Below are 70,951 nucleotides of genomic sequence, written 5' to 3'. Positions count from 1 at the left end.
TTCCCAATTTTTGCTTTAAGTTATTTTTTTATTTACATAATAATGTAGATAACCTAATAATGATCCTTACTGCTGTTTTAGAGGATAGCTGCAGATTTCTGTCAGAATCTGCAGATTATACAGTACAAATAAAATGTTCACGTTTCTCCAACGTTGTCTTCCCAGCAGTTTCACTGGATGGACAGGAAGCGTTCACGATGTCTTCTCCGGCGCTGATAATTGGCGTCTGTCTTGTGTCAGTGACGTAAAAGACGGATTTAATGCGACGTGACCATCAAACAGCAGTCGCTCTCTAAAACATCAGATATGTATCGGATTCAGGACCACATACGAAAGTGACCCAGGTCGGATTTGGAAATATCGGATTTGTCACACCATGATCAGATATGGGTCGCGTAGGGTCAAAAAAATCGGATTTGATGCGCTTTCGCCTGCAGTGTGAACGTAGCCATGTCTGTAGCTCCTCTGAGGTCCTCCTCCTCAATAACACCTGTGGGGGAGGGGGCGTTTCTATAACTCACCAGTTTGTATTATTAGGGGCGTGGCCTCTTTCACTGACACAGCCAGCTGTAACTGCTAGCTGTCTGCTAGCTTTTAAATAGCTAACAACTTCATATTTGCTTCCCTGGTTTAAATGGAACGACGGCTTTATTCTTTAAAGATGATGCTCTGAATGTTGGAGGGACGTCCTGCAACAGCTTGTTTTCTCCGATCATTGAAATTACTGAAGCTCAGAGCGAGCAGCTCAAAGAGTTTCTGACCAGGTCATCGTCTCGCAGGTTTTGGTGGTTTTGGCTGGAAACAGCTGAGATGTTTTTGAACATTATCGAGGTATCCAGGCCGTCTTTCCTTTGACACAAAGATCTAAGATCTAAAGCAAGAGAGAAAAAGAGTGTTAAACAGAAAATTCAATCTGATCAATCAGGAAAACACATCATTAAAGCTGTGAAATCTGTGGCGTTTCAGGATGCTGGTGCAGGAGATTCTGTCGGTTCAGTCCACCATGGACCCGATTCACAGACCTGAAGTCCGAGTTTATCCTCACCCGGACTCAGAGTTCAACAGAAGCTCAGGAGGAGAACGAGGCTGCTGCTGAAACCACGAGCATCACTCGGAGCACAGCAGGAAGTACTCTTCATGTGCACGTGAAGTGTAGGACTGTGAACTGTCTCGGAGCTGATTCTGGCTCTCCCACCTTTAATAGTTTCATTTTGAGCTAAAGGTGTAAATTAAACCAAGTTCAAATAAAGATCCGGGCCTCGCCTAAAGCGAGAAGCAACACTAAGGACAAACACGGGTATATGTTTCACTGCTGTGATCAGAAACAGGTGAGACACGTTAAAGGTCCGATGACGTGACGCCGAGTGGGGAGCACAGGAAAGGTGCTGGAGACAATGGTGAACAGGAAAAGCTTTTCAAACACACAGCACATGACCTTAGCGTGTTTAGCGGTTTGTACGCTGCACCCTGATGAGAACAAACCAGCCTCACACAGCAGAAACACAGTCGAGGCTTCTGCCACAACTTCACCTACATCCAAGGTGCCCAGAGAAGGAAACTAAGAGATTGAAGCTCCAGAAACACTCACATACATTCATATTAAACACCTTCGTCAATTAACTTTATTCATTTCAGCTTCGTCAGTCCTGATCCACATGAGTTTGAGAGTCCTGGGTGGGGACCCAAACCTGATCTTTGACTAAACCTCTGGAGAGTAAAAGAAGTCGAAGAAAAGAAGTGAAATGATGATGACATACTAAATAATGAATGACACACACCTCCAGCCTCCAGCAGAGGCACACGAGCTAACAAAAGAAAAGGTCTGGTTCAAACCTTTTAAACTGAAAAGGTTAAATTCGTGTTTGGGAATCAGCAGGTGTGCCACCCAGGTAAGCAATGCGAAGCAGAGGCTGAACACGGAAAGGTGGCGTTCAGCGTAGGCGTGGGGACCAGAAGGAGCACATGGAAGGTGAGTGTATCGTGAGAGAACGAGGTGCAGAGCGTGCTCGGTGCAGCCGTCCATCATCTCCCATCACGCTGAGTCGTCCCGACACGTGGCGTCCCCGTGCTGGCGGCGAGGCGTGTGTGAGTGGGTGCTGCACAGCATCAGTGGGACATGCACGGGAGCTCCGACCTGCTGCGAGAAATTCTGCTTTGAATTTTTACACTTTTACTCTTGCTGACAGTTTTTAGCTTCTTTTATTTTTCAGGTTGTCTCCTTGTTTCATTACCTGTTTTACTCTGGCAGTTACCTTCCCTCTGCGTTTCAGTTTGTTTACTTCCTGCCTCTGTCTGTTTCCCTCCTCCTGTGTTTCCCTTCTGTTTCTCAGTGCCTCAGGTTGATTCCTTTGAGCTTATTTGGACTTTCTGGGGGTTTCCAGGATAACCAGCATGCTTTGTGTATTTCCTTTTGCCTGACCTGATGTCATCTGCATTTGTATCCAGTTGTAGCACAGAAACATTTTTCAAAGAAGGCCTTCGGACTGTTTTTCTAGATCTGATTAATAAACATGCTAAAAAGTCAAATACCATCTTATGATTACCCAACTAAGTAAAGTAAAGATAATCAGGCTTATCCTCCCAGGGTGTCATTTGTTTCAGTGAGAGCCAGAGAAACCTGAGAAATTCTTAGCTTGGATTTGGAGCAGGTTCATAAAATGGTCATATTAAGCTTTGGTAAAATTACTTTAATCCCCCAAACAATTGCAGTGAGTAATATCAGGAAACCACAGCCACGTGATCAATAAACTACTTCAGCTTCAAAGAGACCCTCACCACCTCACGCTGTTTTAGTCCATCTGAATTTATGCATAAAGTCAATGTAAATTTCCCCGATGAACATTGATAACATCTGAATTCATGCAGGTTAAAGTATTTCAACTTTAAGCTACTGCAAAAAATGTCCCATCAGCTGCAGGACGACCTAACTGACTCCATCGCCAGCACTCTTTGGTTCACTTTTAAACAGAGCTCAGAAAACATCCAGTGTGACGGGGCGTGGGGCGGCTGCAGCTGATACACCTGAGCTCAATCAGCTCATCACGCCTCCCCTGCATAAAAGGAGTGGACTGGGTCCAGAGTTATTGTTGTTGCCGCTGAAAAGCTGCATCGCAGGCATGTTTAGACGACAACCAGAAATAAAAGGAAACTGCTGAAAAGTGTTGAAACATGGTTGGATCCATCATGCATCTTTTACATGCAGAAAACAGAAACCCTGGAAGCTTCTATAACTTCCAGCTGTGGGACTAATACAGGCTAAAGGCTGTCTTCTCTTATCACACTGGCTGAGTGGGCTTTCAACTCAAATGAATTCTCACGTTAGGCGTGAGGACGTCATAGCGGTGAGAAAACCATTTAATTCCAGAGTCAGAATCTTTGAGATGGTTTAATTCTATCGAAGTATAAAGTTTTTCTTTCCATGTTTTTGACCTGTCTTTGGGTTTAGCTGAAGAGTCCAACAATGATCTGCTCCTTTTCCTGTATGCTTGGATCGACTGGTTTTCCATTACAATCTGGTACTACCTAACGTGTGTGGCTGTTGTCATAGCAACACGTCTCGCATGTGCGATACAACAAAGGTGGACATCAAGGTGACGATATACCTGCTGCTTGGTCGTGCGGGTCGTTTTTAGCTCCTGAACTGGGTTTCAGGTAGTTTTTAGCATCTAAATCTGAACAGCAGTGGAAAGCGACGCAGAAGCCATAAAGGTGGAACCACAGCTATTAGCATCCTGCAGCTTTAAGATTTCATTGTTCGGTACCCCCATACTCCGGGTCGCGGAGTATGGGGGTGCCTACTGGGGTCAGCGGGGGAGGGGTCACTTGCCCCTCCCTTCCTTCCCACCCCATCTCCAGCTGCCTCCCTCTTCCCGCTCCACCACAACCACCCACACATGCAGGGCCTTGGAGTAGGGGTGTGTCACCAGGGGAGGCTAGCAGGAGGGACCATGCGCTTACCTGCTGCTCTCTGGCAGGTAGCTCCATGCCCTCCTGGGTTTTAAATGCACCTTAGAACACACATGCATCAACACTACAATGAGTGGGTGGAGGGAGGTTTGGAGTCTTCTCTCACCCCCGTTCTCTGCGACCTGCTGGAGCGGGAGGGCTAGGAGGAGGAGATGGCCGTCCGACTGCGGTCTGGAGTGTGGGGCCTCCCTGCTGCTGCGGAGTCGGGGCGGTCTGCCTCCCCCCACCGCAGGGAAAAGGGAAACACCACCTGGGTCTGGGTGCAGTTCCCCCTCCAGGGGCGGGGGCACCTAGACCCGGTATGTAGAGTACGCTTGGGGAGTGTGATCGTGTGTACAGCGTCTCTTTATGTCTGTCTCCACGTTGGTTGAGTGTGGAGTAAGTGCATATGAGAGCATGAGGGTGGGAATGGATGTTTGTATCTGTGTGTGCCTGTATGTCTGTGTCTATATGTCAGGTTGGGTATCAGACGCCACCTCTCTGGGGACATCTCAGGCCCTCCAAGGTTTGGAGGCCTATCTCCCCCCACCACCACTTCCCCTACCAGTGGCGGACTCCCTCAGACATCGGTGCGTTGGTGGTTCTTTGTGTCCGGGGATGGGCGTCCAGGTACACACCGGCTCACTCCTTGGTGGCTGCTTATCGGGGCCTGGAGCCTGGGGCTCGCTCGGGCCACTTCGGAGGTGGGGTGCCCCCGGCCTCTCGGCCTGGGGCTCGGTCACTCAGGCACGGCTGGCTGCCGGCGGAGCTCACGGGCGCGTTAAATAGATTTTAAAATTCTATTGTTTACTTATAAAATTTTGCTGCTGAGTGAGCCCTCATCTGGGACTCTCCTCAGCTCTTTCTGGGACAGTGGCGCGGCTGCCCCTCTGTTGGTCTTCCTTGGTCTCTTGTGTTCTGGGGGCCTCTGGATGTCTGGAGTTTTGATCTCCTCCATACCTGCTTCATGCCCTGGAGGACGGGGCTGTGGCCCCCCCACACCCTCTAGCAGATCATTACATGAAGGAACCTTTTAAAAACAAAAAACAAGCGCGTCCATGCTCACAGGTGTACACACGGGTGATCACACCCACAAACTACACCCTTTTTGGCTCCTACCTCAAAGCACACTGTGTTCTGTTGATCTTATGTGCTGCACAATAATGTTTAATATTTAGTATTTACTGTCATATTCCCATATAGGGCTTTGGAGTTGACGTCACGCCGCAATGCATTGTGGGAGCGCGGCGCCATTTTCGGGGTCTACGATCCAAACAAACTCACTGTTGGAACGGCGACGACGACAAGAAACATGTTTAAAAGCAGCTCAAAAGAAAACGGACGGTATAGAGACCGATTGCGTCCAGAGGCGAAGCAGCGGTATTTGAAAAAAAATAGAGTGCATCGCAAATCTGGACCCATATGAAATACGGCAGTGGAGTAAAGACCCAGACGACTTACCGCCACTGTCCTACCCCGATATCTTCACCTATCTTGTTTGTGGAGTAAGTGCTTACACAGCGAACCAGTTTCGTAATTACAAGTCACTGGAGGCGCACATCCAATTTACAAATGGCTGGGTGCAAGATTTGGCTATTTTCAAGCCGCCAAACTCTGAGTACGTCGTCAAAGGAAGTCAGCTGGAGTGCACCGAGTGAAATAGCCATTTTCCACCCCCCACCATAATTAATGTTATACATTTATCAGTAAACTGCTAAAATATCGTTACCATATTATATGCCCATAATTGTAAAGTAGATGCAAATTAACACATTGATAATCGGGCAAATTATTAACGCCAATTTGTGTCCTCCCTGTCTCCTCCTGCGAATCTTTACATAGCACATATGTCTGCAAAGTCACTCCATTTGATGTTTGATCGCAATTTCTATAACTTCCGAGACCACCAACGATGATATTATTCAGCTATAAAGTGTGATGTGAACATATTTAGAACTTACCGGAATGAAAATGTCTTGAGCACACCAGCTGATATCTGGAGACGTAACAGAACTTGATATCAGCTCGTCTCACGGCTGCTATCCAGGCTAGACGCCTTCGTTTGGTAACATCCGATACATGAGCTCCTTCATGTTGCTTCCAGGTTGGGAAAGCATAAAAAGACAATCCAAACTTATTCCCGTGCCGGTCGTAAGATCGAACATTGCAGCCGACCACACAGCAAGTACGAACCATGGCTATGCTTTGGCTCCTTACTTAGACCCCCAAAATGGCGGATCGGGCCAAAATCCTTTCCACGCCCACCCCCGTGACATCACGCTCCAAAGCCCTATATCATTGTGATGTTGTTTATTCTATTACTCTTGTTCTCTTCTGCTTGTTTTCTTTTTTCTTTCTCAGCAGGTGATCCAGGTGATCGATATATGCATTTTTTTTTCTCTGCCCGTTCTGTTGGTTTTTGTCTTTTGCCCTTCTCCCCCGTCCCTCTTCTCAGCTGTTTCTCTTTCCCTCTTTCTTTCTCCCCTTCTTTCCTCCAGTCAAGTCTGTCCCGTATTCAGTAAGTGAAAATAAAATAAACAATAAAAGGTGAATCAAATGGACCATTACGGCAAGGCTGGGATGGTCAGTTTGGTAAAGTAAATCCGTTGGGCATCTTTCTTTGCCTTTAGACAATAATTCTGATGACAAAAGAGCCAAACGGGACAGGCAAAAAAAAAAGAAAAAAAAATTTCATTGTTCAGACCCAGAAGATTCATTTATGTTTACACAGTCTATGGTTTACTTCCTGTTTTATTTTGAAGGTTTGTTGTGTGGTTTTCTTCCCTCCTTTCGTCTTCCTCCTGCTCTTATTAGCGTGTGATTATTATCCTTCCTTCTGATCTTCTCCTTTGGCTCCTTTAGCTTACTGTTCCACCCTCTCTGCGGTCCTCTTTCTAAAAACAATCAAACTGCTGCAGCTTTGGTTTGTCATAAATCAGGAGGCAACGTGACGGTCTGCAGTCAGTGTGAGGTTTCTGTAACTGATTAAACACACTTTAAATGTTTCCCCGTCACTGGAGGCGTTAATATTCACCAGTGAGCTCTGAGCTCAGAGCTGGAAACCCTCAGAGAGGAGGCCGAATGTTGGACAGATGGAGCTCCTGTCTGTGTGTCAGCCTGTCATGGCCACCCCACAGCTCACAGCAGGGGGGGGCAGTACCAGGCTCCTCAGAGGGGCTCTTTAGCCGTTAATGGACACAGTGTTGAGAGCGCTTTTCTCCTCCTCTCACTGAGGGGGCCCTGCTAAAGATGCTTTCGCCCATTTTACATGGTCGCAGAGGATTCATCATGGCTTCATGGACAGGTCGCCTCGCCCCACATATTCAGGTGGCTGGGCTGCAGGAGGCTTCTGAGAGCCCCAAATACTGGAGCTGATAATTATGGCCTATATTGTGCAGTGACCCGGCCCAATGCACTGAATGCACAGGTGTCATCCTGCTCATCGTCACATGACAAGGTGTATGTAAACAAGCCCACACAGGCAGCAGACTGCAGCTGAAGTACAGTTTATTAGAGGGTTATAGAGGCTGCAGTGCACACATCTGGGGCTTTATGCATTAGCAGCAACGATTTCTGGCACAACTTCAGCTACTTCCAAGGTGCATGGAGAGGATGAAAGAATTCACAATGCAAGAACTCCAGCAACACTTAAGGGAAGATGAACAACTTTAATAATTGACCAACGCGTTTCAGTTTATGGCTGTTACGGGTTCGGAAAAGTTCAGTCAAACAATGGTTTATTGAGTACATGCGTGGGAAGATGTATACTGCAACACCAGCATCGATCTTCCCCGAACAGCTCAATTCAGAATGGTTTCATTCATCAGGGTTACGCCCCTTCATGCGTCACAAATGAACATGATATGCATCAGTTACAGTAAATGGTCAATCTTAAACCCCTAAAATTAGACAAAGAAGGTCCTTTTTCTATCACACCTTCCAAACAAGGCAATAAGTTGCAAGCCTAAATGGTCCCTGAGGGCTTGTCCTTTTCTTGACTTGTCTTCTGTCACCTGTTACAGGAAACAGAAAAAAATTCAAATTAACCAATCAAAACGTCATAGATAGATCAGCTGACATATAACAGGTAGGTATTGGTTAATTGGTTAATAGTAAATACTGGACTAGATCATTAATGATGAGGGCAAGGGGAGGAGACATGACCCCCACCTATCTCAAAAAAACACATGCGCGAAATACATAATAATACTATGACTGTACAAAAGAAAAGGGGGGGGGGGGGGGGGGGACAAAGGGCAGTATTTAATAATAAAAGGAGGTTGGGCCAGCAGTTGAATTAAAAACAAGAGGACATCATCACATGGGAACATATTTGTTAAAAGGTCCTAATTTATGTCTCTAAAATGTAGACTTAAGATGAGATGTAGATGCTACTCCTTCTTTGGCTGAAAAAATAAATACAATTAATTAAATAAACATTACCCGTGTGAGAACAATTTAACTGATAAAATTAGAATAAAAACATAAAAAATAAAAAAGGTTCAGTTCACAAAAACTCATTGATAGAAAAGTCCTCATTCATACCTCTGGGGTGCAGACTCTTAAAGTGGAGCATGCAAAATGCTTCTCTTTTTGTCTGGATAAAATTAATATGACCACCTCTTTGGTTTAGTTTAATGGCTTCAATGCCTAGAAAAAATAATGGGGAATATGGATGTTTATCATTGGAGCGTCTTGCAACAGGGCTGGTTCGATCACTCCTCTTGATCGAACTTTTGTGTTCATTAATTCGATCTTTCAGCGGGCGCGATGTTTCTCCTGTGTATATTTTATTGCACGGGCACTGTATCATGTAGATTACATTTTTTTTTGTGATTAATATTTTATTGTACTTTTAGAACACTACAGTCCACTGCGGAGACAGATTACATCGCATAAAAAAACATCAGCATAGCAGCAGAACAGTAGAGAATACCAAACCAAAATGAGGGGGGCAAACAAAGCAAGAGATAAACAAAAGCATGAAAAAAAAAACAACAACAAAAAAAAAAAAAAAAAAAAAAACACGAAAGGAACAAAACAAAAACAACAACAAACAAAAAAGGAAAAAAGAAAAAAAAGAAACAAAAACAGCCAGCCTTTGACTATGTGGGTCTTACTGCATGCCACACTCTGACATCCCTGAGAGTGCTTCATCAGAATTCCAATGTCTGTCCCACTCTAAGGTCTAGTCTGTTCGTTTTATTCTGGACAGATATGGATCCCACTTCAGATGGAAACTCTCCACTTTATTCAGGAGCCTGTATGAGAGTTGTTCTAGTGCAGCGAGTCTCCCTAGTTGAATATGCCATACAGAGACAGGTGGGGTGGAAGGGGCCTTCCACTGGGAGATAATGAGTTTACGCCCCAGCATCAATGCAGCCTTAGGTGGAGCATAGTTAAGGAGTGATGGGTCTCCCAACACAAATAGTCTTGGTGAAAAAGGAATATCCCATCGTATGGTTGATTTGATAAAGTCATGTATCTCAGTCCAAAAGATTTGGGTTTTAGGACAGCTCCAAATCATATGGGTCAATGTGCCTACCCCAGTCTGACATCTCCAGCATTCAGGGGACTGAATGAGGTTCGCCCTATACAGTCTGTGTGGCGACCAGTAAATTCGGTGTAGTAATTTGAATTGGATTAGTCTCGTTCTAAGTTCCCTGGACACCTTTTTACTATTCTGCAACATTGCAGTCCATTCCTGATCTGTAAAAGCCACACCAAGGTCAGATTCCCAAGCTAACCGGAGGGCGAGTAGTCCTTTACTCGTGCCCGTAACAAGCATTGAGTAATATTTAGAGACTTCACGACCCCCCCCAAAGATTTTTTTGATGTAGCTGAGATATTCAATATTTGGAGGTGGTGTGGAGGAGGAACCAAAGGTTTTGAGCAATAAGTGCCGGAGCTGCAAGTACCTCCAAAACTGACTTTGTGGCAACTGAAACTGTGCTTTAAGGTCGTTGAAGGACTTGAGAATCCTCCCCTGATACAGGTCTCCGAGAACAAGTATCCCTCTCTGGACCCACAGTCTCCAGAAAAACGGCGATTTATTAATGCAGAGTTTGGGATTGAGCCATATGGAGGCCTCAGTATGAAGGTGGGAGTTAAAATTTAGTAGCAAGGCCACCTTCTTCCAGACCGTCTGCAGGAAAGAAAGAATGGGGTGGGTTTGTATATCTGGTGGGAGCTTGGTGGTTAAAATGTGCATCGGAGGGAGTGGTGAGCACAAAGTACTCTCCAGACTAAGCCATGGGGGGGCTCGTTCTGGAGGGAGGGCCAGTGAACCATGTGTCTCAGACTGAAAGCATAATGGTAAAATAGTAGATTTGGGACCCCCAGGCCTCCCGACTCCACTGGCTGCTGTAGCTTTTTAAGCTTTATTCTAGGGCGTCTGTTGTTCCGTATGAATTGGTTGCATAATCTGTCAAATTGATGGAAATATTTTGATGGGATTTTTAGCGGGAGTGTTTGTAGTAGGTAATTAAATTTTGGAGCACAATTCATTTTGATGATGTTAACTTTACCCCAAAGGGTGAGGAACAAAGGGGACCATCTAATTATGTCGGTTCTGAACTTGTCCAATAGAGGTTCAAAATTAGCCTGAACTATGTTGTGCAACAAACGGAGGAATGTAATGCCCAAGTATTTAATACCAGTCTGAGGCCAGCTGAAATCCCCTGGCTGGAACAGGGTTTTGGGGCAGAAGGCTGTCAGAGGGAGCGCTTCAGACTTTGACCAATTTACTCTATATCCTGATATATTAGAGAACTGGTTAATAATTCTCAAGAGAGCAGGTAGAGATCGTTCAGGCTGTGATATTAGGACCAGGCCGTCATCAGCATAGAGCATCAATTTGTGGTTATTATTGTGGACCTGGATACCTGGAAAATCAGGGTCTCTACGTATTGTCGCTGCCAGAGGCTCTAAAGCTAAAGCAAAAAGCAGAGGACTCAGTGGGCAGCCCTGTCTTGTACCCCTGTGGAGGTCGAAGGACTGTGATATAATACGGTTCGTTAGTATTGATGCTCTCGGATTGTTGTAGAGAAGTTTGACCCACCTTATGAATTTTGGGCCAAAGCCAAATGCTTCCATTACACAAAATAGAAAACGCCACTCTACCCTGTCGAATGCTTTCTCTGCATCTAGGGAGAGGGCTATAGCTGGAGAAAAGTCCCCCGTAGGGGATTTATTCTGGGTTGCCCACATAATATCAATTAGGCGTCTAATATTATCGGCAGAGCAGCGAGTCCGAATAAAGCCAACTTGGTCGGGGTGTATTAAGTAAGTCATGACCTTATCTAATCTGGTTGCTAGTAACTTGGCTAAAATTTTGCAATCGCAATTGATCAAGCTTATTGGCCTGTAACTCTTACAGTCAAGCGGGTCTTTGTTTTTCTTTAAGACAAGGGAAATAAGTGCCTCTGACAGTGTTGGTGGCAGGCTGCCCTTATCCAGGGCCTCCTCAAACATTTGCAGGAGTAAAGGGAAGAGCTCATCTGCAAAGTTCCTGTAAAACTCTGCTGTAAACCCATCCAACCCAGGGGCCTTGTCAATTGGGAGATCTTTGATTACCCTTAAGATCTCTTCCTTTGAAATTGGGGCGTCCAGGGAGTCCACCTGTGTCCTAGAGAGAGTTGGGAGGTTGAGGGGGGGAGAGAAAACTGTTAATTTCCTGAGAGTTTGCTTGTATTTCTGAGGAGTAGAGTTGCATATAGAAATCTCTGAAGGCTTCATTCACTTCAGAGGGTTTTGACACCATAGTGCCATCCTGTGCTCTAATTGCTGCTATGATAGTCTGAGCTTCTTTTTGTTTAATATATCTTGCAAGCAGTTTGCCAGGTTTATCTCCATCTTCGAAGTATTTCTGCCCGAAATAGAGAAAACTCCATTTTCTGAGTCAAAATTGAGTTAAACTCATATTTAAGTCTAGTTAGGTGGGTCAGATTTGCCGAGCTCATGTCTGCCTTAAAAGCGGCTTCAGCTATGGCAATCTTCCTCTCCAAGTCTATCTGCTTGGACAGAGCAGTTCTTTTCTTATATGAGGCATGCTGGATGATGAACCCTCTAATAAAGGCTTTCAAAGCTTCCCATGCTACACCCGCACTGGGAGCTGTAGAGAGGTTGATTTCTATATAAGAATTGATCTGCTCTCTCAAGGAGTGGAAAAAGTTGGGATCATGTAAAAGGCTTGAGTTTAGCCTCCATCTGGGAGACTTGGGGGGGTACCAAATGAGCTCAGATGCAGGAGCACCGAGGCGTGGTCAGAAACGCGTATACTACCAATAGAGCAGGACATTGCTGAGGGCATGATAGAATTTGACACAAGAAAATAATTTATTCTTGACAGAGTGTTGTGGGGGGCAGAATAAAAGGTGTAATCTCTGGTGGATGGGTTGAATACTCTCCATACGTCCACCAGACCCAAGGTCCTACACATTTTTATAGCGACCGAAGCTGATCTAGAGTGTCGCTGTGAGGGAGTGCTTCGATCCAGTATATCATCCATGACCAAATTGAAGTCCCCTGCTATCAGGATTGGGTAGTCGCCCATATCACTAATTTTGCATTCCAAGTTTCCAAAGAAGGTGGGGTCGTCGATGTTTGGTGCATAGACATTGCTTAAAATCATCCTATGGCCTTGAATCTCAGCCAAGAGTAGCAATGTCCGCCCATCTTCATCCTTAACCATCCGGGAGCATTTAAACTGTAACTGCTTATGAATTAAAATTGCGACACCCCTACTCTGACTGCTGCCACACGAAAAGAATACCTGACCCACCCAATCACGGCAAAGTTTATCTGACTCTTGGGGAGACAAGTGAGTCTCTTGAAGAAAGACAACGTCAACTTTTTTTGATTTGATAAATGTCATGATCTTCTTTTTTTTGATTGGATGGTTAAGGCCTTTTACATTCCAGGTCATCAAAGTAAGGGCCCTTTGTTGCTTATTCGCCATCATGCAATACGTATCAGACGCATAGCAGTGGGGTAACTTATTATTAGAACCAGGAGTTCAGTACCGAGTGGACAATATTTGGAAGGCTGGCTGTAAGAAAAATGGGGGGGTTTGGAAGTAAATAAAAATAACAACTGATAAACATTTAAACAGATACGTCTGGGGCAACTGAGAACACTAGTCACCCTCAGGTGGGCTATGAGCCCCAGAAAGCAAAACATAAACTTCATGGTCCGTGACTCTAACCAGTCGAACAGTCATAAACAGGACCCGTCGCCAGCAGCAGCAGCATATTAAGTCGTCGTAATATGAGGAAAACAGTCATTCTGGGACTTAGCTAACTGAACAGACCTTTATGCAGGTTGGTTAGCACTGTCCCCTGACAAACTGAAAAGGGCTTCATGACAACTGAATTACTAAAAGAGGAATTTAACAGTCTTAGTGAGCTTCTCTACCAAGCAGATTGTGTTGTATTCTCAAAAGTAGCACAACTGAATAAATCAAATAAAGCTGTGAAGCCCTATAATATTGAAACTAAACAGTTAAGAGGTGCAAAGTATAGCGTGTTAATTAACGCTAGGGCGAAAAGAAAGAGAAAAAAAAAGGGTAGTGTTTAAATCCAAGCCCTGACTGTAAATAACTCAAGGTAAAGACAGAATGTAGTCCTGGGCTTTTTTGGGGTCAGTAAACTCACGTCTGCCCTCTGTCATTTCCATGCGACACGGATGCCACAGGGAATCTTTGAGTGCCTCTGAGAGACGAGCTGAGGACATGGAAAGTCTCAGTCAGTTAATAGATGCTGATTTTGCTTTCATCATGCTTTTATCAAAGATGGCGAGCACTCGCTGATTCCCACCTCTATTTGGAGCTTTGTTTCCCCCCCCAACAGATCAGACGATGACGTGCGGCCTGGCTCGCTGTGATGCTCGGAGGCAGCAGCGTGGGAAGTTCACATCGGCCCGTGTGGGCGGGCTCGCTGAGCCCCCTCGCTCTTGTCATAGTTACATCCCAGAGAGGGAGGAATGGCGAGCCTGAGTCACGATCAGGGCCTGGCTTCAGGCCACAGGAACTCCCAAAGCAGCGTCTGTTCCTCGTCTTATTTTCAGCACGCTTTTCCTCCGGTCTGTCGTCACGACCTGGCCTCAGATCTGAACATACTGGAGTCCCCGCTTTGCTGCTTCTCAGTGAGGGCGCCCATCCCAGACATTGGCCCAGTTTTATTTATACAGCACCAGGAGACTGGAGGTCTTCTCAGGAAGCTTTGCATTTTAAGGTAAAGATGCTGAAATATCAGACGATCTCCTACACGCAGCACAGGAAACAGCAGGAAGGAAGAACTCCTGACCAGCCCAGTGAGGTTGGTTTTCCAGTTCGTACGAAGCTCTGCGAGTGCGAGGGCCCCTGCAGGTTCCAAAGTGCTGGCTGAGCAAAGTTCTTCAGGCGGCCTCTGAGAGGACTGAGAAAACACAAGACTCAAAAACTCCCTCAGCTGTCGAGCTTTTATTCTGAATATCTGAATCCTGCTGTGCTCTCTCGTTAGCCTTACCTGCAAACAGGTGTACGTTTTCAAATTACACCAGGGATATCAACTCATTTGGCTCAAAACATGCCAGTTAACCTAACCAGTGGCTTATTCCTGTGAAGGGCTGCCTACCTGTCCAGGTTGAAGGAGGTGGAGCGCAATCACGCCTTGCGGCCTTAAAGTCTGTGCTCTCTCTGCTGTTGTGTTGTCGGGCTGTGAGCTGCAAAGCTACAGCCGGCTGTGTGCTTACAGCAACCGTGTGTGAAAAGTGGTCATCAAAGAGATGCTGAAAAGCGCGTTCATGGAAACATCGTCGGGTCTGCTGTGATATGTTTACAATAAGACTTATGGTCCCGAACCTCTGCGCACAGCGTCTGCAGGTCGGGGCTTTCATCTTTATGCAGGACTGCAAGCTGTCATCTGTGAGGCGTGAGCGGTGTTTGTTTTTAACATAGTTCACGGTGGAGAACAGCTGCCGACATAATGTGGATCCGAAGATCCATAACTGGCCTACCTGGGGTCGAAAGTCTCGATAAATGCATGGCGTTTCTGCGGGTACACCGGTGTTGTGCCAAAAAGTGATTGTCTGCCAAAAACTGATTTCCGGTATTTGCCAAAAACTGATTGCTCGTATTTAAACTGCTATAAGTAACTTGTTGGGCTATAATATGTGAAACATATGTCAAATGCATCCCTCACGGATGACATAAAGTCATCTTGAGCCACAAACAACATTTGTGTAACAAGGTAGTCGCAATCAGTTTTTGGCAGTGACTTTTATATAACCTTTATTTATGCAGTTAAAAAATCTCATTAACATTAAAAATGTCTTTTGTAAGAGTAAGTTGGCCAAGAGGACAGAAGAAATGGCAGCAAATATTACAATAGTTCAGTAAAAATATTTGAAGTGGGGATAAAGGACCGGATTGGTTATAATGTAAGTACAACAACACAGAGTTGTAAAGATACTTGAAAAACGGATAATTTTTTAATTCTATATATAACCTCTTTGTAAACCCTGTTCACCGAAGTCTATTTACGAACATACGTAAAGATATTACACATAAAAAACACACAGAAACATTGGAAATCAGTTTTTGGCACAACACCGGCTTCCGCAAGCGTGACGCTTATTTTGAGCGATGAAAAAATAATAAGATATAATTTTATTTTTATATTTCAAAATCACAATAATCTTCCAATTTAGAACTACAAGTTAAAAAAGAACTAAACACAAATAAAAGACACTTCAGCTAAATACTTCTAATTTATTTTCCCAAACCACCCGGAACCGCAGCATAAGGACTAAAGAACCGCAGGTTGCCGACCCCTGGTCTAACCCCTGCGAGTCATCGTACAGTTTGAGGAGGAGCTGATTAACGCGACTGAAAAAATCGCACAGTGGCTGTGTCCCAATTCAGGGTCTGCACGCTTGAAGTATGCATTTTGAGTGCGGTTACGTCACCGCCACGCGACGACGGCTGTCCCAATTTGAAGTGTACTCCAAATGCGCCGTCGATTTCCCCAAATATCAATCGTGGTCCGGTGCACGCTTCGTGGTCCCATATATCCCACAATTCATAGCGCGGCGGTGGGTGCGGATAATTTTGCCGCAAAATACGGCAGAAGGGAGCGGCCGAAGAGGGTTTTTTTGTTTTTTCAAAACTTTATTGAAATTATAAAGCAAACAGTCAGTCATTCCAGTTCAGTTTGTACAGTAGACATACAAGGCAAATAAGAGTAACAATATACAGCACAATGAAATAAGAAGGATAAATAAATAAAGGATAGAAAAGAAAAAAAAGGGGGGGGGGGGGATGTGACAGACTTCATAACAACTTTGTACTTGAAAATTGTGACAGCTCATTCATTAAACATTTCTGAATGAATTTCAATCAATGATAAACCTTTTTTATTGGAAGTTAATTTAATAGAGTTTAAGTAATATTCAATTTCAATCAAAGACAAATTAAATGATGGGGTTGAGTTTTGAAATTGACATTTATGTATGTGGAAGTTCCCTAATAAGCGGCCGAAGAGTGAACTGTCAAAAGTACTGAATATGACGCCACTTATTTATGTGCGAATGTTTAATAATTAAAGTCAGTCATATATCCACAAACACAACAAGCTGAAAGTCAGTGATTTTATATATATTATATATATATATATATATATATATATATATATATATATATATATATATATATATATATATATATATATATGTGTGTGTGTGTGTGTGTGTATGCATATATATATATGTATGTATATATGTGTATATATGTATGTGTATGTATATACATACATCATAATAATCTGACAATACTATAATATTGGCCATATTATATTTACATCACCACAGTGAGATGACTTTAGTCTCATGAACAACATTAGCTGATTGTTATTTACTAGCTAATCTTAAAATGAGTGTTCAGCACAGAAATGAAGCCCAACAATCATGTTTACAGTCCCGTGGTCTCAGCCTCAGATACTCAACTAATCAAAGTGATGTCATGACAAAAATTAATGACCAACAAAACATTTTTCTCCTTCATTTCTGTCACACAAAGCTGTATGTAACGTGTCTCGCGGTTAGTATCATGGTTGCTAGGCAACCTGAACAGCGCGACGAAGCGTATACCGTCCCATTTCACAAGCCTCTCATTTCCGCACTTCGCGTACTTATAGTACGCACCGTACGTAGTACGCGTAGTGCGCGTACTTCAAGCGTGCAGACCCTGAATTGGGACACAGCAAGCGTCTGCCCAGCTTAAATGGACTTCCGGATCTCCACGCCTAATAAACGTGACTCGGCGTGGAGCACGTCACTGCTAACCAGCCACTGAGGAAGCCCGGATTTGGAGCACGTCAGCATGCGCGTTCAACAGTGCTTGTGTTGCATTCCAGTGCCGTAGGAAAGAATAGGACGACGGCGTATTAGTGGAAATGTGGAGATGACAGCTGTGGTTTCAGGACGAGCTGCTGTGTCCTCCATAAACGCCTCGTGTGAAACTAACTGATGTGGTGTGTAATACAGCATCGTTATTGTACGAGGCTGGAACCGTCGATAACCTCGCACCTGTCCATCACAAGACAACAAGACACTCCTTTGTAGAAATCCACCCTCCTGACTTGGAGTCTTTGAGTCTGGGCAGCTTCTGCAGCGTCTCTTCAGCTCCTCCTGATGACCACCCCTCATTTATTTTATGACTTTAATCATTTATTTTCTCGGTGCACTTTTTTTCCATCGTTCCATGAACGCAGCCTGAGCTGTGGGTAAGAGGGCGGAGCATGCGCACTGAGCCAAAGTGTTATGAAACAAAGTAGCGCAGCAGCGGCTCGAGGTGCAGACAGTCAGAGGGACCCAGCGCGCAAACACTTATACCCCGGCACAGCTCCCCGCTCTGCCCGAAGACATGCTCCCGTCCCTGGGCCTCACATAGATGTCACCTCCGGGGAGCCAGCACAAGGTGAGCGGGTGGGTGCGGGTTGGGGGGAGACGGAGGTCGGCGTATACAGCGCCACCGGTTACATAAGCTCCGCTCCGGTGACCCCGTTTCTGGGGCCGTATCGGGTGTGCCGTCCCGGGCAGGTGTGTGGGGGGTCTCCCCGGTGTGTGAGGGGCAGGTGGATGTGGTTTGGATTCGCACCGGTTTTATTCAGCCGGAGCTGCGCTGAGGCGGAGAGCCCATTCACAAAAAAACTCCGTGACCTAATTTCCATTTGGAGGGTCCGTGAACGCATCTCAGCCTGTTGGCGTGCCGAAAGCTTCAGCGTTTATGTTTTCATCTTCATCGCGTGGGCTGAGTGTGAGGATGAGAAGTTCAGGCTGGAGCCGCTGGACATCCTGAAGGTCAGAAACGTCTGAGATCCGCCGACTAATCACAAGAGCGGAGCTTTGACCGCAGTCGTCACAACCTGGATCCCAGGATTGATCCCACAGCTGATCTCTGAACCAGCAGCTTCCTGTGCTGGCTGATCGGGGGTCGGTGTGCTGATCGGGGGTCGGTGTGCTGATGGTTTGATTGAGTCGGGGGGAAAGTGGGTCAGTGGGAAGTTTGTGTTGTTGTTAGGAAGAAGTCGGAGCGGCGCTGCGGGTTGCACAGGAGGAGGTTCGCCCCAGAGATGATCCTTGAAGCCGCACATAGTGCAGACCCGCAGCACAGCTGGAAAGTTTACAGACCAGGCTCAGATTATAATCTAGTGTGTTTGGGACATCTGGAGGAACGTCTCCTCTGCTGCTGAGGAGGAGCAGCAGGAGCTCCGACCTGCAGCCCAGCGGCACTCCCTCACCCAGGTGCACCCTGGGAGTGTCGTCATCATTGTTAATATTCTTGATATTGAAAGTGTGATGATGCTGCTTAAAGCTGGGGGAGGGGACAGCTTGGCTTGTCATCTGACCTCAATAAGTTTTGTCTTTGTACGTTTATTTCAAATCAGCCTGCGTGGAAGCAGTCTGGACTCACTGAGCGATGATTGGCTGCTCTTGTTTTCTGGTGTTTGGTGTCGTCTGTATGTTTTTCATGCAGAACAGTAAAAAAAAAACAAAAAAACACTCAAAATATTTAAAAAACAAAGAAACGCATCTTTGTAAAACTGTGTCCTCAGTGAAAATGAGCCCACCACACTACGACTCAACCTCTGAAGCGAGCCTCCAGCTGGTGATTGGTTGAAATATCTCCTCCACGCTGATGACACTGTTTACATCACATTCTAAATAATGGCGTGTGTGTGATAAACAGGTGTGCAGTGTTAGGCGTGCAGCAAACGTCCAGGTGTGGAGACAAACACCACACGCTAACCGTGCGTCCATGTCTCACAGCTCTGTGTGCGCTCTGAGTCTGTCGTGAATCTTCGAGGCGCTGAGTTTTTGTTGAGCACGGCGAGTTCACCTTTGAAGACGAGCTCAGACGAAACAAAAGGCAGTAAAAGTTGTCCGCGCTGCAGGTAAAGCTCACCTGCTGCTTTGATGTTTCAGTGTCAGTAATCGGGTTAAGTTCTCAGCAGGTAAACACTCTGCTCACCGTTTCTCTCGCAGCTGACAGATCCTGCGAGCACCTGTGGGACAGGTGCGATGGAGGGGGTCGGTGCTGCCCGTCCTTCAGCTCTTTAGTCTGATTGGTTGTAGAACTCTGTGATGAGTGAGCTGCACTCACCGAGCTCAATATCAGATTATGAGGTACGACAGGAAGTGAGGAAACAGGAAAAGGTTTGAAGATTTTTTTAACCTTGTGCTTTGAGCTTGTTGTGACTGTTTCTACCCACAGCAGAAAGTAAAAGCCTGCTTCTATTGTGGGCCCATCCCACGCCACTGCTCGCCGAGACGCGCCTCCCACCGCTCGGTTCAGTAGACTCACCGAAGCTTCTTCCTGTTTCCTCTTTCCTTTCAGAATAAAATGGCCCTAAATTCCATCCACTGGTTCCGGAAGGGCCTCCGTCTCCACGACAACCCAGCTCTGCGGGAGGCGGTCCAAGGGGCGTCCACGGTGCGGTGCGTTTACTTCCTGGACCCGTGGTTCGCGGGCTCGTCCAACGTCGGGGTCAACAGGTGGAGGTAAGAGGATTTAAGTTACAATCAGATTATCAGTTATTAATCTGTTATTGAGTCCTATCAGGACGCGATTTTAACCATTAAAGTTAACTGGACTTCAAATGATCTGATGCTGAAACTGAGTTTAAAATGGATGTTTTTAAATAGTTTCTGTTTTTCCATCATTCATGTCTTTACTGAGAAACACGCGGCGAGAGAGCGGCGTGTTGTTTAGGAGCACTTCATGCTTCTCTGCGGAGCATCATCTCGCTGTTTCTTCAGTAAGGACAGAAATCACCTCTTTATCCTTCCTGATAACAGCAGAGGTGTTGGAATCATGCTGCTCGTTGTTCCGCGTGCGTTTGACAAACTTGACATGTTTCCATGACGATCTGGTGGTCCTGTCGTTATGAGTCCAGCAGGAGGAAATGAGCAGACCGGTGCTGGGCGAAGCTGCAGTTCCTTAAGGCGCAGCATGATGTCAGCGTTTCTCTGATGTCAGTCACATGAGTTTTATTTAACGGCAGACGTTTTTTTCCATGGGTCGGTGGTCTCTCTGCGCCGGGTTTCACCCGGAGACGCCCGCTCAGCTGCTTTCACAGTCGCTCACTTCTGCATAATCCCAGGAAAGGAGGTCAGCCGGCGCGATGAGCAGGTTACAGCAGAAGTAGGTTAGAGGATCGCTGTCCAGGCTGCGTGTGGTCAGACCAAGCTGCTCGCCGCTTGGCTTCACGTGCAGACCGGCGGGGTTGAACTGCTATTCATGGTCGCCGCGCAGCACGATCCACCCTGAAGGCAGTGACCCGCTCGTATCCAGCTGACTGCAATGCTAAAAGTGTAAACTGGTCAGCAGTTTCGGCATCGAGACAGGAAGTGCACATGGGTGACGCTCTGTGACTGTTTCTCATGGATTTCCAGAAACTTTCCAGAAATTCCCAGACGGACATTTTTCATTCAAACTAATGAAAATGAATAAATATTAATAAAAGATGGAGTTTAGAGTCCACGCAGAAACTGCTAATACAGGGAGTGCAGAATTATTAGGCAAGTTGTATTTCTGAGGAATAATGTTATTATTGAATAACAACCATGTTCTCAATGAACCCAAAAAACTCATTAATATCAAAGCTGAATGTTTTTGGAAGTAGTTTTTAGTTTGTTTTTAGTTTTAGCTATTTTAGGGGGATATCTGTGTGTGCAGGTGACTATTACTGTGCATAATTATTAGGCAACTTAACAAAAAACAAATATATACCCATTTCAATCATTTATTTTTACCAGTGAAACCAATATAACATCTCCACATTCACAAATATACATTTCTGACATTCAAAAACAAAACAAGGACACTCAAAAGCCTGCCATCCATGGATTCTGTCAGTGTTTTGATCTGTTCACCATCAACATTGCGTGCAGCAGCAACCACAGCCTCCCAGACACTGTTCAGAGAGGTGTACTGTTTTCCCTCCTTGTAAATCTCACATTTGATGATGGACCACAGGTTCTCAATGGGGTTCAGATCAGGTGAACAAGGAGGCCATGTCATTAGTTTTTCTTCTTTTATACCCTTTCTTGCCAGCCACGCTGTGGAGTACTTGGACGCGTGTGATGGAGCATTGTCCTGCATGAAAATCATGTTTTTCTTGAAGGATGCAGACTTCTTCCTGTACCACTGCTTGAAGAAGGTGTCTTCCAGAAACTGGCAGTAGGACTGGGAGTTGAGCTTGACTCCATCCTCAACCCGAAAAGGCCCCACAAGCTCATCTTTGATGATACCAGCCCAAACCAGTACTCCACCTCCACCTTGCTGGCGTCGGACTGGAGCTCTCTGCCCTTTACCAATCCAGCCACGGGCCCATCCATCTGGCCCATCAAGACTCACTCTCATTTCATCAGTCCATAAAACCTTAGAAAAACCAGTCTTGAGATATTTCTTGGCCCAGTCTTGACGTTTCAGCTTGTGTGTCTTGTTCAGTGGTGGTGGTCTTTCAGCCTTTCTTACCTTGGCCATGTCTCTGAGTATTGCACACCTTGTGCTTTTGGGCACTCCAGTGATGTTGCAGCTCTGAAATATGGCCAAACTGGTGGCAAGTGGCATCTTGGCAGCTGCACGCTTGACTTTTCTCAGTTCATGGACAGTTATTTTGCGCCTTGGTTTTTCCACACGCTTCTTGCGACCCTGTTGACTATTTTGAATGAAACGCTTGATTGGTCGATGATCACGCTTCAGAAGCTTTGCAATTTTGAGACTGCTGCATCCCTCTGCAAGATATCTCACTATTTTTGACTTTTCTGAGCCTGTCAAGTCCTTCTTTTGACCCATTTTGCCAAAGGAAAGGACGTTGCCTAATAATTATGCACACCTGATATAGGGTGTTGATGTCATTAGACCACACCCCTTCTCATTACAGAGATGCACATCACCTAATATGCTTAATTGGTAGTAGGCTTTCGAGCCTATACAGCTTGGAGTAAGACGACATGCATGAAGAGGATGATGTGGACAAAATACTCATTTGCCTAATAGTTCTGCACTCCCTGTAGTAATAGATTGCAATTATATAGCACTTTTCAAGGCACCCAAAGCGCTTTACAATTCCACTGTTCATTCACTCTCACATTCACACACTGATGGAGGCAGCTACAGTTGTAGCCACAGCTGCCCTGGGGCAGACTGACAGAAGCGAGGCTGCCATATCGCGCCATCGGCCCCTCTGGCCAACACCAGTAGGTGAAGTGTGTTGCAGGGGGATCGAACCGGCAACCTTCCGGTTACAGCTGAGCTTCCCAACGCCCTGAGCCACGGTTGCCCTGATAGTGTGTTTGATGCCAGTGAGACAGGTTTTATTCTTATTTTCAGACACCAGTTCTTAAAGCTGTCGTACTTTCCTGTGTTGAATATTCACTTTATGATCGCGTGGCATCAAAGTCTGCCTTGAATCTGAGACATGATGCAGGGACCTGGGATGAAAACCTGGAGAATTTCCAAAGGATTCCCGGTGGGGCAGCAGAGGGAATAGCAGTGAGTTTGTGTTGTTACAGCTAAAATCTGCGTTTTCCTGCCATTTCTGTTCATGTGACCAACAAACACATTTAAGGTTTTTCTGAGTCAGTCGTAAGGGGAGGAGAAGCAGAAGGACTCGCAGGGTTGTGCTGCAGCTGAGGGGATGTGGACTCTGAAGGGAGAAGCTTATTTTGTTGAGGTTTTGTTTTCGCGTCTTAAACTAAATCTGCAGACCGTGGCTTAGAAGTGCGCCGTCGCTGAAGCCTTCTATTATGAGCTGCTCTGAGCTTTAATGTCCTGCTTTGGGAGAAGATGAATGAGAGCCAGCAGATGTCTGTTCAGCTGCTGTGACACCTGCAGCTCTGTGATGGCAGCCCATCATCCCATTAGCTTCGTTATCTTTACCTGAAACCTCGAGTCACACCGGGATTAAATGGCTCCGTCTCCTGAATGAGCATGTTTGAAAGTAAACTTGATGGAACAGAACCCTCTGAAGCTTTCTGTGTTCCCGACCCACATCCTCTGTGTGCTGCAGGACTTCGTATAGAGGTCAGAGACGATCACGTTGGATAACATACGCTGAAACCAGAGAGCTGCCTGAGATGTAGGTTACTGTTAACCCAGATCTAATCTGTGCTGCAAGCTTCACTTAAACAAACCAGACTAAGCTGACACGTCCTAAGATTTGACAGAATAAACACTTAAATCAGTTTTACAAACGACTTCTTTACAGATCATAAAGGTTTTTATATTTTCCACCAATAAACACAGATTATAACAAACATGTGTCAATCACATATTTAAGAGAAGAAGGATCCTGTGCTCATAATTATACATAGATTAGTGTGTAATTATTCTCCCAACAAACTCATTCATTCAACGTATATTTAATATAGGCAAAATACTTGGCAGTGTGTGGAAGCCGCCATGTTCCCCCACCATATTTGAAGGACATCTCCCTTCTCACTAATAACGTTGACCATCCAGCAGAGGTGATGGAGAAGAGGTTGTAGGCTTTGTGTGCCATCTTCAGACTAAAGGATCATATATTTTATTGTTGGATTAAACGTCTTCAAGAAACTTGAAGTCCAGTCACTTTCTCTTGCAGCTCCTTAGACCCCCATGACCTGGATGACGAGCCTGCACAGACATCTGGATAAAACGTCTCCAGAGAGCCAGCTGAACAACCACTGCTGGTTACGATTTAACATTATAACAGCTAATATTCGGCTGTAGTATCGTAGAAGTCACTCTTTCCCCCAATAAACAGTTTGATTATATTCTCAAATCCTATGAAAGTTTATTCAGTAAGAGTCCGAGTCCAACAGTTTCACTAAAGCCAGCTAACAGAGGCTAATGCTGGCGAACAGAGGCTAGCGCGGGCGAACAGAGGCTAGCGCTGGTTAACAGAGACAAGCGCGGGCGGGCGAACAGAGGCTAATGCTGGCGAACAGAGGCAAGCGCTGGCGAACAGAGGCTAGCGCGGGCGAACAGAGGCAAGCGCGGGCGAACAGAGGCAAGCGCGGGCGAACAGAGGCTAGCGCGGGCGAACAGAGGCTAGCGCGGGCGAACAGAGGCTAGCGCGGGCGAACAGAGGCTAGCGCGGGCGAACAGAGGCTAACGCTGGTTAACAGAGACAAGCGCGGGCAAACAGAGGCTAATGCTGGTTAACAGAGGCTAGCGCGGGCGGGCGAACAGAGGCTAGCGCGGGCGAACAGAGGCTAATGCTGGTTAACAGAGGCTAGCGCGGGCGAACAGAGGCTAGCGCGGGCTAACAATAGTGCTTACTGATTCAGCGAGTCCTCAAAAGCACACCTCAGTATCGCTGTCATTGGTCAGAAGTGAGCTTCTGACTGTGTAAAGAAAGATGGACGCTGCTCACGTGCATTGACAGCTGAGGTAAACAGCAGACTGCCAGCCCACACAGCTGGGAAAAACACTTGGGGGTGGATCCAGATTCAGAAGCACGCCGGTGGTCATTAAAGGGCCAAGTTTAACGTGTCAGACTAAAACATGTTTGTCCTGTAGCAGCCACCATAGCTTGAATTATGCACTTGAGCTGCTGAGAGATTTCACACTCACCAGCCTGCAGCGTCTCATTCACACTGCTCCTCCGTGGCTCCTCTCCTCCTCTTCAGCTCACTTCTGCTCTGCTGCTGCTCTGCTGCTGCTCTGCTCCACATTTCACTCTTTATTTGTTGGCATTGGTTCTCTGGACTGTGTTCAGCTTTGCCTCCCCTGCTGTGCTCAGCCAGAAACCCACTGGCACATCCACGACCCGTTCTGCAGCTTTCATTTAACTACAGTCCTCTTTGTATTTATTAATCAGTCACAACTGGCTCATGTTAAAGCTCCCTTTATATCTCAATGTGTGTAAAAAGTCACGCCATCCCTAAAAGTCCAGGATGTAAGTGGACGTTTTGGGGGGGGGCGGTCTTCCTAAGATTAAATCTATAGACAGTAAAAGTGTCACATTTTGTATATGGACTCATTTTTACCGATACGCTTCTGTTACAGGCTTTTATTTTTCTGATGATCATGGAGATTTTTCTGACATTACCATCATCCTCACAGTAAGAGGCTCAGACACTTGTTTTCAAAGTCCTCGAACGTGCTCAAGTTTCCCGCTCGGTTCTGGTTCTGCTTGGTTGGCGAAGGACCGAAGAGGCGGAGCAGTCAGCGTGCACCAGCGCCGTGTGAGTGCAGAGGCTGAGCAGTGGCCTGTTAATGTGGGACCAGATATTTTGCCATTTTCAGGGAAATGTGAGAGTCTGTGCAGACATGTAGGTTAGTGTGCCAGTGCGGTAAACTTATGAGCGGTTATGTGATGGTGACCTACATGAGGGGAGGCTTTCCCACGTGGCTCTTATTCAATCGTACACACAGCTGATCGATGCTGGAGGAGCAGGAAAAGATAAAGGAGCATCAAACTAAATAACAGTCTGTTAAACTACGTAAGCGTCGGGCATGCCGAGCATTCCCTCTGAGCGAGGCTGGCGGCTACTCCATCAGGCCTGAGTCTCCCTCTCCCTGATGAAGAGCCAGCGAGCTCTACTCGTCAAACACAGCTGCCATACTGTCAAACTGGACTTGCTGCTTATGGGCTGCGAAGCTTTCCAGAATGAGTCCTGATCTGTTTCAGGTCTGTGATGGTGCTCGTAGAGCTGGGCGATATGGCCTAAAATCCATATCATATCTTCTGTAGAACGTACTTTACACACTATAAGGCGCACTTAAAATCCTTTAATTTTCTCACAAATCAACAGTGAGCCTTATGTGTGAATTCTGGTTGTGCTTACTGACCACGAACCGATTTTGTAGCACACGACACGCAGAGCTGTCAAAAATGTTTTAGTATGACGTTGCTAAGCTACGAAGCTGCACCGCTTGATTGCTTGTCCGAGCATTACAGCTGCCGTAGTCTGGAGCCTCGCGGAGTAATCTGGGTCCTAAACTCTGTCTGTTTCAGGTCCCAAAGTCAAACCAACACTGCGGCGTCACAAACTGTATGGCAGCCTCGCTTCTGTCAGTCTGCCCCAGGGCAGCTGTGGCTACAACCGTAGCTGCCTCCACCAGTGTGTGAATGTGAGAGTGAATGTGAGGGTGACTGGGTGTGTAAAGCGCTTTGGGGTCCCTAGGGGGGACTAGTAAAAGCGCTATACAAATACAGGCCATTTACCAGGTGTAACAATTAAGTTTAACATCCATGAAAACAGAATTTATTACTTTTAACAGAGTTAGAAGTTAGCAGGAAGTTAGCTCGCTAGCTTCCACCTAAACATGATATAGCATGTTCTGACTGAGAGATTTCTGAAACAATTCATCCTTACTGAACCAAGCCTGGGAACTCCAACCAGAGCTGGAGAGATACAGCCAACGCACTACAGCACATGAGCCCACCCAAACACAGTGGGAGGGTCTTTGTGCTCTTAAACGTGTTTGTGGCGTTGAGCGGACTATGGAGGATGAGAGTGATCAGGTCAGAGTTCACTCTGTCACCTGACTTCCTGTAGTGTCTGTGTTCCTGTTACTGCTGACAGAGAAACAAATGCTCTAAAACTCACACCTCCTGGACAACAATGATGTTACGCACAAAGCTCCAACACCTGATGAGGTTTCTACAGTTTGTGAGCCGTTCAGGCCTCCAGCTGATCAGATCTTCTGAAGTGTTAAAGTGTGAGCCTGCAGAGTGACTCGTGCTGAAGGAATCGGGGAAAACACAACGTCTGGATTTATTTCATGATAATTATCCTGAAGGTTTTGCGTGAAAGTGTCAAAGCACCAAATTCATCCAGTCAGGACAGTGTTTCTATTTGCTCTCGATTCAGCCTGTGACTCATTACAGGTGTGTGTGTCTCTGTGTGCACGCGTGTGTGTGTGTGTGCGACAGGAATGAGGTTACTGGGCTAAGGGATTGTGTTGTGGAGCGGTCGAAGCTGAGTGTGTCTGCTCTGACAGATGTAGGCCAGAACAGTTATATAAGGATGGCTGTACACACACACACACACATACATACAGTGACACACACACAGCACCTCCCTGTGTTTTCACCAGCATGTACGTGAGCAGCAGTGCGAGCTTCCCCATCAAAGATACCAGCCTGCTTGAGTGCACGTGGTCATACAGGTTCACTCTCTGCACGTGTACGCTCATGAGGGTGCTCACGTGTGCACACATAACAGCTGATGGCACGAAGGAGCCGAGCGTCTGGCTGGTTTTCATCCAGTCAGATGGAAATGAGGATTTCCTCAGAACAGTCTTTTACTGTCAGTGTTCCTCCTCCAGGGGGCGCCGTTCTGCCATTTGTCTTTGTGACTGCAGACGCGTGGCTCAGGGTCAGGACTCGGGCTCGTAGCCTCTTCACTGTTTTGGTCATTGTCCTCTTTATTCTCACCATCTGAAAACGCAGAAACCTCAGTGATCAGAACGTGTTTCACTTCCATGGATTCAGGCACAGAATAACGGAGGCCACACTGAGGGCTGCACTGAGCCTCTGAGTCCCTGCACACATGAGCGCCGACTGCAGAGAAACCACAGCGCTGTGCTGTGTGAGCACCGTCGTCTTTAGCTCGCTCACAGTCGTTCTTGGACATCAGGTCCGGGGGACTTTTGCGTTTGACTGACTGAATCTGATGACTGCGCTGGTTTTGCGGCCTTGGTCGAGCCGTTTCTGCGCTCGTTGTAAAGTCAACGTCGGGCCGGTTTATTCTCCTGAAATCAGGCATCATGTTGCTCGGAGGCCCGAGTGGCTGCAGACTGAACCGAGCTATAAAAAGAGCAGACGGTGATTATAAAACCTCCTGGCTGAGTGTGTGCAGGCGCTCACGTGCCGCCGCACACAGATTGGGAGCAGGCAGAGCTTTGGCGGTTTAACGATGGGGTCAGACGGGGGGACGGAGCTGTAACGATCAGACTCTGTCTGGTCTGTTGGACCTGCAGTCACACCTGATCAGAACCCCAGCACGCCCTCAGAGCTCATCAGCTTCAGACACTACACACATGAATGCACGCTTTCTTTTCCAAAAACCAAGAAACTTCTCAGGGTTTCGCTGTGGCGCCCCCTAGAGGGGGCAGCTGAGAGGATTTGTGGATCATAGCCTGTCTCATTACAGCGAAATGATTTTTATCTGGGTCGGGTTTTAAAAGCGCGAGTTTCACCTGTAGGATCCAGCATCTTCCTGTGAGCTGTAATTATTACTAAAGTGTTTTTGTAGTGGATAACTCTGAGAGGGCATTTCCAGCTTCGCGGCCCAGCGGGGCAGGGGCGCAGGTGTTGGGAATCCCTGGGTTCCCGTCCTAGATGAGGGTCAATGATTTTCGCTTTGTCATGCATCTCGTTTCTGTCCTCCTGTCTCTCCTCAGGTTTCTTCTCCAGTGTTTGGAGGATCTGGACGCCAGCCTTCGCAAGCTCAACTCTCGCCTTTTCGTCATCAGGGGCCAACCAGCCAACGTGTTCCCGCGGCTCTTTAAGGTGAGATGCAGGAAATCCTACTCCGGGGTTAGGGCAGACATGTGACCAGGGCGCTCTGCTCTGCTGCTCCTGCAGCCTGTTGGGAATCCTCTCTCTCTGTTTCTCAGGAGTGGAAGATCTCCCGGCTGACCTTTGAATACGACTCAGAGCCTTTTGGGAAGGAGAGAGACGCCGCCATCAAGAAGCTGGCCATGGAGGCGGGCGTGGAGGTCATCGTCAAAATATCGCACACCCTGTATGACCTTGACAAGTGAGTGAGCTTTATTTAACGACAGCGCGGACCCTTGAGAACACAGCGACGCTGTAAGGACATTCAGGGAGGGTTGTTTCAAACCGTCATGGAGCCTGAGGTCACATGATCACGGTCATGTGTCATGAGATTCCTCTTTGCTTCTCCGCAGGATCATCGAGCTGAACGGCGGGCAGCCTCCGCTCACTTACAAGCGTTTCCAGACTCTGATCAGCCGGCTGGATCCTCCGGAGATGCCTGTGGAGATGCTGACGGACACACTGATGGGGCACTGCGTCACGCCCGTCCTTGAGGACCACGGGGACAAGTACGGCGTCCCCTCGCTGGAGGAGCTTGGTGAGAAATCAAACACACTCACGAGAAAACAACCACATAGATGGCCGACAGCGTTTCTCGTAGTTGAAGCACCAATCAGAATCTCCGTGTACTTATTCATCCACGCCCTAAAACCAAAATCCAACAACAAACAGGCGAAGATCTATGGGCTCAAATTGTGGTCATAAATATTTTGTACTTGTAAATCAGGATTTATATGTGTAAAAAGAATTTGTGTGTGCGTAAAAAAGATCTGTGTGTGGCCAAAAAATACGTGTGAAATTCTGCACTGAAGTTTCAGGTTACAAGTATGAATTTTGACCCTACTTTTCTTCCTTTCATCCGGTTGGTCAATGTCATGTCAATCACAAATTTAACAATCCAATCAGAGAACAGATGGGTTTGGCTATTGGAGGGGTGCTTTATGGAGCTTCAGGTCCTTGAAGGGAGTAAATGCCCTTTTACATGCCAGCCCAGCTTTTTCTGTCTGTGGCGGTCCGAGTTTGGTGATTTTTGTGTCACAGGTTTACGTGCTTAATAAAAGGACCTCCAGAGCCTTTTCAACAGTGCTGCAGACCTCAGGGGGGCAGGCAGTGCTGTGGAAATGACAGTCTTCACTAGTGGGGATAGTTACAAAGCTTTCTTTGTTTTGAATTAGCATACATGTTTTTATTGAACATTTGAAGATAAAAAAACTGAAACACTTGTAGAGGACGTAAAGTCAGAGATAGAAACGACACGGAGCAGGTGCATCTAGTACAGGTAAAACCCCACAGAGCTCAGCAGCCAGCGCAACAAATTCTGGATCCTTTGCTTTTAGTTAGCAGTTAGCATTAGCAGCACATGTTACGTCCGATGTGAAAGGACCTTCATGCTGCGCATTGTGACTCACAGCCATGGTCCCGGGTCAGCCCTGACTTTGTGTTAAACTAATCCTAAAGTAATGATGGTGTTTCTAACCACTGATATAGCACAACTTTATCCTTTCAACAGCTGCGGAAAGTTAGGGGACCTGACTGCTATCGGATATTTATACAGAGATCCTCCAGCTTCAAACTGTATCACCCTTCAAGGACCTGCAGTTCAAAAAAAGAACCCCTCCAACAGCCAAACCCATCTGTTCTCTGATTGGACTGTTAAATTTGTGATTGACATGACATTGACCAATCAGATGAAAGGAAGAAAAATAGAGTTTCACGCGTATTGCTTACACACACACAAATTCTTTTTACGCATACAAACCTGATTTACAAGTACAAAATATTTATGACTACAATTTGAGCCCATAAAAATCGACCAATGATCAAATCACACACACACACACAGACACACACACTCTCACAGACAGAGACACACTCTCACAGACACACACAGAAACACTCTCACAGACACACGCACACTCTCTCACACTGAGTGTAGCTGAGCAGGCCTGCAGCGCCCCCTGTGGCAGCTGTGTGCATCACAGCTTCGGTGCAGTTTGATGGCGTTCCTGCACAGCGTCCGTCAGTCAGCTGCTGCTTTCACACCTGCAGGTTTTGTCCCAGAGAGTTTTAAAATCAAAGTAAGGGCCAGGAGACCTTAAACGTGGCTCCTGAGTGAAGCTGTGACGCTTGAAGCTCTTGAGTGTTGCACGTTCATCCAAAGCTGATGACACACATCAGCTTTGGATGAGTGTCTGGAGTGAAATAATATAAAAGATATTTGGCTGAAACTTTTTTCACTTTGAAACACTGATTTGTTTCTCAGACGACAGGGACCAGCCCACCCCAAACAGGGCTTTGGCTTAGTTGTCCTCTCTGCTGAGTCCCTCGACTTCATTGTCATATTTTATTTGTTCCTGTGTGTGACCCGGGCACCGAGCCTGAGCGAAGGCCTCTGCAGCTCCACAAACAGACATGAAACACTTGTTGCAGCGCCCTCTGCTGGAGCTGTTTTAAACGCAGGAAAAGAGCTTCCAGCCTGGTGGATCTGATTCTGGACTCATTCAGCTTTAAGGAGAAACTGCAGTCAGCTGATTGATGCCGAAAGAAGAACTCCTCCCATAATTAAACCCCAAACCTGTCACCTGCTCTCTAATTTAAAGCTCTGAGTCGGGTGAAGCCATCTGTCTCTGTCCATTCATGCAAGCACCTGCTGTGGAGCACCTGCTGTGGAGCACCTGACCCTGAGACATTTAAGGAGCTCTGTGCTCCTGAATGAACGTGCTGATCCTCAGTCTGCTCCCCATTCAAAGAAACCTGCTGCTCCACAAAGCTCCGCCTCCATCTGCCACTCACAGCTGCCGCTCAGGTCACTTGTAGAGTGATGCACACCTGCCCAATATAACTCTAATCTGATCCCAATTAAGTAACTTCTGGTGCTCGTTGATGACTTCTCCTCACTCAGAGTTGAATCTGTCACGAGTCGTAGCGTCAGGCCCACGCCGCTCTCTCAGTCCGAGTCGTCCTCGGGTTTGGCAGGTGGGGACATGGTGGGTTCGGTTTCTGCTTCATCCTACAGCAGGTTCACTGACGGGCCGCATCTGAGCAGATCTGATCAATAACGTCAATAAAGTCCAGAAATGAAATATTGAACTTTTTATTCTGGTGATAAAACATGAAAATAAATCATCTTCAGTCTTTATTTTCAAACCAATCAGACGTTTACTCTGAGCTCGTTCTCAAGAGGTTACAGAAGTGAAATGACGGGGTCGTTTACCCATGGGGTCGTGACGGGTTAGTTTAATCACGGGGTCGTTTAACCACGGTGTCGTTTACCCACAGGGTCGTTTAACCACGGGGTCATGGCGAGGTCATTTACCCACAGGGTTGTGACGGGTCGTTTACCCACGCGGTCGTGGAATGACGGAGCATCGCTCTTTTGTTCCTGAACTAGTCAGTTCAGTTCAGTTCATTTTTATTTCAAGCATTTCAAACATGTGGCTTCACAATCATTACAAAATATCATTCCATTATTTGTTTGAAAAGGAGTAGGCTGAAGTATTCACTTATTTGTCCCTACCCCCTCAAGTTTTACCTCTCATTCATTTATTTTTTTTGTCTTAAATTAAACAAACAACATATGAAACATATGAAGTAAAGCAAAACAAAACAAAACATACATAAAACATACATACTGTAACTTCGGTCGTTGCTGTGCTTTTTGGAAGTCGAATTTCCCAGAGGAACCCACCCAAGGGATTAATAAAGTTCTATCTTATCTTATCTTATCTTATCTTATAAATCAAAAACAAGAAATTAGCAAGCCCCACCACAGTATAGTTTCTTTCATATGAAAAATACAGAATGTGTATATTTGCAGATACACAAGTTAAGGAAAAACAAACAAACCAAAACAAAAGAAACAAAAAAGAACCACAACACCATTACCAACAACCAGTCGAAGCTTATTTCTTTGTGTCTCTGAGTACCTTGGGTTTAAATTTCACCTGTGCAGGTGTGACTTAAAGGCACAGCGAGCAGGTTCAGGTAATCCAGCAGGTCTGGGATGGGAGACAGGTGGGTGGGGTGCCGAGTTCTGATTGGCTGTGTGTGTTTATGGAAGGTTGACCTGCTAAGGACAATGATGAAGGTGAACCGTCTCTTTCAGGCTTTGACACGGAGGGGCTGCCGTCAGCCGTGTGGCCAGGAGGAGAGACCGAGGCTCTTACCAGGATAGAGCGCCACCTGGAGAGAAAGGTGGGTACTGCAGCTGATGGTGGGCTGTGGTCATAGAAAGCTCTGAGGGGATGACGTTCAGCAGAAGCGCTGAGGACTTCTCAGTGACGCAGCTCCTATTTTCATTGGCTGTTATCTTTGATGGGGAAGATTAAAGATCTTCAGCATCACAACAGAAGAAACGCGCACTCATCTGTTTCAGTAAACACATTAGTAGGGCTGGGCCATATTATACCGTTCACGGTAATACCGGTACAATGTTAGGCAACGATAAGAAAATGAAATATGGCGATAGAATGTGGGTAAAATGCACATGCGCAGGGCCTTTGTTTTCATATGCACATGGCCGAAAAAGCATGGCGGCGACAGAGAATGAGAAGGGAGAAAGGAACATGCAAGCGGCCGTCGTTATTGCCGTATTTGTCGGACTAAGGTGCTCGTAAATCTGGGAGTAATCTGGGTCCTAAACTCTGTCTCTTCAGGTCCTAAAGTCAAATGAACACTGCGGCATCAGAGTTAAAAAACTGTCTAAATTCTTTCATCTTTAATAAAATGATCAGCGTTGCTGCTTTACCAGGTGTAACAGTTAAGTTTAACATCCAGGCATCCATGAAAACAGGATTTATTACACTTAACGGAGTTAGAAGCTAGCAGGAAGTTAGCGGAAGTTAGCTCGCTAGTTTTGCTAGTTACCTAAACATGATATAGCATGTTCTGACTGAGAGATTTCTGAACAAATTCAAACGTACAGCTCTGCTGTCACTTCCAACATATAATAAGACAGGAAACTAAACAGCAGTGACGCTTGTAGGGTTACTGAAGTTGGACTAGCTGGTATATAATGATGTGCTACGTGATCGCTAACGACACAGCTATGTTAGCACAACAAACACAGTGAAGCTGGAGGATGAACGCTAACACTTTTCCACTCGATAAAAGTTAACTTCAGGGTTCATCATGGTTAGAGACAAATGCAATCCTATGGCAGGATGCTGTAAACAGACCAAACTTCAGTCAGGAGAACAACTGAGATAATCCATCCACAATACCAGGTTAGCCATTAATATACTGCAACAACATGGGAATAGAGCAGCTGCCAGAGAATTCAACATTAATGAATCAATGGTACAGAAGTGGAGGAAGCAAGAAGAATGAGTTTAATAAAGTTTGATTTATCTGACTGCTTTGTTTCGCTTAATGTGCCTTATAATCCCGTGCAGTTTATGGTCCAAAAAAATACGTATTTGACGTTTTTATTTGGCACACTGCAGTTTAATATTGCAAAGCACCTCTTTTTAACTTTGGTGGATATTATACATGGTTATGCTCAGGATATGTCAGCCCATTTCTACTGGAAATGGCTTTTGGTTAAACCTTCAGCAAGGAATTTGCATTTGCACTGTTCAATTTTTATATAGCTTTAATGCACATAAAAAACAGCTGCTTGTTTAAGTGAAAATAAATGGATGGGTTTTTGCGCTAGTAAAGTTGTGGAGTTGTATTTTGTCTCTTGCGTGTTATCGCAAATTTTCAAATATATATCGTGATAAATATTTTTGGCCATATCGCCCTGCTCTAACAAACACTGTTCGCTTTCTTTTCTTGTCATGTTCTTGTCTGTCCGAAAACGTCTTTTGTTCAGGTTCACAGACATGTGAAACACTCCCTGCTTCTTTCCAAACCAGCCGCCTGTGATTTGGTGAATACTTTAACGTGGCCGTCTTACTTCCCCTCCTTTCTCTCTCCCTCTCTCTCTCTCCAGGCGTGGGTGGCGAATTTCGAGCGTCCGAGGATGAACGCCAACTCACTGCTGGCCAGCCCAACAGGCCTCAGCCCATACCTGCGCTTCGGCTGCCTCTCCTGCCGCCTCTTCTACTTCAAGCTCACCGACCTGTACCGCAAGGTCTGCGTCAGACCCACACGTTGCTGTTGCATATTTGTGCTGCCCCGAAGCATCGGTGCGACTGCACCGCAGCGATGATCTCATTTATGGACGTGTATGAAGCAGAGCCCATCTGCTACTCTGTTTCTGTACGAATGAACTCCATAGACGAGACAATGCTGTGCAAAAGTCTTGAGCCACCCCTCATTTCTTCACAAACGTTCCTGTAATCTTTGAAGTGCTCTTGAGCAACAGTTGTCCAAAGGTCTTTGTAATGTTAAACTCTGACCTCTGAATCATTCTGAACCAGTGTTGTAGTGTTAGGTTGTGCCTGTTGTGTGCAGACACAACCTAACACTACAAACACATTTGAATCAGAAGCTAAAACTAAAGAAGGCAGGCTGTCACACAAACACGTTATCTGTGAATCTATGAGACACGCCAAATATAACGCAGTTTGACATGAAATGGGATTTTTGGCCCAACAAGGCGATTCCCAAAGAGGAATAATATCATTTTATTATTTCCAGATCATTGCATATCAGTGCAGGTGTGAGCTATGAGTGCACTTGCCAGATGCAGTGATCTGATTGGTCAGATCTGAACCATCAGAGATGAAATATTGGCATGAAGGCCCCACCGAAAGGGCGGTGACATCACCGCTGGGCTCAGGTCGGTGCTGCTGAACCCACTGAGACGGTCGAACGGTGACTGACTGCTGTGATCAACAGAACGTCGTTGAAGTGAAACACTTTTATAAAACCGATGGCCGAGGTTGAAAGAGTTAACCCCCCCGAACGCTTTTAACCCGATGCTTTTGTGATGTTTCTACTGATGCAGGTGAAGAAGAACAGCTCTCCTCCACTCTCGCTCTACGGACAGCTACTGTGGCGCGAGTTCTTCTACACCGCCGCCACCAACAACCCACGCTTCGACAAGATGGAGGGAAACCCCATCTGCGTCCGCATTCCCTGGGACAAAAATCCTGAGGCGCTCGCCAAGTGGGCTGAGGCGAAGACGGGCTTTCCCTGGATCGATGCCATCATGACTCAGCTGAGGCAGGAGGGGTGGATTCATCACTTGGCCCGGCATGCCGTGGCCTGCTTCCTCACCAGAGGAGACCTGTGGATAAGCTGGGAGGAAGGAATGAAGGTGAGCACATGGGAAGCGGTCATGGTGCGGTGACGTGCCGATACTGAAACATGCCGATGAATCAGACGGGAACAGCTGACCGCATTACTGCCTTTATTTTTGTGCGTCAGGGTTTAATGTCGTAGGTGTTTTTCCTTCTTCGTGTCGGCCTTATTATTTTGGCACGTTTGCCAGTAACTTCCGTTCATGCTTAAGGAATAAAAACAACCGAGTTAAAACAAAGTGATGTTACTCACTCAGGTGTCGGCTTATTTTTGCACTTCCTGTTTTAATGGGCTGTGGTTACCTGCTGCAGGTGTTTGAGGAGCTGCTGCTGGATGCAGACTGGAGCGTGAATGCGGGCAGCTGGATGTGGCTGTCCTGCAGTTCATTCTTCCAGCAGTTCTTCCACTGCTACTGCCCCGTGGGCTTCGGCCGGCGCACCGACCCCAACGGGGACTTCATCAGGTGGGTACCTTTCCTTCTATCGCCCCTTGGTGCCAACAGCTGAGCCCGCACCTGGTTGGCGCCCTTCCTCCCTCTGTCTCTCAGGACTGCACAGATATTAGAGCGTTGAGGGTCATCAGAGGAGAGCAGTGAGTCACAGGGGAAGCACAGACAGATTTACCTGTTTTAAAAGTAACACCTGTTACACCTGATGGAACCTGCCAGTTACTGATGACGTCAGTGTCTCACACACAGTCAGCTCAGGGACAGGTCAGCTGAAGACAGCAGAGGGGGAGAGAGAGATGGGGGGATAAAGGGGACGTCCAGATCTTAGGGTAAGTCAACAAACCAGCGTCCTTCCCTCCTCGTCTTTGTCTGTGTGTCATCAGCTGTTTGTAGCTGTCTGTTCACACCTCAGCACTTAGTCTGGGATCCAGGATGCTAACGACCTCACAGTGTGTGTGTGTGTGTGTGTGACTCTGAACATGTATGCATCAGTAGACGTGTACCTGCAGCAGCGTGTTCATTACTGCTGCTCTCTCCCCCCTCCTTCCACTCTGTTTGTGATTTTTGGGGGTTGGGGGGAAAGTTCAGCGGTCCCTCTCCCCTTCGTAGATTGTAGCTGATTGCTTTTAAGGTGATTGGCCGGTCTCTCGCCCCTCCACCCAGGTGCAGCCTGCGCTTCCAGCCGGGGCTGCCGTGGATGGACGTTGTTGATGGCGGTTTGTTTCATGTACCTGTGCAGCCCTGAGGCACTCGCGCCCCAGCGGCACCCTCTGAGCAGGTTTATGACTCGGTGGCGTCTCATTTCGTCAAAAGGGATTCTGACCGCTTGGTAGGGAAATGCAAACGCCTCGCCTGCATTCGTTAGGTAGAGCGTTATGAAGCATTCCACGGAGGGTAGTGAGGAGAGGCGTTGGACCAGCTGTAGCTCTGCCATCGCAGTGAAGCACGATTGGCGCCGGTACTCGTTACCTGCGCTGTGCCACGCGAGCCGGTCCACTGTCCAGGCGCTGGGCAAAGCCCCTCATCAGGCCCTTTGTGAAATGTTCAGTGGCGCTCTGCTTTTGTGAATGCAGCCCTGCGGCTCAGGCGGAGCTGGAGCGGCGGCTGGCTCACTCAGACACATGGCGTGGATCACTAGTGCACATGTGCATCACGTAGGGTAAAAAACAGGCCGAGATCAGAGATACAGATCTGACTGCAGAGGATAAGCAGCCCTCGCATGGCTAGGCTTAGGCTTTTCCCCGACCATCATCCACCCAGTCACATCCATCCAACATCCAACCACATGCAGCAGGGAGAGTCAGCCCCACCCTTTATGTTTAAAGATGTCTGCATATCTGCCAGTGTAGGCGTGAGGTGAAAATCCAAAGCCGTGACACTAAATGTGGACAGCAGATTGAAGATTACATCATCAAAGATTACATGACAGGAAGAGGAAGCCCTTATTGCCCACGCCACCCGCCGCCCTCCATCGGCTCGCGTGCTGCCGGCAGGTCGCGGATCTTCCTGGCAAAAGGGTTGTGGTCCCTTTTGGTGAAATGAGGGGGCTCCCTAGTGTGCCGGCCCAGAGTATGGCGCTGTGGCGATGGGAGAGGACAGTCAGCAGAGGCTTTGGGCCCACTGACCACTTAAAAGACAACCACCACAGTCAGAGGGGCAGGGGGGGCAGATTTGAGCTCTTTTCTCAGTCCACTGCTGTTTGAAGGGGATGGAGGTGGGGTAAGGTTGGGGGAGGGTGGGGCCAGAGCTGGGAGGTACGGTGGAGGACTTCTGTCATCAACGGCGAGCTCACAGGAGAACTTCAGCTTCCTCTTCTGTTCAGCTGTGAGGAATGAAACCGAAGAAGAGCTTTGAGCGATGGACGGACAGGAAGCTCGATGGCAGATCTTTTCCACCGTACGCCAGCTCTGGTCCAGGTGGGGTGGGAGGGGTTGGGCGGGTGGGCTCAAAACTTTGTGCTTTCTAATGGCGTGTTGCAGTAGACGTCTTCCTAGCGGCACCAATCAGCAGTGATGTCTCTAACGACACGGCGCTCTCCGTCCGTCGAGCACGCGTGCGTCCACACGGCCGCACCGCTGCCTGCCCCCACTGTGCCGCTTCCCACAGTTCCACTCGCCCCTCTCCTCCGCCCCGCCTGTGTCCCCTCCTCGGACTCGGTAAGGTCGGACCAAGCGCAGTAGGTAGGTGGCTCTCTTTCCACGACAGTCCAAGGAATCTTCTGCACGTTGTGAGATGTTGACCTCTTGCTGCAGTCTGATTGGCTCTCGCAGCGTCGCTCTGCGTGTGCGTGGCGTGGCTGCCGTCACACCAGCTCACAGTAAATGTTGTTGGGACCACAGCCCCTGGTTTTCCACCACGTTTGGCAGCATTAACGTCTCTCTGAGCGCCCTGTGACGGTTACTGCCCGCAGTGCTTCTGACTCATGTCCTGTAGCCTTACTGTGCAGTGTTGTGCTTGTTTGTAGCTTCGTTCTGCAGCAGCTGACTTCCTTAAAACTTGTAAGCACGAAGGGCTGCAGACCAGCGTGCTCCGGCTGCAGGCCTAAACCTCAGCCAGCTCTTCACACAGCAGCAGCTAAAGTTTGGAAACACACATTTCAGCTCATATCTGAGACGGTAGCTCCGAAACATTCAGACATGACATTTTTTCCTCTTAACCCTTTACCTCCCTGCATCACCACCACCCCAATGCACTTTGTACCCCTCCTCGTGCTGACAGAAGCCAGCATGTCTAATGTCTCCATCTGCTTCCAGACGATACTTACCTGTCCTCCGAGGTTTTCCTGCTAAGTTCATCTACGACCCGTGGAACGCTCCAGAGTCTGTGCAGGCGGCGGCCAAGTGCATCATTGGAGTCCATTACCCGAAGCCCATGGTGCACCACGCAGAGGCGAGCCGGCTCAACATCGAGAGGATGAAGCAGATCTACCAGCAGCTGAGCCGATACAGAGGACTGGGTACGAGATCAGAGAACATGAAACGTTAGCCTTAAACCACAGCACAGCACGCCCCGGTCGCTCCAGGAACTAAAGCTATCAGTAACTTTAGAATATTTAATGAGGCCAAGTTCTGTCTTCGTGCTGCGCAAACTTTCAGTTCACACACTCATGTGATTCTTTCCAGAGGTTTGAGTCGTCGTAGCTTCAGGAGTTTAAGAGAGATGCACATGAAAAAAACGAATTCAAAGCTGAACCTAGTTTTTATTCTGCAGGAGTGTTTTTCTCCTCCAAACAGGTTTTATGTGATGGAATAACCTGCAGTAGTTTGATGTCTGTGACGTGTAGCAGCAGTGTTCAGATTTATTACAGTTTCAAATTGTCAAAGTTACGAGTAATAAGTGTGTGTGTGTCTTTCAGGTCTGCTGGCATCAGTGCCGTCCACCCACGGGAACGGGAATGGAGGAATGATGGCCTTTTCCCCTGGAGAGCAGCACCCAGGGACCAACAGTTCACACAGTAAGGCCTCTGGACACAGTCCGAGCTTCCAGCTGCTCTGGCAGCTCTGTTGTTGAGTCACGTCTTCTTCTGTGGTCTTCAGCGCCCGGAGTGTCGGGGAGCCCCGTTCCAACAGGAAATGGCAGCGGAAGCATCCTTCTCAACTTTGACAGCGAAGAACAGACCGGCCCCAGCGGCGTTGGACAGCAGCATCAGCGCCTGCAGCAGCATGGTACATGACGCCGCAGCTTCCTGTGTGGACTGAGGTCAGATTCACAGTTTAGTGGCACGATGTCGTATTTATAGTGTGTTTGTGTGTGTGTGCGATGCAGGATACCACTCAGTGCCAGACACCAGCCAGAACACCAGCAGCCGACTCTACCACGAGTTTGCTGTGCCTCAGCACCCAGGTACGCCGCGGGCAGGAAGCATTTGAAGTGTTTCACGTCAGCTTCGGCTCAGACCTTTCTCCTCCTTTTCCTTCAGGACTCCTCCTGCACCCCCGGGGCGGCATCACAGGGAAACGGGAGCGCGAGTCGGAGCGTGAGGGGTCGGGGGAAGAAGAGCCGGCGTCCTGCTCCGTGCACAAGATGCAGCGACAGAGCGCAGAGGTCAGCCCACCACTCGGCAGAGCTTCTGTCCAAATGCTGCCAAAACAGTCCTGACACGTAAAGCCAGGCATCCCGTATTTCAGGACTTATTCCTTGTTGAGGGAAATTTAGGCCGTGTGTGAAACAGGAAGAGAGAGCGGCATTCCACCCCGCAGATATGAAGAACTCCTGTGGCGTGCTCGGTTGCCTGCCAATAATCCAGGTGTGTCTCGTCTCATTGCAGGCAACCTAGAGCAGATGGAGAAGAGACCGTGCGGAGTCCATGGAGCCGGCAGAGAGAGGAACGCCCGACATCACCGCCTGTCCTCCAATCACAGCAGCTCCAGACAGGCGCCTCCTCCTCTTCCTACTTTTCCTCACACACAGAAAATCCCAGGGAGCACACACAGAGGTGAAAATGTGTCAGTTGGCTCGAATCGGTTGACCTCTGACCTCAGAGGAATGTGCAAAGAAACAAATGACCTCAAACTTTATTTCTAATAAAATAAATAAACCAATAAAAACTTTATTGTCTTAAACGGCAGCCACCGCCACGCAGCTGCCAGGCTACGACGCGGAGCCTTCGTCACAGGCTTCGGAGAGTCTTCTTCTACTCAAACAGGCTTAAACAGGGAAACGCAGCTAAAGCTCCGCCCACGAGCCACGCCTCGAACAAAGAGGTCATCCAGAGGAGCGCAGCTGTAACACGAGTGACCCGAAGCACCAAACGCAGCCTGCCAACTTCACTTCCTGTCTGTGTAAATAGAGCCTTTTTTTAATACTGGAGGTGCAGCGGGTTAATAAACACGAAACCTCCTACTTAACGGCACTGGTTGTGATTCCCCTTTTCACCACCTGGGGCAGCATTTCACCAGCACGTGTCTTCACGCTGTAAATGAGCGCGGCTCACCGCTCCATACATGCGCACGCACGCTACGCTGGGGCTTTGGATGTGGAGTTTCTTCACATCCTGGTGATGCTCCAGTTAACTTTGAGCATTTTTAAAGCAGTTTAGAAAAACAGGATGTTACACGTACTACCTTTATTTCCGACGCTGGCTTCGTGGGAACGTCTTCGACTGCCTGGTTTGTGCTCACTCGTATCGGCAGCTAACATCGAATGCAAGTGAAATTTGGATGCATTAAAGTCACAAGTGTCAGAGGTCTCTATATATTTATAGCCGAGCCCGTTCCTGGTCTTTGAGTCGTGTTTACAGTGACGTTCTTAGATTAGAGCCTTCGTGCCGTGGCGTCGTTCAGCCCTCTGTGTGACGCCGTCATGCACGAGGAGGCGAAGCATGGCTGAACACTCAGGTCCTGATCTGAGACTTGTTCTGTTTCTGTTGTTGGACCATCGTCCTCGCAGCTTTTCCCACATTTTTACTGAGGTCGCTGCGCTTTAGCACTTGTGTTTGGTCCGACCTGGCCAGTCACATTTTCACCTCTCTGTTCCCCTCACACACACCTCCTTCTGCAGATGTGGTGGTTGAGCTAATGGCTGCGTTCAGACTCCTCTCCAAGGCATCACATTTTTCTAAGATTTCTTATAAAAACCAAAAACCTGCTAAACAAAAATGAAGGAAAAAAGACTAAAAACCAAGTTGAGTCAACGCGCTGAGACGGGCGACCCAAACGAGCCTCATTCTGTCACAGACAACATTCCTCACACGGTTTCCTGCGGCGCTGCACGGAGGGACACGTGAAGCATGCACGGCTGTTCGGGATCATTAAAACTGTAAATCTGCCCAACATCTGCTTCATGGCCGACAAACAAACGGTCGCTGGCGTCCAGGGGGGTGGGGATCCTCCACCCTCCACCAGCACCGCCACTCCCACTCAGAGAATGTATGATAAAATCCACACAACAGCATCGGTGGCTGATGTTAGCACCACCAGCTACACACACACAAACAAAGATCTGCACATACACAAAGATACGCACACCTGTTATTACTGCGCAGTTTCATTACAGTTACCCTGTTTTCTTTTGAGTTTACAGTGTGATTACCCGAGTATTTCTCATGTCATTACAGAGTAAATATATACAGTAAATATGCTTTTTTCCCACAGGAAACGTAGTAAAGTACAGAGTAAATACTTGTAAACATCTGGTAATTTCACTGTATTTGCGTACAGTTACATGAGTAAGGACCAGGCTTCATGTGAGTTTGAATCCGGGCTAATTTATCTGTATTTAAACTGTAATCACACCCACAACTGTAAACTCAGATAACTCACTTCCTGTTGTTTCACAATAAAAGTCTTCTTCTACTGAACAGTCAGAGGCCTTTATTGTGAAAAGTGTTCATTAAAAAAACAATAGTCCATATCTCTCTCTCTCTCACACACACACACACACACACACACACACACACACACACACACACACACACACACAGCCTTCTTGATGATTAGCCAGGAGAGAACATCCCAGCCTGCCCTCTGATATCAGCGCCCCCTTTTGTTTAAGCAGTGTAACTGCGATCGCTGACGAGCAAGTTGGCTGTTTGGAACTTTGTCGCATTTATGTGTGCGTTGTTGGCCAATAATGCTAACAATAATAATAATGATAATAAAATATATGTTTGACCTAAATGCCCAAACCGACCTTGGTATTGATGATATCTGACGTGTTAATAAAACAAGTGTGGGAAATGAGGCAGCATTGCCCCGCCCTCACAGAGCCCAGGTGTTTGAGGTGTTTTACAGGATAAATTAAAGTTCTTTTCTGGCTAGTACAGGAATATAAAGCATGTGAGGCTGAAATCAGAATGTGGACTCGAGTCGGTTAAATGTCCAGCGCACAGGTGAAGAACTGAAGACGCGGCGGGGCTTCACACAGCACCGTTACCGGACCCAGGGGAGGGGCGGGTGTACAGTAGTCGGCATTAGTGCGTCGTGGTCGTGCGCCCTCGGCTTCAGCAGTCACGTGGGGGGCTGATATCGGGGAGGGAGGGGGGGCCTTTAGTATTGTAGTGTTTCTGTATTATAGCTCTGTCTGAACATTGTTAGGTTTGATCGCTTTTATCACTGTGGGGGAAAAGTTGATCCAAGTTTTTATTCTCGCTCTTTGTTATGTTTGGTTTCCCTTCGCGAAGGCGAAGACGGACGCCATCCTTCGTCTCTGTAACCTTCTGCTCTTTCTGTCTCCTCGTGATGTGAAAGGCTTTTTGTGATCAAGTTCATGGCAGGAAATTAAAGTTATTACAACCTGAAAACGTCTTGTCATTCTCCACACTGATCCCAAACACCAGACGCACTCGTGGCCATCCAGTGTCATTCTAGGACGGTGAACATGGCTCATGTCTTTCCTGGTAAATCACCATGGTAACTGATGCTAAAGACCTACCCTGTGAAGAAGGGGTAAATCTGTTATTTTCTCTGCCCTGTTGGCCCTGACGTTAGATCTGCACTCGCACTCATCCTCATTTCAAACACCTGAAGCACCTTCAGGCTGATGATCTGAAGAAACCTGCAACCAGGAGCTCTTTGATGTGGACACACCTGTCTGTGATAAACATGTGACCCAGAGTTTACCTTTATTCAATTCAGTTTTATTTATATAGCACAAAATCACAGCAACAGTCACCTCAAGGTGCTTTATATTGTCAGCAGGACCTACAATAATACATACAGAGAAAGACCCAGACCTTACTCTGGGAGCTCTCACTGAGCTACATTTACAGAGCAAAAGCCTGCAGGTGTGAATAATGTTCCTGACTAAACTCCAGTGTAAACACTCGTTTTTGTAAGTCATGACGCGCACCTCACGTCGCAGCGTGGAGCTGCACAGGCAGGACATCTACTGCAGAAAGTGACTTGGCTCATACACATCAGCCTTTCAGCTTTCAGCCCGACTGTGTTTCAGAGGTGTCTTTGGGCAGACAGTGCTGTGGCTCTGGTTTGAAGGAAACACCGGGCAGAATGTTAAAGCTGTGTTTTGTAGAGTGAGTACAGGGTTGACGTTAGTCTCTGTGGGGTTTCTCCATGGCTGACCTCTGGTCAGTGATGTCCATGTGTGATGTGCCTCTGCCTGTCGCTGACACAGACGTGTGCAAGTTTACTGTGAAGCATCTCTGTTGGAAAGGCTGTCAGCTGTGGGGGGGGGGGGGCTTGTGGCGAGAGAGCACAGTTGCACTATTGAGCACATGTTCAATTCAATCACAACATAAGTCGCCTCAAGGCGCTTCATAGATACAGAGAAAAACCCAACAATCATATGACCCCCTATGAGCACTTTGGCAACAGTGGGAAGGAAAAACTCCCTTTTAACAGGAAGAAACCTCCAGCAGAACCAGGCTCAGGGAGGGGCGGGGCCATCTGCTGCGACCGGTTGGAGTGAGAGAAGGAAGACCGGATAAAAGACATGCTGTGGAAGAGAGACAGAGGTTAATAACAGATATGATTCAATGCAGAGAGGTCTGTTAATACATAGTGAGTGAGAAAGGTGACTGGAAAGGAAAAACTCAATGCATCATGGGAATCCCCCGGCAGCCTACGTCTATTGCAGCATAACTAAGGGAGGATTCAGGGTCACCTGGTCCAGCCCTAACTATATGCTTTAGCAAAAAGGAAAGTTTTAAGCCTAATCTTGAAAGTAGAGATAGTTTCTGTCTCCTGAATCCAAACTGGAAGCTGGTTCCACAGAAGAGGGGCCTGAAAACTGAAGGCTCTGCCTCCCATTCTACTTTTAAATACTCTAGGAACAACAAGTAGGCCTGCAGAGCGAGAGCGAAGTGCTCTAATAGGGTGATATGGTACTACAAGGTCATTGAGATAAGATGGGGCCTGATTATTTAAGACCTTGTATGTGAGGAGCAGGATTTTGAATTCTGGATTTAACAGGAAGCCAAAACAGGAGAAATCTGCTCTCTCTTTCTAGTCCCTGTCAGGACTCTTGCTGCAGCATTTTGGATCAGCTGAAGGCTTTTCAGGGAGTTTTTAGGACTTCCTGATAATAATGAATTACAGTCGTCCAGCCTGGAAGGAATAAATGCATGAACTAGTTTTTCAGCGTCACTCTGAGACAGGATATTTCTAATTTTAGAGATGTTGCACAAATGGAAGAAAGCAGTCTTACATATTTGTTTAATATGTGCGTTGAAGGACATGTCCTGGTCAAAAATGACTCCAAGGTTCCTCACAGTGTTACTGGAGGCCAAGGTAATGCCATCCAGAGTAAGAATCTGATACCATAGATACCATAGATACCATATTTCTAGGCTTTTCAGGGCCGAGTACAATAACCTCAGTTTGATCTGAATTAAGAAGCAGAAAGTTAGCGGCCAGAACTGAGTAGACGTGGAGCCATGCCTGAAAAGGACAGTTTTAGTCTTTTATGCCAATTAGACATTTAGTGGATGTAGAAGTGCAATGTGTATCGACCTGTTCGCTATGTGGCTAGTTCATGCTACTAATGCTTCCTGTTATGCTACATACCTGCTACCTGTAAGCTAAACGATTTGGTGTTTGTGATATATTGTTGTTGGGTGTATTGGCAATCAATGTCATGTACTGTAAGGGTTTGGGAGTAGTGTATGAAACTCGTGCATGTAGATGTTCATATAGGAATTCCCATTTGTAGTTCTGGTGAGATTCGAAGAACGCTAATGCATCATAATTCATGACTTCGATGTTTATTACATTCAGTATTCTGTATATGTTCTGTTCACAGACCACACACACCCCTCACCACTCTGTAAGCCTGCGGTTGCATTACTGTGTTGCTGTACTGTGCTGTTAAGCTGAGGAATCACAGTAAAGACGGTACAACCTTTATCTGTGCGTCCTGTGTGTTCTGACCGACACCCCAAGGTGAACACCACTGCTATTCAGCCAACGCCTATACAGTCCTGCGTTCAACCCAAATGAACAATCTCATCCCTTCTGCAGGCGGGCAGCCTGGTTGTTCCTGTTTTCAGGGCCGCTGCCCGAGGGAGATTCGTTATTCATGTTTTTCTTCTTTAGATATGAACCATTAGATGTTCCCAGGTATAAATTAAAGACAAAGGGAGAGAGGGCGTTTGCTGTGGCTGCACCCAGACTGTGGAACAGTTTACCTCCTCATGTCAGACTCTCCAAAAGCCTAGAAACTTTTAAAACCGCTCTTAAAACTCACCTCTTTTCATTGGCTTTTAGAAAGGTTTAATTTATTTGTTTTATATATTTTTAATTTATTTTTATCAGCGAGGTGTTATTACGAAATTGTGTTCTATTGTATTTTTATCTGTATTTACTGTACAGCACTTTGGTCAGCCTTGGTTGTTTTTAAATGTGCTCTATAAATAAACTTGACTTGACTTGACATAAACTGACACATGCAGGGAAGAAGTACACTGTTGATTAACAGCTCCATAAATGCTACAGACGTGTGGTCAGTGAGCCAGTTGGAGGAACTGACAGCATATCAGATCCTACGGCAACAACAGCTGTGGCTTTACTGATGTCACCACACCTGCACGAATGGGAATGTGCACGGTGAGAGCAGCAATGAATAACAAACGGGAGGAATATATGTGAAGAGGAGAAAGGCACACAATGGGACAACTTCCAAAGGACTTGGTGTTACTCTTTCATCGAATGTGGATGCTTTGATTTAAAAGAATCCGCTCACATAAACAATTTCACTGAAACTGCGGCGGCTGAATCATTCGCTGTAAACGAGCTGAGACGGGTTGCACGGTTGCAGTAGATCTGATCTGCCTCCACTCACGATTTCAAAATCACGTTGGATCATAAGAAATGAGCCGCTTTCGTCAGCGCCTCATCACAATTCGCCGATGTCAGGATGTTATTGCGCCTGGAGCAGCACGCCAACTCGTTCAGCAGCTTGTAGTGTTAAATCACCTGAAACCAAATACAGAAGCTGCGGCTTCAAGCTGGTGTCAGATTGCACACGTGTGCTTTCATAACGTTATCTTTGTACTCAGCTACAAACCATTGTGCTCATTTAAGCTGTGAGCTGATAAACCACGGCATCAACACTGCACACGGTGCTTAAAACAAACACAACTGCTATGTGGTTTATATATGTTTATATACTGTATATAGAAAATAGCAGAACACAGAGCAGCCGATGAACAGATTGTGCACAGTGTGAAGGTCTGGGGTGACTTTTCGTTCCCTAAACTGAATCACTCCTGTAGGTGTATATTTATACATTCTTCTGCTTGTGTCGGTGATGGCCTGCAGTCAAAGATCCTGAGAAACAAACAGCCAACAACATTCGTGTTCCTATTGGAGTCATAAAGTCCTGTGGTTTACTTTCCAAGTGCGTGGGAGTGTTCGGAGGGATTCCCTGCCTGCACACAGGCCTCATATCTGGACAACAACACAGAACAGCGCTGTGGAATATGCTTTCCATGCTGCATGTGGGATCGCCTTTTGTCCACTCTCCCATTGTCCAGCCCTCTCCTGCTTCCTCCATCCACCCACCTGTTTACCTTTCATTATGCAAATACGACATTCGAGGTCTTCCCCAGGATTCCCGAACACAGAGAGCAGCGCGACATTTGAGGAACAAAGGAAGGGAATACACAGAAAGATGTTTCCTTTATTTTATTCTTCCAACGAGGGGAATTATCAACATGTCGACATGTTCTTCAACACCTGAAGTGTTCAGAAAACACCAGCACTTAGAGCAAATTCAAATCCACAACATTCGTTTTATATGAGAAGCTGAAATTCAGTTTTTGTAGGTTCAACTTTACAGATTCTTTATGTTAAATAAAAGGTAGTTACCTGTGTATAAACAAATCTCTGCTTTCAAGATCAGGCTCAAACTTTCCTTTTTGCTAAAGCATATAGTTAGTGCTGGACCAGGTGACCCTGGATCCTCCCTTAGTTAAGCTGCAATAGGTGTAGGCTGCCGGGGATTCCCATGATGCACTGGGTGCTTCTTCTTCACTCACTATGTGTTAATAGACCTCTCTGCATTGAATCGTACCTGTTGTTGATCTCTGGCTCTCGTCTTTGAGCCTGGTTCTGTCGGCGGTTTCTTCCTCCCCATATGATTGTTGGGGTTTCTCTGTGTTATTGTAGGGTCTTTACAATATAGTGCAGCTTGAGGAAAATTATTCTGACTCCTGCAATAGATAATTACTTCAGTTTATGAGTTTGTGCAGGACAACTGAGCTGAAATGTCAGGGAGAGTTGCTGTTGGAGTAATTCCAGGTGTGCTGTGGGGAAACCCAAAGAAAGGACTGATGTACAAACAGAGGGACTAATTCAGCATCAGGAGAATCAATGAAGCTAAAAGAAGGGGCTGTGCTGTGAGGAGTGTGGCTGTTACTGTTGTTCAGATTTGGTAAGCATCTTGGCCGTCTTGTACAAACGTGTGTTTATCCGTCTCCATGTAAACTGGAACCATACAAGCTTTGATTTAGTCATTCGTTGTTTCCTTTGCCTGAGGAAATCATCCCTGGATCACTTCCAGATGGTCCAGGATGCTGCTGTGAGGCTGCAGAAGGCTTCGGCAGGTCGTCCTAAAGGTCCCACGTGACCCTGACTGTGTCCTCTTTACACCGGCTCCCCATAAAGTTCAGGGTTACTGTCAGATTTTGGCGATCACTGTTACAGATCTTGGGGAGTATTAATGAGGTCCTACATCCACTCCTGACTGCGAGGTCTCTGAGGTCTGCTCATCAGGACTTGCTCGGTCCAGGTGACTAAAGGAGACTGTGCTGCAGACCCAAAAGCACTTTGCCACTTTAGTTCTTGAATAAACTTTACTGACTTCCTACAGAAGCACAGGTCACACTGGCTGTTTGGAGGCTGTGTGCATGTTAGTCAAAGCACACTCACCTCCACTCGTCTGCACTGATGAAGCAATCGGTGACATTCAGGAGACACCCGAGCGATGAAATTCATCAATACTGTGCTTCATGCTAAGAAAGGTCACAGCTATGACATCTTACAATAAATATGTCCAAATATGAAACTATCGTGAAACCGCAATCACTCAGAGCTCACAGGAGGATGAGCACAAAGGTCTGATTACAAATACAAGTCGGATCATTGCAATTATTTTTATGACAATCCCAGTTATTCCACAACTTAGACATCCACATTACTCACACTCTCATAACACATACATATAGGGCCTTGAGGGCGGGCACGTTAACGGCGTCCAGAGGACGGTCTGTGTATTCAACCCCACCTCTGACGCCGGTGCCCACCTGTAGGCATTGAGGGTTCTCGGGAGGGGCCGTGCTAACACCTGCTGCTCTCTGGCAGCAGCACCATGCCCTCCCGTGTTTTAAATGCACTTTAGAACAACACGCAGCAACACTACACATGAGCGGGAGGAGGGAGGTATGGGGTCCTCACACACCCCCGTTCTCTGCTGGCCATCGGGGCGGGGGGGCTGGGAGGAGGTGTTGGCCGTCCGATTGGGATCTGGGATGCGGGGCCTCCCTGCTGCTGCAGAGCCTGGGGCGGTCTGCTTGCCTCCACCCGGGGGAAAGGGTAACATCTCCTGGGTCTAGGTGCCGAGGGTACCTGGACCCAGGGTATAGAGTTTGTTTGTTTGTTTGTTTGGGGAGTGTGATTGTGTGTACATGTCCATTTATGTCCATCCTTACGTTGGGTGAGTGCTGAGTGTTTGTATATGTGTGCATGAGGGTGGGAATGCATGTTTGTGTCTGTGTGTGCCTGTTTGTCTGTGTCTATATGTCAGGTCGGGTCTTAGACTCCACCTCTCTGGGAACTCCCAGGCACTCCAACGGCCTGTCTCCCCTCACCACACTCCCTGCCGGACTGATGCCCTCAGGGGTCGGTGCGTTGGTGGTTCTTGGTGTCCGGGGCTAGGCGCTCAGGTATGTACCAGCTCACTCCCGGTGACTACTTGGCGGGGCCTGGTGCCTGTTGCTTGGTCAGGCCTCTTCCGGGGCGTGGGGGGCCCTCGGGCCTCTGGGCCTGCGGCTCGGTTCACTCTGGCACAGCTGGCTGCCGGCAGAGCCGATAGACGCACCAGTGCAGCCCCCTCTGGCTTCTGCTCCGTGGCTGCTGGGTGACCCCTCGTCTGGGGCTCTCCTCAGCTCTTCCCAGGAGGGGGGCACTGATGCCCCCCTGGTGGTCCTCCTTGTGTCCTCGTATTCTGGGGCCTCTGGATGTCTGGAGCCTGGACCGTGCCTGATTCATGCCCTGGGAGACGGGGCTATGGCTCTCTACATCCTCTTGCAGACCGTTACATGGGGAAACCTTTTGAATACAAGCGCGCTGATCCACACAGGTGTGCACACGGGTGTTCACTGTTCATAGACATAAACTACTACACAAGCACATTGTGCGCTGTCGGTCCTGCTTGCTACACAACAACATTCAGTATTTAGTATTTACTGCTGTTTACACTTAGCTAGATTAACGTGACGGTGTTGTGTTTAGTATGTTGCTCTGTTTTTCTTTTCCTTTATCTTTCTTTCTCCCTTTCCTGTCCCTCAGTCATGTCTGTCCCGTCTGTAACAACTGAAAATAAAATAAATAATAACAACAAAGGTCGATCAAATGGACCAATACGGCAAGGCCGTGATGGTCCACTTGGCAAAGTAAATCCATTGGGTCTCCTTGTTGGTCTTCAGACAACAATTCTGACGGTTAAAGAACCAAATGGCACAGGCAACAAAAAAAAGACAATCCCAGTTAATCTGGGGATTCAAGTTAATCTGCACTATAAGGTTCATTCACAGAAAACTGTTGCTCTCACTGTAAGGTGTGTGGGATAGTGATGAAACTCAGCGTGTGCAGCTTTGTTCATGAACACGCACATTTCCTGAATCCAAAGCTGCTTGGCTCCAAGATTTCTATTTATAGCTTTGCCTGTTTGGAATTTCATTAGGTGAGCGCTTCAGGTGTTGTGAAAGTAGTGAGAGTAGGCAGCAGGCTTGTTCCTACTTGTTCCAACCCACACTTGCATCAGGACTTCTATCGGTGTGTGGGTGTCAGGCCGGGTCAAATTCCAGGAAAGCTGCGCTTTGGTGATGTAGCAGAAGACGAGGAAATCCCTGTCACGGTGTCCCGAGCCTGGGAATTTTGAACCTCGAGGGAAATGATTGGATAACGAGACATTTGAACACTGACGCTCAGTTTGGACATGAAACCAAACGCAGGTCGTATCAGTTGTAGCTGCATCAGGTCAAATGTCGTTTCCCTTAAGCCGTGATAAATGTCAGTATTTATTCTGACTGATCATCCCAAAGGCTGACTTGACAAAATAAGAGCCTGAAAACCAGAGAAGAAGTCTGAAAGTGCTCAATAATCCAGGATAACTTCAAACTGATCAGCAGGTCAGGAAGTCAAAAGCCAACTACAGGATATGATAACATATCTAAAAGAGCTCAATTACATGAAATAATTAAATGTGTGTTTAATTCTGTTACAGCCTTTTTACCTTTTGAAATATCATGTTATGTTTTCACCTTTGATTTTCTCTCTTTGCTTTGAAACTTGAAAGTTTCCCTCGGGAACAATGAAGCTTAAAGCTGACTGAAAGCCTGCAGGTTCAGACTAAATTTAGCCCCGACACAAAACAAACTTCAACCACGTACACACTCGCTGACTGATGTGTACGCGCGATGATGACATCCCGCTGACACGGCTCCGCCACCTCCCCCGCACAATGCAAATGAGCTTTCATCAGCGAGTGACAGGATAAAACAGGTGTGCTCAGACAGGGAGACACCAGCAGCTCTGTGCCAGCAGAGAGTTTACACAGGTGAACAGGAGGAGACGCATTCCAGCTCAGCAGCTTCAGCATGAACTCCAGCGCTATTCTGGTGAGTACGAGCCGTCACCTGGAGAACAGGTGTGCAGATGCTTTGTACGCTCTGGCTTCACCTCACAGTGACAGCCTGGAAACAGCTTTGGACTGCACAGCTCATTACTACACAAACCTGTGTGATGTGTGTGTACAGAGCAAAGCGTTTTCATCGAGCTTCTTTTGGAGGGACGTTGGAGACAGATCAGTCAAAGCCTCTGATCGGTGTCATTGTGTCAAAATGTGTGCTTGTCTTCCAGCTCTTCCTGGGACTGATGGGGACAGCGTTCAGCAGCCCGGTTTGTCCTCAAAACTGCAACCATGCTCAGCACTATCACAGGCAGTACTTCACTCATGTGTCCGACCTCCATAATTCTTCAGTCGCGCCCTGGAAACTACAGTGAGTTTACTTACTTAAAGCCAGGAAAGAACAAAAGTTTAGGCTTCATTGATCATACAAACACAGCTGTATATATACGACTGGTGCTTCAGGAGTGTAAGGATGCACTTTCAGTGGGGGCCACTCTAAACTGCCCTCATGACTTCATGGTCTCAGTCGCTGGTTTCAGGTCTTACTGAATAAAACACAATGTTCATTTTGTAAATTATGATCTCATTACCGTCACAAATGAGCAGGAAGTCGTGGAGGATTACTGGGTAATGCCCTGTCAGTCCAATCTTGCTGCAGACTTTATGCCACCCAGCCATAAAAACTGGATTTCAACATTGATTTTAGCAGAGGAAAGGTTGGACACAGTGCTGGGACAAGCACATGTGTTAGAGCTAAAATTCACAGGCTTTTGAGTCCAGCGTGAGCAGATCTTAATGTCTGACACTGTCACACCTGAACACTTCCGTTTATCCGTGGACTTTGTTTTCCTGTGTTTCAGAAACAACTCTAAAGCAGGCCGAGAACCACAGACGATCAAGGAGGCCAAATGCATGCCTTGCAGTGTGGAGAACATGGTGGCCAGACCAATCTTCGTACAGATTCAGGTGTACGAGAGCATAGGCACGCATGGGTATTGCAGCTGTCCGTTCGATCTGGCGGTCGGATGCACCTGTGTCGCGAAGGAATGACGGCCGGACGCCAGGCTGTGCTGAATGTGCCGTAACAACCTGCTTTTAGTTGCTGGCTGTGCCTATATTGAATGTATTTATTTGTAACTAGGAAATACTGTTTATCAGGTTATATATGAGTGTGCATGTAAAATGCGACCAAGTCATCGTTTTTTTAAACTTACCTATATGTCAATGACATGTTTGTTTACATGAGATAAAACTTCATGAATTTTGTGGCAGTGTTGCTCGTTTCAAAGCAACCTGAATCCTTTTTTCTAGAAAAATTCAGTGTACTGATCTGTTCAATGTGCATCTGAATATCACATTTTATTCTTTACATGCATCATGTAATATGCAGTAACTTGATAATATCATAGTCATTTCAGAATATTTCTGGTCAGTACCAATGTGAAAATGTTTGTTTTGTATTATCAAAATGCTGGATTTTTATGTACCTCACTGAGCTTCAGTAAAACTATTAAAGCCTCGTATTCATCAAAGGATTTGTAGTGCACTAAATGTGTTTTAATTGCTGATGCCTGGTTTTACATATAAGCACAGTGCTAATAGACAGATAAAGCAATGAAAGTGTATATATAGCGTTATATAATAATATTGCTTAGCAGAACCTAGTTAAATGTAAAAATAAATGTTGTTGTAGCACTGAACCCTGTGGAACTTGTAACAGTCACAATGGTGTGGTGTCTCTGTAATAATAACATAAGTCAAGGGGTTATGAGGTCATTAGTGTGCGCCACTGCCCTCTCTGTGATTTATGGGAGCGACGTGCTTGCACGCGAATACATGGAGAGAGACGGACTTATATGTTTCCCCCCCAGAAACCTTTTGGTTGTGCAATAGTTTTTTTAAATCTTTTTTTGCTAGCTGGCAGCTGTCTGCTCCCACAGGCCAGGATCCATCCTTCAACCCCTCATCTTCCGGTTCCGGTACGATGGCGCCTGTAGCTGTGTCCAAATTCATGGGCTGCATCGGCCCTGTCACTACCTGATCCGTACCGGAAACCCGATCCGTACCCCGCATGCGCCAAAGGTGTCTACTTCCAGTCGAAGCGTTTTACGATAGTTACGGGTCAGAGTACCTGTTGAGATGTTAAGAATAATAAGTATCTCTTAAAATGTTTCCGATAATGAAACATTTCAATATAATGTAGACAAAAACGAAAAATAAAAAGATAGTGACAGATCAGGACTCTCGATCCTTACTGCGCATGTGCAAAGTCTGACCGTACAAATCGGGTCTACCCGATCCGTACTGCGCATGTGCAATGTTTTCTTCTTCTTCTGTTCGTTTAATGGCAGTTTACTCCCAATGTACGAGGATACCGCCACCTGCTGACTGAGCGAATAAAGCCTATTATAAACTGAATTAGCGTCATTACAAACGTGTGTTAAATCTGATTTAGTGATAGTCGAGTGTGTTTATGCTTGTCTGTGAGGAGAGGATTGTTGGAATAGTGATGATGATGTGCGCTATCACTGTCAATTGTCAGTAAATACTTAATCTGGCTGATGAATCTACACGTGAGATATTACAAAATCTGTATTATTAACTCTGTAATTAGGTGCCATTCTTCTTATTTTACGGCACTGTTGTTCAGTCGGGGGACGCTCTCTGTTGAGGAGAAAAGCATGAATTTCTTTGTATACGGATTATCCATTGCTTAAATGTCCCGGTAGTCGAAAAGGAGGCAGAGCTGTTGAGAAATGCTAGGAGCTAACTGGGCGCTAACCGTGTCATTCAAATATATTGAATGTCGCAATGTTGGCAAAGAGAGGAAGTGACGTAAGATTTGCGCATGCGGGGTACTGATCGGGTTTCCGGTACGGATCGGGTAGTGACAGGCCCACACAGACCGCGTAAACTCTCGACCGTCTCACACGTCTGTTTAATCAGTTTTCTGTTTGACGTTTATTCAGCTGTGTGAAAACCAAGGAGGAACCCACCCGATGGATTAATAATGTTTTATCTAATCTAATCTAATAACTTTAATCTCAGCCAAACCGATTTACTCACGAACAAACAAAACACTGAAAAAAGCCCAACAGTAACATTTTAGGTTGTCTAAGTGACTTATATATTACGTTTAACCCGAGTAGCGAAAGACCGCGGTGATCTGAAAATGATGTGCCGGAGTTGTGGCGTTCTCAGCGGCTCCAGTGACACTCGAGCTCTCGGCTCGCTATCGAGCTGGTGGGTAGCAGACGTCTCCAAAAACGTCGATATGGTGGATATGGCGGGCCACGAAGGACACACCCGACCCATCCTTCAAATTCGGGGAAAAGGAGGACGCGTTTGTCGGCTGCATTCAGAGGAGTCTTTGAATTTGGACAGCCTGCGTCACTGTGACGTAATCGGCCTACAAATGCGTCCTCAGGAGGTTGCAGCCCATGAATTTGGACAGCTTGTGTCTGGCTTTGCCGCTGCCGGCTGTAGTTTCTGTGCTGTTTTTCTCGGCCTTTCTTCTTTTGCTTTTTGTCACTAATGTGTTGGCTGCCCTTGTCTGTGATCGCCTGATGCTGTCATCCACCCGATCCTTTATGTTAAGTCAAGATGCCTCATCCTCCTGCGGTATTTTCCATCCTCCGCTGCCGACACCAGTGTCTGGATCTTCGTTAGGTGTCATCTGTGGAGCCTTTCTGGGTCCACGCAAATCACGGAGGAGGAGAGGAAGAGCAGGTGTCCAGGTAAAACTCAGACTGTTCTGGAAGCGGGGACTAGCTGTGCCTGGATCTATGAGGCGGCGCTACCTCAGGAGTGTTCATCCAGACTCTCCGGTTGTTTGGCCTTCCATCCCCGCGGTGAGTGGAATTTATGAGCGTCGCGGATCAAACTCTCTGTTTCTTCGTCCCCTAAATCGGGCCGCTTCTGTTAATGAGATGTCTTCTACTTCGCTGAGAGTGGCGCTTTTCAACGCTCGATCAATGACTAATAAAACGTTCCTGCTGAACGATTTTATTCTTTCCAAAAAAACTGGACTTCTTATTTCTAACTGAAACCTGGCAGCGCGATTGTCACGGTCGGACGGCCCTTTCCGGACGACCCTGCTTGTGTTTATGTTTTCTGTATGTGTGTTTGCTTCTCCCTCCCTGGCCCTCGGGGTTGTTTACGGAAGTGTGCGCCGTGGGAGAGGCGTGTCCTGGCGACTGTCGTCATTGGGAGTCCCTCTTCACTGTTGCCGGCCCACCTGCAGCTGATTACCTGACCAGTGGTTGGTAATCATTCCTCCAGGCTAGAAAGGGGTATTTAACCTGGACTCGCGGCGACAGTCGACGTGGGATTATTACTCCGAACTGGTATAGTCTGTGCGAGCAGTGTGAGTGTGTTATTCGGCTAGCGTGTGGCTAACGCTGGATTTTCCTTCTTCCTCCAGGAGGGGCGAGCGGAGAAGCGAGTTGGGGAGCACACACACACTAAGGGAGTTACTACACGGAACGCACTGGGAGCAAGGGACGAGCACGATTGGAAAATTGCACTTTTGAATGGATTGTTGGACTTGTCTGTTTCACTGTAAATAAACGCACTGTGTTTCTGTGAGCAAGAACCGCGCCTGGGTCCCTCTTTTCCGTGACAGAATAATCCCACCACCGTGGACCCAGCGGATTCTGCTTCACGCCAGCTGTCTATCCAAGCGGAGGTTTTGGAGCGACACGAGGAAATGCTGAAGCACGTTTCAAAGGAACAAACCGCGCTTCTGCAAGCCATGACAGAGCTTAAAGGTATGTTGATTTCCTCACCTAATACGGCTCCAACGCAGCCCGCCCCTTCGCTGGAAGCCGCGGCAGCCTGTCCGCTTCCTCCTTCACCTCCACCGCGGCAGCGAGAGTACTCACTCCCCGCACCTGAAAAATTTGACGGCGAGTTGGGGAGGAGCCAGGGTTTTTTGACGCAATGCTCTCTTGTGTTTAGACAGCAACCTTGTGCCTTTGCCTCTGATTCTGCTAAAATCGCTTATTTGGTGCAACTTATGACTGGGCGGGCGCTTCAATGGGCTCAGGCAGTTTTAAATACCCAGCCCTCTGTGTCATATGACGTCTTTCTCAGCAAGTTTCGCTGTGTGTTTGATAAAGGCGCTAGCTCGGATGCTGCAGGTCATCGCATGTTTTCTCTGAAGCAAGGTAGGAGGAGTGTTGCTGACTTTTCCGTGGAGTTCTGGATCCTGGCGGAGGAGTCGGGCTGGGAGGAGAAAGCACTGCGTGGAGCCTTCCTCAACAGCCTTAATGAGAATATTAAGCGTGAGTTAGCAACCAAGGAACTGCCTAAAGCTTTGTCTGCTCTAATCAATATGTGTATTGACTTAGACGACCACATGCGGGAGTTCGGCAGAAGAGCCGGGGATGGTCGGCGGCCTGCTGGGGGCACGGGTACATCTAGGGACCTTCCTACTCTGATGTGGAGAAGTGAGGAGGAGGAGCAACACGGGGATGAAGAGCAACCCATGCAGCTCGGCGGAGCCAAGCTTTCCTCCTCTAGACTGGGGCGCAAACAACGGACTGGTGAGTGCTTTCTTTGTGGAAAAAGAGGACATTTTGTTGACTCCTGCCCAGACCGAGTAAAAGAGTCGGCCCGTCAGTAATTGTGGGGATACTGGCGGGCGCCACAACAAAAGTGTTCCCTTACCTCAGCTGCCCTGCTAAATTAATGTCTCACTCCCTCACTCACTCCTGCTGCGCACTCATTGACTCTGGTTCTGAACAAAATTTCCTAGACGAAGAGTTAGCCAACATCTTAGGCCTGCCCCTACTTCCCCTTCCAGAGGTCCTGAAGGTCTCAGCCTTAAATGGCGGCCATCTAGCCTCCGTCACACATCGCACTCAGGAGGTTACACTCATTATTTCGGGAAATCACTCTGAGAAGATCAGTTTGTTGGTATTCAAAGCCCCCCACACCCCACTGGTACTGGGATTTCCTTGGCTCCAACATCACAACCCCCAAATCGACTGGAGCACGCGGTGTCATGAACAATGTTTACTTGCCGCTGTCCCGGACAATCCTGGGACCGCCTCTGCGAAAAGCTCCTCACCCCCCGACCTTTCCTTGGTGCCCGCCGACTACCACGACCTCGGCCAGGTATTCAGCAAAAATAAGGCGTTGTCTTTGCCTCCACATCGGCCTTACGACTGTGGAATCTACCTACTCCCAGGCGCTCCCCTGCCAGCAAGTCGGCTCTACAGTCTGTCTAAACCGGAACGCGAGACCATGGAATGCTACATAACGGAGTCTCTGGTCACAGGTATTATTCGCCCATCTACTTCGCCTTTAGCAGCAGGATTCTTCTTTGTAAAGAAGAAAGATAAGAGCCTGCGTCCCTGCATTGACTTTCGAGGGCTGAACAAGATCACTGTTAGGAATAAATATCCACTCCCCCTGCTGGCCTCGGCATTCGAACTATTACAGGGGGCAGTCCTGTTCACCAAACTGGATCTTCGGAGTGCCTATCATCTGGTTCGCATCCGCAAGGGTGACGAGTGGAAGACGGCTTTCAACACCCACCTGGGGCACTTCGAATACTTAGTGATGCCCTTCGGTCTCACTAACGCCCCCGCGGTCTTCCAGGCCCTGATTAATGATGTGCTCAGGGACTTTATTAACCATTTTGTCTTCGTGTATCTGGATGACATTTTGATTTTTTCCAGGTCGCAGACTGAGCACATCAACCATGTACGTCTGGTTCTACGGCGCCTATTGGAGAACCGCCTTTTTGTGAAAGCGGAGAAATGTGAGTTCCATGTGGAAACTGTTTCTTTTCTGGGTTTCATTGTGGAACAGGGGCGTTTGCGAGCTGACCCGGCCAAAGTCAAAGCCGTAGTGGAATGGCCTATTCCCAAGACCCGCAAGGAGGTGCAGAGGTTCCTGGGCTTCGCCAATTTCTACCGCCGCTTTATCAGGGATTTCAGCAAGGTAGCCCTTCCTCTAACCAACCTAACTTCTCCTAAGTTGTCTTTCCAGTGGTCCTCCGCAGCCCAGCAAGCGTTTGATCGGCTCAAGCACCTGTTTTCCTCGGCTCCGGTCCTCGTCCAGGCGGACCTCGGCCGGCCTTTCGTCGTCGAGGTGGACGCGTCCGATTCGGGCGTGGGGGCGGTTCTCTCCCAACGGATCGACGGCAAGTTTAATCCCTGTGCGTTCTTCTCCCGCAGGTTGTCTCAGGCCGAGAGAAATTACGATGTGGGCGACCGGGAGTTGCTCGCCATCAAGTGGGCCCTCGAGGAATGGCGACATTGGCTGGAGGGCACTGAGCAGCCTTTCGTGGTGTGGACGGACCACAAAAATCTGGCGTATCTCCAGGCAGCCAAGCGCCTCAACGCCCGACAAGCCAGGTGGGCCTTATTTTTTACTCGTTTTCACTTCTCCATTACTTACAGGCCCGGTTCTAGGAACACTAAGCCAGACGCGTTGTCGCACCAGTTCGCACCCGTGACCGATGAGGACGAGAAGGAAAAACCCATCCTGCCCCCCACCTGCATTGTGGGTGCACTAACATGGGAGATTGAAAAGGTGGTCAGGGACGCCCAGCGACAGGAGCCCGACCCTGGCACGGGTCCGAAAGGGACGCTTTATGTTCCGGCCGCAGCGCGTAGTCAGGTCATTCACTGGGCACATACTGCCAAGTTTTCGTGCCACCCAGGTAAAAATCGCACTGTCTCCTTTCTACGGCGTTTGTTTTGGTGGCCCTCTCTTGTTCTCGATGTCCAGAACTATGTTGCGGCATGCCCGGTGTGCGCACGGAACAAAACCTCCAACTCACCTGCTTCTGGCCTCCTGCGACCGTTACCCACTCCAAAACGCCCGTGGTCGCACATCGCCCTGGACTTCGTCACCGGCTTGCCTCCCTCTGCAGGTAACACCTCCATTCTAACCATTATTGACCGTTTTTCCAAGGCCGCCCACTTCATTGCTCTGCCCAAGCTCCCTTCTGCCTTGGAGACGGCCCAGTTACTGACGCAGCATGTGTTTCGGCTCCACGGCATACCCCAGGACATTGTTTCCGACCGTGGCCCTCAGTTCACCTCGCGGGTTTGGAAGGAGTTCTGTGCAGAATTGGGAGCTCAGGTCAGTTTGTCCTCCGGGTTCCACCCCCAAACTAATGGTCAGACCGAAAGGGCCAATCAAGAGCTGGAGGCCATGTTGCGTTGCGTCGCATCATCGAACCAAGCGACCTGGAGCGAGCAGTTGGCCTGGGTGGAGTATGCCCACAACGCAAGCACGTCATCAGCGACTGGACTCTCGCCCTTCGAGGCGTCGCTGGGGCATCAACCCCCTCTCCTCTCCATCTCTGAGGGAGAGCTGGCGGTTCCCTCGGTCCAGCACCATCTTAGGCGCTGTCGTCGGGACTGGCGGGCCAGGCGCGCAGCACTCCTGAGAACGGCCGAGCGGAACAAGGCATTGGCGGATCGCCGTCGCACTCCTGCTCCGGATTAACAGGTCGGCCAGCGGGTGTGGCTCTCCAGCAAGCACATCCCTCTTCGGACTGAGTCCAAGAAACTGGCCCCTCGGTCTCTTGGCCCCTTTGCCATCCAGGAGGTCCTGAACCCGGTGACGGTCCGGCTGGCCCTTCCGCCTGCTATGAAGGTACATAACGTCTTCCATGTTTCTCAGGTTAGGCCCGTCCGGACCAGCCCTTTGTGCCCGCCCCCTGGGCCCCCACCACCCGCCCAGATTATCGACGGCGCCCCGGCGTATTCCATTGCTCGCGTAATGGATGCCCGGCGCCGCGGTAGGGGCTTTCAGTTTTTGGTGGATTGGGAGGGGTACGGTCCGGAAGAACGTTCTTGGGTGCCGCGGTCTGCCATTCTCGATCATCGCATGGTGAGGGAATTCCGCCGCCGGCATCCGGACAAGTTTGCCAGGTCGCCCGGAGGCTCCCGTTAGAAGGGGGGTACTGTCACGGTCGGACGGCCCTTTCCGGACGACCCTGCTTGTGTTTATGTTTTCTGTATGTGTGTTTGCTTCTCCCTCCCTGGCCCTCGGGGTTGTTTACGGAAGTGTGCGCCGTGGGAGAGGCGTGTCCTGGCGACTGTCGTCATTGGGAGTCCCTCTTCGCTGTTGCCGGCCCACCTGCAGCTGATTACCTGACCAGTGGTTGGTAATCATTCCTCCAGGCTAGAAAGGGGTATTTAACCTGGACTCGCGGCGACAGTCGACGTGGGATTATTACTCCGAACTGGTATAGTCTGTGCGAGCAGTGTGAGTGTGTTATTCGGCTAGCGTGTGGCTAACGCTGGATTTTCCTTCTTCCTCCAGGAGGGGCGAGCGGAGAAGCGAGTTGGGGAGCACACACACTAAGGGAGTTACTACACGGAACGCACTGGGAGCAAGGGACGAGCACGATTGGAAAATTGCACTTTTGAATGGATTGTTGGACTTGTCTGTTTCACTGTAAATAAACGCACTGTGTTTCTGTGAGCAAGAACTGCGCCTGGGTCCCTCTTTTCCGTGACAGCGATGGTGACTATTCATCCTTCATCGAACTTTGCCCGAGTGGGTACTCCTTCATCAGCCGGCCTCGGACGTCGGGTCGAGGAGGTGGTGTCGCTGTGCTGTTTGGAAGCCGGTTTTACTGTCGCTCAGTAATGGTCGGATACGTTTCATAGTTTGAACTACAGCTGGTTAGAATTGGAAATAAAGATCCGTTTTACTGCGCTGTAATGTATCGTCCACCTGGCCTAAACAGCATGTTTTTAAAGGAGTTCAGTGACTTTTTATCCTCGACTTTGAAGCTGTCCAGACTGGTTATAGTCGGGGATTTTAATATACACGTTGATGATGACTCTGACCTCTTTGCCAGAGGTTTCCTTAGCGTCATGGATTCTTTTCATTTTACTCAGCATGTGTCTGGTCCCACACACACCCAAGGACACACACTGGACCTTGTTTTTACTTTAGGTTTAAACATTGATTTTTTTTGTACTGAGGACATTTTTATTTCAGACCATCGCTGTATTCTTTTCATCTGTCCCTCTCTCCTATTCGACATGTGGTTAGCTCTCGCATCTTAAATTTAACTGCTGTTAAATTTTCCGATGCTTTTAATTTAGTTTTATCTCCTTATAACAATGTTCATCTGTTAAGAAATCTTTTTAATAATCATTGTCTTTGTATTTTAGACAATGTTTGTCCTGTCAAAACTAGACTAGCTCCGGTAAATGACAGCATTCGCTTCTTAAAGCGTTGCTGCCGTAAGGTTGAGCGTTTATGGAGGAAAACGCGTTTGCATGTCCATCTCCTTCATCTAAAGGACCTTTTAGTCTCTTTTAACACTTCAGTTCGAGATGCGAGGGCGGCCTATTTCTCAGATTTAGTGTCTAAGAGCAGAGGTAACCCCAAGGCACTATTCGACACCATTAGTGATATTGTTGCTCCTGCTCCACTTGCTGTCCCAATTTCATCAAATGAAGATTGTGAAAAATGTCTTTCTTTCTTCGTTGAAAAAGTGAGGAACAGTTTCTCTCCTTCTGTGTCTCTCTTGTCTGCTCCAACTCAAGCTAGGCCTGTAATTTTAGAAAGATTTTTACCTGTGTCCTTACCAGAGCTGGTCAAGTTAGTTAATTCGATGAAAGCGTCCTCCTGCTCTCTTGATATTTTACCTGGATCTGTGTTTAAAAATGTCCTTCAGTCTATCGGTCCGTGTGTTTACAATTATCAATACCTCACTGGTTTCTGGTCAGGTCCCTGTTTATAGTAAGAATGCTGCCATTCACCCACTGTTAAAAAAAACCTAAGCTTGATGCTTGTCTTCTCAGTAGCTACAGACCGATTTCAAAATTACCGTTCATTGCTAAGATTTTAGAAAAGGTTGTTGCTAAGCAGCTTATAGCTGTTCTGGATGAAAACAGCATTCTGGATAAATTCCAACCTGGTTTTTGTAGAGCTCACTCTGCTGAAACTGCACTCCTTAGAGTCTCCATTTTGATGAGATGTGATGCAGGCGAATGCTCCGTACTGTTGATGTTGGACCTGCGTTACAGAAAAACACTGAAATATACACTACAATGGGAAAGTACAAGAGGAAAAAAAGAGACCTCTGCTCATGCTGGGCTCCTGGGAGGACAGCATGAGAACAGGAAACAACAAAACTCCTCTGCACAGAAAGCACATAAATGTCCACAGCACAACATTATGGAGCACGTGACCAGCCACAGGGTCGGGTGGGGGGTGAGGAGTAAGCCAAAGCAAACACAGCAGCCATCCTGCCCTGCGCTATTATTCCAGCACGGGCTCAGACCCGCCGTGTTCCCAGGAGGGAACAAGCATCGAAGGCGTTTGGAAAGGGAGGGGGATGAGTGCGTATCAGTGTATGTGTGTGTGTGTGCGTGTCCAGAGTTCAGCTGAGACAGTGTCCTTCGCCCTGCCAGGCTAAGTAAACAGTCTTCCAGCCAACCCAGGTGGCCTTGCATGGAATGGGAAGAACAGACTAAACACAGTCGTTATCAGGGTGTTGTTGTTCAGCTCCAGCCTTGAGACCGCAGCTGGCGCCGAGAGGGTCTCCGCATGAAGTGATGGTGCTTTTTACTTTAGTGCGAACAACTCATATGAATTTCAAAGCTGTTCTACAGTCCAACACTGGTCTCTCAATCTCCCGTTGGAGAGCCGCGAGGTTCTCCATGATGTTATCAAACTTACGCTCCGTGATGTTGTCGTTCTTGTGCTCAAAGAGACGATTCTGAGAACTCACGACCGCAGTGAGCTGCTCCAAGATGTGATCCAGAGATCTTATTCTGAGTGTTCACGGCAGCCGTAAGCCTCTCCAAGATCTCATCTGTGCTGCACTCAATGAGCCCATTCAGCCAATTCAGCCACTCCTCCACCAGCTACACCTCCACCACAATCGTCACTGCTGCCCGCAGCACAGCCCTTATCCCCGCTACCCATAGCTCCGTCTTCAGTGTCCCCTCTCCCTGTAGCTCAGCCATTGGCTCTGTCATCAGCAGCTACATTTGCACCTGAACCATTAGCTCAGTGGCCGCTAGCTCAGTCATCTACTCAACCACCAGCTCCACTTTCTCCCCAACTGTCATTACTACCTCTAGCTCAGTTTCCTGTGCAGTCATCTACTCCACCACCTACTCTACTCTCACCACAACCGTTACAACAGCCGCCAGTTCAGTCTTCAGTTCAATCCCCTAGTCTGCACACTCACCCACCTGGTCGGCTACACATTCTGCCAGGGGTCCCAATACCCTCTGGCCCTGCATCTGCTCCTGCTGGAAGCTCGGGTGAGCCCGGCCAACACCTGTGGCTCCCACGCCATCGCCTATGGTTTCTCCAGCCTCCGTGTCTTCATCTGCCTCGCCTGGTCCTGCGGTTGTTACACCGCCGTCCAAGGTACATCCAGCACCTCAGCATCGTCCACTTTCTGGGCCTCCAGCCGGACGTCATCGCCGTCGTGGGCGGCCTCCGGACCAGCACTGTCGCCGCCATTGCCGTCCGCACGGTCGGCCCCCAGAACTGTTTCCATGCCGCTGCCGTTGCCGCTGCCTTCCGCGCGGCCGGCCCCCTGAACAGCTCTGTCGTCGTCGTTGCCGTATAGTCTAGTGTCTTAGTTTGGCTTTCTTGTATTCTGTTTAGTTTTCTCAGTATTTGGTAGCCGCCCTCTATGTCTCTTTGTTGTTGTTCTCTGTGTTTCTTAGTTGCTCTGTCTCCCCTAGTCAAGTTCGCGTCTCTGTGTTATACTTCCTGTTTTACTTTGAAGGTCTGTGTCTTATGTGAATGTGTCCTGCTTTGCTTCCTTGTCTCGTCAGTTCTGATTTCTCCCAGCTGTGCCCTCCTTCTGTGTCTCATTCCCCTCGTTACTTCCCAGTGTATTTAAACCCCGTGTTTCTCTGAGTCAGTGTCGCGTCGTCCCTCATGCTGTGTGGATCTCCCTGTGTTGTCATGGTCCTGGGTCAAGCGACCCAGTGTTTGAGTTTATGTATCTTTTGTATTTATTTTGTGCCTTAGCTTAGTGCACCTAGTTAATTTCTAGATTACTGTGTAGTCCTGTTTCTTAGTTATGTCATCTCCCCTGTACTAAGTCTCCCTGGTTCATGTGTCATGTCTGTGTGGTTATGTTTGGTTCCTTGTCTAGTCTGTCTGTGACATGTGTCTCCCAGTGAGTTTAGTTTGTGATTTAGCAGTTTAGTTTAGTTTGCTTTTGAATGACTTTCCCCTGCCAGCAAATTACGCTGAGTCTCTCAATGCAATTTCAATTGTATTTACAAATGCATGAAAGCTGGAGCAGCAACGGGACAATTATAAACGTCACGGCTCCCCGAACCTCAGTAAGATGCCAGCCGAGGGAGCTAACAGTAGTGATCATCACGGCCGTGTACATTCCACCGGACGCCAACATAACCACGGCGCTCTCTATCCTGCTGAACACCATTAACAAACAGCGGCGGGCCCACCCGGACGGTGTTCACATAATTGCAGGTGACTTTAATAAGGCCCACATAAAGACTGTGCTCACAAAGTTCTATCAGCATGTCAAATGTCCCACCAGAGGAGAGAACACTCTAGATCAGGGGTCTCAAACTCCAGGCTTCAAGAGCCGGTGTCCTGCAGGTTTTAGATCTCACCCTGGGTCAGCACACCTGAATCAAATGATTAGTTCATTCCCAGGCCTCTGGAGAACTTCAAGACATGTTGAGGAGGTCATTTAGCCGTTTAAATCAGCTGTGTTGGATCAAGGACACATCTAAAGCCTGCAGGACACCGGCCCTCCAGGCCTGGAGTTCGAGACCCCTGCTCTAGATCATGTTTACTCCAACATTAAGCATGCATATGGAGCCATACCCCTCCCACACCTCGGTCAGTCTGACCACCTCTCCTTCCTGCTCTCCCCAGCCTACACCCCCCTCAGACGCAGTGCAGGCCCACCACAAAGACTGTTACAACCTGGCCTGAAAATGCTCACCAAGTTCCTGGAAGTTCACATCTCAGACGACCTCACCTGGATGACTAACACCACCTCCATCACCAAAAAGGCCCAGCAGCGCCTAAACTTCCTGAGACGCCTGAAGCGGGCCAACCTCCCTCCTCCCATCTGGCAGACGCTATCGCAGCATTGGAGTCCGATCCTCCAGACTGCGAGATAGCTTTTACCACAAGCCATCAGACTCCTGCGAATACAAGACATCATCAACCACAGAGGCTGTGAAAACAGAAAACCTGAGTGAGCAGCCGGCAGAGGAAGTAAACAGCTTCTTCACCCGCTTTGAAACACCACAACAGCAGCGCTCATCTGCCTCAGCCCTGCTCCCATCCTCATCCTCACCTTCCTGCACCGCTCCATTCACTGTAACGGAGCACGAGGTCAGACGTGTGCTCCTAGCAGTGAACCCCAGGAAGGCGGCTGGTCCAGACGGAGTACCTGGCAAGGTACTAAGAGGGTGTGGCCACCAGCTCACCCTCATCTCCACCAGACTCTTCAACCTCTCACTGGATGACGCAGCCATCCCATCCTGTCTAAAATCAGCCACAATCATCCCAGTGCCGAAGACGTCTCCCATCACCAGCCTGAACGATTATCGCCCTGTGGCCCTCACACCGGTAATCATGAAATGCTTCGAGAGACTAGTCTATCAGCACATCAAGGATTACCTCCGCCCAGAATTCGACCCGCACCAGTTTGCATACCACGCAAACAGATCCACAGAAGACGCCATCGCCCTCCACTCTGTGCTGAGTCACCTAGAGCAGCGGCAGAGCTACGTCCGAATGCTGTTTGTAGACTACAGCTCAGCCTTCAATGATCCGGACATCCTCATCATCAAACTGGTCACTCTCGGCCTCCCTCCTCTCACATGTGCCTGGATAAAGGACTTTCTCACAAACCGGCCCCAGACTGTGAGGCTCCGCCCTCATCTCTCCTCCACTCGCACACTGAGCACCGGCTCCCCACAGGGCTGTGTGCTGAGCCCCCTCCTGTATTCCCTCTACTCCCCACGACTGCAGTTCGACCCACAACAACAATCTCATCATCAAGTTTGCTGATGACACCACGGACTCATCTCAGAGGGAGACGAGGCAGCCTACAGAGAGGAAGTCCTGAAGCTGGAGGCCTGGCACTGAACACCAAGAGAACCAAAGAGGTCATTGTGGACTTCAGGAGGCACAGCACTGACTTAGCCCCCCTTTACATCTTACTTTACTTTACTTTATTGATTTATATTGCGCTCTTCACAGGATAAAAACCACAAAGTGCTTCACAATAATAATAAAGAGATAAACATAAAACAGTACAATCCAACATACAGCACAAATCTAATTAAAAGCTAGTCTAAATAAGTGAGTCTTAAGATGCTGTTTAAAAGAATAAATACAATCTAGGCAACGTAGAAATGGAGCGAGAGAATTCCAACACCGGGGGGCGCCGCTCTAACCGATCTATCACCTCTGGTTTCAAAATGTGTTGGGGGAACTACCAACAGCCTTTGATGAGATGATCTCAGGCTGCGAGAGGGAGCGTGAGAGACATTTCATTTTTGTTTCTATATAAACAATTTCACTGAAACTGCGGCGGCTGAATCATTCGCTGTAAACGAGCTGAGACGGGTTGCACGGTTGCAGTAGATCTGATCTGCCTCCACTCACGATTTCAAAATCACGTTGGATCATAAGAAATGAGCCGCTTTCGTCAGCGCCTCATCACAATTCGCCGATGTCAGGATGTTATTGCGCCTGGAGCAGCACGCCAACTCGTTCAGCAGCTTGTAGTGTTAAATCACCTGAAACCAAATACAGAAGCTGCGGCTTCAAGCTGGTGTCAGATTGCACACGTGTGCTTTCATAACGTTATCTTTGTACTCAGCTACAAACCATTGTGCTCATTTAAGCTGTGAGCTGATAAACCACGGCATCAACACTGCACACGGTGCTTAAAACAAACACAACTGCTATGTGGTTTATATATGTTTATATACTGTATATAGAAAATAGCAGAACACAGAGCAGCCGATGAACAGATTGTGCACAGTGTGAAGGTCTGGGGTGACTTTTCGTTCCCTAAACTGAATCACTCCTGTAGGTGTATATTTATACATTCTTCTGCTTGTGTCGGTGATGGCCTGCAGTCAAAGATCCTGAGAAACAAACAGCCAACAACATTCGTGTTCCTATTGGAGTCATAAAGTCCTGTGGTTTACTTTCCAAGTGCGTGGGAGTGTTCGGAGGGATTCCCTGCCTGCACACAGGCCTCATATCTGGACAACAACACAGAACAGCGCTGTGGAATATGCTTTCCATGCTGCATGTGGGATCGCCTTTTGTCCACTCTCCCATTGTCCAGCCCTCTCCTGCTTCCTCCATCCACCCACCTGTTTACCTTTCATTATGCAAATACGACATTCGAGGTCTTCCCCAGGATTCCCGAACACAGAGAGCAGCGCGACATTTTAGGAACAAAGGAAGGGAATACACAGAAAGATGTTTCCTTTATTTTATTCTTCCAACGAGGGGAATTATCAACATGTCGACATGTTCTTCAACACCTGAAGTGTTCAGAAAACACCAGCACTTAGAGCAAATTCAAATCCACAACATTCGTTTTATATGAGAAGCTGAAATTCAGTTTTTGTAGGTTCAACTTTACAGATTCTTTATGTTAAATAAAAGGTAGTTACCTGTGTATAAACAAATCTCTGCTTTCAAGATCAGGCTCAAACTTTCCTTTTTGCTAAAGCATATAGTTAGTGCTGGACCAGGTGACCCTGGATCCTCCCTTAGTTAAGCTGCAATAGGTGTAGGCTGCCGGGGATTCCCATGATGCACTGGGTGCTTCTTCTTCACTCACTATGTGTTAATAGACCTCTCTGCATTGAATCGTACCTGTTGTTGATCTCTGGCTCTCGTCTTTGAGCCTGGTTCTGTCGGCGGTTTCTTCCTCCCCATATGATTGTTGGGGTTTCTCTGTGTTATTGTAGGGTCTTTACAATATAGTGCAGCTTGAGGAAAATTATTCTGACTCCTGCAATAGATAATTACTTCAGTTTATGAGTTTGTGCAGGACAACTGAGCTGAAATGTCAGGGAGAGTTGCTGTTGGAGTAATTCCAGGTGTGCTGTGGGGAAACCCAAAGAAAGGACTGATGTACAAACAGAGGGACTAATTCAGCATCAGGAGAATCAATGAAGCTAAAAGAAGGGGCTGTGCTGTGAGGAGTGTGGCTGTTACTGTTGTTCAGATTTGGTAAGCATCTTGGCCGTCTTGTACAAACGTGTGTTTATCCGTCTCCATGTAAACTGGAACCATACAAGCTTTGATTTAGTCATTCGTTGTTTCCTTTGCCTGAGGAAATCATCCCTGGATCACTTCCAGATGGTCCAGGATGCTGCTGTGAGGCTGCAGAAGGCTTCGGCAGGTCCTCCTAAAGGTCCCACGTGACCCTGACTGTGTCCTCTTTACACCGGCTCCCCATAAAGTTCAGGGTTACTGTCAGATTTTGGCGATCACTGTTACAGATCTTGGGGAGTATTAATGAGGTCCTACATCCACTCCTGACTGCGAGGTCTCTGAGGTCTGCTCATCAGGACTTGCTCGGTCCAGGTGACTAAAGGAGACTGTGCTGCAGACCCAAAAGCACTTTGCCACTTTAGTTCTTGAATAAACTTTACTGACTTCCTACAGAAGCACAGGTCACACTGGCTGTTTGGAGGCTGTGTGCATGTTAGTCAAAGCACACTCACCTCCACTCGTCTGCACTGATGAAGCAATCGGTGACATTCAGGAGACACCCGAGCGATGAAATTCATCAATACTGTGCTTCATGCTAAGAAAGGTCACAGCTATGACATCTTACAATAAATATGTCCAAATATGAAACTATCGTGAAACCGCAATCACTCAGAGCTCACAGGAGGATGAGCACAAAGGTCTGATTACAAATACAAGTCGGATCATTGCAATTATTTTTATGACAATCCCAGTTATTCCACAACTTAGACATCCACATTACTCACACTCTCATAACACATACATATAGGGCCTTGAGGGCGGGCACGTTAACGGCGTCCAGAGGACGGTCTGTGTATTCAACCCCACCTCTGACGCCGGTGCCCACCTGTAGGCATTGAGGGTTCTCGGGAGGGGCCGTGCTAACACCTGCTGCTCTCTGGCAGCAGCACCATGCCCTCCCGTGTTTTAAATGCACTTTAGAACAACACGCAGCAACACTACACATGAGCGGGAGGAGGGAGGTATGGGGTCCTCACACACCCCCGTTCTCTGCTGGCCATCGGGGCGGGGGGGCTGGGAGGAGGTGTTGGCCGTCCGATTGGGATCTGGGATGCGGGGCCTCCCTGCTGCTGCAGAGCCTGGGGCGGTCTGCTTGCCTCCACCCGGGGGAAAGGGTAACATCTCCTGGGTCTAGGTGCCGAGGGTACCTGGACCCAGGGTATAGAGTTTGTTTGTTTGTTTGTTTGGGGAGTGTGATTGTGTGTACATGTCCATTTATGTCCATCCTTACGTTGGGTGAGTGCTGAGTGTTTGTATATGTGTGCAT

The 70,951-nt window shown here is 47.7% G+C and overlaps 3 protein-coding genes across 4 annotated transcripts in view; all 3 read left to right on the top strand.

The window, feature by feature from the left end:
- Positions 1 to 1,248, top strand: part of LOC308407244 (ras-related protein Rab-7L1-like) — a 4,371-nt gene extending 3,123 nt beyond the window's left edge. The window contains exon 5 of the mRNA XM_080898797.1: positions 967 to 1,248. Within this exon, the coding sequence (XP_080754923.1) occupies positions 967 to 1,096 (130 nt within the window). The 3' untranslated portion in view covers positions 1,097 to 1,248. The remainder of the gene's footprint in view (positions 1 to 966) is intronic.
- Positions 1,249 to 17,720: 16,472 nt separating this feature from the next.
- Positions 17,721 to 43,861, top strand: LOC308407539 (cryptochrome-1-like). The gene is made up of 15 exons (XM_080899251.1): positions 17,721 to 17,899; positions 19,820 to 19,983; positions 28,826 to 28,934; positions 29,042 to 29,184; positions 29,336 to 29,520; positions 33,088 to 33,176; positions 34,918 to 35,058; positions 35,878 to 36,189; positions 36,485 to 36,636; positions 39,375 to 39,577; positions 39,977 to 40,075; positions 40,158 to 40,286; positions 40,387 to 40,464; positions 40,541 to 40,665; positions 40,889 to 43,861. The coding sequence occupies exons 1-15, from the start codon at positions 17,873 to 17,875 to the stop codon at positions 40,895 to 40,897; spliced, it is 1,965 nt and encodes a 654-aa protein (XP_080755377.1). The 5' UTR covers positions 17,721 to 17,872; the 3' UTR covers positions 40,898 to 43,861.
- Positions 43,862 to 51,880: 8,019 nt separating this feature from the next.
- Positions 51,881 to 53,853, top strand: LOC308407766 (uncharacterized protein). Of its 2 annotated transcripts, XM_080899618.1 has the most exons (4): positions 51,881 to 51,925; positions 52,093 to 52,414; positions 52,656 to 52,795; positions 53,286 to 53,853. In XM_080899618.1, exons 2-4 carry the CDS (start codon positions 52,394 to 52,396, stop codon positions 53,473 to 53,475), a joined length of 351 nt encoding a protein of 116 aa, XP_080755744.1. In that variant the 5' UTR covers positions 51,881 to 51,925; positions 52,093 to 52,393; the 3' UTR covers positions 53,476 to 53,853. The 2 variants fall into 2 exon arrangements, with proteins under 2 accessions (XP_080755744.1, XP_080755743.1); XM_080899617.1 differs by having other exon boundaries at positions 51,893 to 52,414.
- Positions 53,854 to 70,951: the final 17,098 nt, after the last annotated feature.

The sequence above is a fragment of the Rhamphochromis sp. 'chilingali' genome (genome assembly GCF_963969265.1).
Source record: "Rhamphochromis sp. 'chilingali' genome assembly, chromosome: 12".
NCBI classification, from domain to species: domain Eukaryota; kingdom Metazoa; phylum Chordata; class Actinopteri; order Cichliformes; family Cichlidae; genus Rhamphochromis; species Rhamphochromis sp. 'chilingali'.
The sequence above is the reverse complement of the archived record's forward strand: the minus strand, read 5'-3'. Positions and strand labels throughout refer to the sequence as shown.

What these genes read in the sequence shown, in the direction of transcription:
- LOC308407539 (XM_080899251.1), top strand. Translation starts at nt 17,873, where the DNA reads ATGTCACCTCCGGGGAGCCAGCACAAG. An exon ending in CTCCGGGGAGCCAGCACAAG is followed by an intron (nt 17,900 to 19,819) that starts GTGAGCGGGTGG and finishes CTTTCCTTTCAG; the next exon opens with AATAAAATGGCCCTAAATTC. An exon ending in GAGCCGATACAGAGGACTGG is followed by an intron (nt 39,578 to 39,976) that starts GTACGAGATCAG and finishes TGTGTCTTTCAG; the next exon opens with GTCTGCTGGCATCAGTGCCG.
- LOC308407766 (XM_080899618.1), top strand. Translation starts at nt 52,394, where the DNA reads ATGAACTCCAGCGCTATTCTG. An exon ending in TGAACTCCAGCGCTATTCTG is followed by an intron (nt 52,415 to 52,655) that starts GTGAGTACGAGC and finishes CTTGTCTTCCAG; the next exon opens with CTCTTCCTGGGACTGATGGG. An exon ending in GTCGCGCCCTGGAAACTACA is followed by an intron (nt 52,796 to 53,285) that starts GTGAGTTTACTT and finishes CCTGTGTTTCAG; the next exon opens with AAACAACTCTAAAGCAGGCC.